The 71608-nt window shown below is 48.3% G+C and overlaps 1 protein-coding gene across 1 annotated transcript; it reads left to right on the top strand.

The window, feature by feature from the left end:
- Positions 1–227: 227 nt before the first annotated feature.
- PROM1 (prominin 1) lies at positions 228–50141 on the top strand (the record flags this gene model as incomplete). The annotated part of the gene is made up of 21 exons (XM_084233024.1): positions 228–429; positions 3154–3248; positions 19623–19828; positions 25843–25963; positions 27812–27875; positions 29300–29509; positions 31579–31796; positions 33838–33912; positions 36036–36099; positions 38820–38979; positions 40591–40743; positions 41286–41409; positions 42054–42157; positions 43517–43601; positions 45096–45242; positions 45838–45909; positions 48221–48274; positions 48516–48596; positions 48700–48771; positions 49275–49367; positions 50022–50141. The coding sequence occupies 21 exons, from the start codon at positions 228–230 to the stop codon at positions 50139–50141; spliced, it is 2520 nt and encodes an 839-aa protein (XP_084089150.1).
- Positions 50142–71608: the final 21467 nt, after the last annotated feature.

Here is a 71608-nt window from a genome sequence, read left to right on the forward strand (position 1 = left end):
CAGGCTGCGCACCGTGGTGACCGCTGCCCCTTCTCTCCCTGCCAGGGATGGTGCCTTGAGCAACTGAGCTCCAGGAGAAGACCCAGCCCCTCACCGCGCCAGACCGGCCAGAAAGCGGGAGCCTCGGCTGACCCAGCCCTCGCTGCGTCTCCGCTGTCTTCGGAGAGGCTTGCTCCGAGAAGGGAGGCCTCCCCGCTCTGCCTCATGTTTGGGGGCTCGCGCTGACTATGCTCCTGTGTCAGCTGAGTCTCAGCTGCCTGCTGCTGCTGGGGCTGGTGGCCTGCACCGGGCCCGGGGAGCCTGAGCGGCTGGAATTCGCCCTGCCGCCTGCCCGCTACGAGGCGGATGTCTTCCGGGAGCCCCAGCCGCTGCTCTTGGGGCTGGCCCGCGGCTTCCTCCACGTGGTCCTGCCCGGGGCCCTCCCGGAAGGTAGGTGCCCGCGGGAGGGACCCCATCAGGGCAGGCAGGACTGCAGGGGACGAGGTGGAGGGGATGGCATCACCCACGCAGAGGGGGCTCAGGCCCAAGTCGAGGAAACCCGGGCCGGGTTAAGCGTGTTGTCGGGAAGGCGAGTCAAACTCTGTCGTCGACGTTGGCTTTCCGCTGTTTCAGCTTCCTTCTCTCTCTCCCCACCACCCTCCTCCTCCTCCTCTGGCAATGAATTATTCTCCAATACATACAAAAGGTAAATATTTGGATAAAATATGGGTAAACTTGGACTACAAAATGAAGGCTGAAAATGCAAATGCTCTGTCTTGCAGTGAGACGCTGATAATGGCCTCCCAGCTTGACCCCTTCACTCTCCTTCACCCCCACAAAACGCAATTTTGACATTGCTTAGGCCAAGGACAGGCCCCAAGTAACCTGCTTCCTTGAGTAGCTGCTATTTACGTTAGTGCTGAGAGCTGGGGCGGGGGTGGAGGGCACTTGTCGGGACTTTGTGGCCCGCCCCCACCTCCTGCTTCCCCGGCTCCATGCTTGTCTGTGCTTCTCTGTGTCTCTGGGGCACAGTGTCTTCTTAAACGGGGTGATGAGAATGAAAGCGATCTCGAGGAAGGGTCTGCTGTGAGGGCTTGGCCACCTGCACTTCTGATTGCCTTTTTATTAAGTTGAGGTAACACAGCCCATGATTCAGCGGCATGGGGTCCCCCCCTCCAGGGGTGTTTTTTATAATCTTAATGCTACAACTACCCTCAGCGTGTTCTTTTAATGACAGAGACATGAGTCCTGTCACTGATCACTAAAAGCTGGAAAAAAGCGTAGTTATGTTTATGAGCTCCCTTAACTGGCAGCTGTTATTCATAAGAGGTCCGTGTATGTGCGTGTGTGTGTGTGTGTGTGTGTGTGTGTGTGTATGTGAGAGAGAGAGAGAGAGAGAGAGAATTGTGGACTTATTTATATTACGTTCATATTATGGACAATTTATAAATTTTCATAAAATACTTGCATGCTAAATTTTGTTTTAGTCTTTTGGTCTTACTTTAAGGAATGGAAAAATCTGAAGTGTGGTTCTCAATTTTTTGGTAGTTTAAGTTTCAGTTCAATGAATACATCACTCTGTGGCCCTCTTGTCGTGGAGGAGACTCCTCCGTGAATGCTGGTTACTGTTTATGTCAGGCTCATAAAAACGGGAACGCCAAAGGACAGCATAGACAATAAACTGAGTTTATTTCTTAATGTTGAATAGTGTTCACTGTTGTCAACAGATCGTTCTCTGTTTATTTGTAGGTCTTGACAGAAAAATCATTGACTAAACATGCCAAATAGTGTTTCTTGTCTTGGTTTCTTTATTTTTTTATGTAAAAGACACAGAATTCAGTTGTTTCATATGGATTTACTTTGACTTCCTCAAGAAGATTGCGAAACACCCATGTTCCACTCTAAGGAACGTGTAATTAGTTCATCCCATAATCTCTTTCCATATGTTGGTTTATGGCTCCTTTCAGATTGCTGAGGAAGGCTTCACCGGCTTATTTTACAAGAGAAAGTAGTGTCCTGGGAAGCCTTCCTTTCAGTAATCAGGTTGGAGGACCTCCTTCAGGTGGCACAGACTTCTAGTCCATTCGGTGACTCTGAATCCATTAACATCATTAGTCTAGACGGAGGCGTCCGGATCGCCTCAGTCCCATGGAACCTGGGGCGCCAGCCTTGCGTGTCCCTCGAACTTCATCTGTGCTTATGCCTTTGGGGACAGAAATTCCCCCAAATTTCAAAAATAGGCCAGAGCAGACCAGCACTGTCCTTTTCAAAATAAATGATTAGTGACTTAAAGCAGATGACATTGAACATGGGGGGGTGACGTCTTGGAGTGTTGATTTTCTTCTACATTGCCATCATTTGTGTTCTTGCCATTACTAGATGTCATGATTAGCCTCAGAGTGCCCGTAAGGTGCTTTGCAGGATAAAAGACCCATATGAGGCAATTGTGGTCTTTCCTTATGGGGGAGCCCCTTTCACAAGAGCCAAATCATAGATGGACGTCTTCATAAGTGACAGGGCGTGCGCACACACACACACACACACACACACACTCTGAGTGAGAGAGAATGAGAAAGATCGATTCCTATTTATTAGCTCAACTAGCAATGCACTAACCAGAGCAGAAAACTGCAGGTGGCTCCTCCATGGAGTGGTAACTTCACAGAAGGTGAGTCAGGTGCATCACAGAACCTAGGTGCATTCTTTCACTGGGAAGAGTAGAGGCCATGTGAATGCCACGTGCTGGTGCTGGGACAGAAGAGGACGGAGGGGGCTGAAGCCTGGGCCACCTCTTTTGTGCCATGGGAATGGGGAGTTTTCTGTTTTCACATCTCACATCCAGCTAAAGCGGTCTACCAAATTTGGCATTTGGAATTCTCTAAAGAGAAGCCGATGTTGTGTCCTTGTAGAAGCAGGTTGGAGAGGTTTTGTTTAGCCTGGGCGTGAGGCAAAGACCTACCTCCTGGGTGGAAGAAAAGCTTAGCTTAGCTTAGACCAGGTGCCGACACACTGTGCCAGAATATGCTCTAGCATCTGCGCGGCTGTGTCATAAATGCCCACCTTGGTCTGAAGCTGCCAGAGCAGTGCCCTGGGCTGGGCTGGGCTTCGGCTTGCTAAGGGGACAGTGATGGTGGACACCGGGTGGGCTGGGGTGTTGTTCGTCTGTTCATTCAGTTCATCATCCTGATGGCAGGATGACCAGGGGCGTCAGGGAGAATGCTTTCCAGGCAGAGGAACAGCATGGCGGGAGCGTGGAGGAGAAGCGTGAGGTGGGTGTTTCTGGGGAAAGTCGGCCAAGCTTGGGGCAGCCTGAGCTGGAGGACCCTGGCAGGCAGGCCGGGGAATTTGGCAGGGGAGGAAGCTTAGGCAGACTTCCAGGCGAGGGGCCATTCATTGGCAATTACTATTGAAATCCCCTCCTTTCTGGGTCTGCCTTGCTGGGTACTGGGAACCGGGTAGAAGGGGAATAGGGGTTTGGAGAAAAAATCCAACAGCAGCTGGTAGGAGGGGTCGTGGGAGGTGGGTCCCCTGCAGCCGAGAGGGAGCCCATAAGGAACTAACAGAGTGAGGGGGCGGGGGGGGGGAGGGGGCTTTGGTGCAGGCTGCATCTCAAGTGCAGAGAGCCAGGTTCAAGTCCTGCCTTTTGCCATTTATCTGCTGTGTGATATTGGCCAAGCTGTTTAGTTTTCAGAACCTCTGTTCTCACGGCTGTGTGACCTGACTGTGTTCAAAACCTACTTTATAGCTTTTATCCATGAGGCTCAAATGAGATGACGTATGGAAAGCTTGTGTTTATTTTTACTTATCTGTTTCACAGATTTCTATCTAGTAAGTGTGCAGGCATGTATGCATTGAAGTACTGGTGCTGTGCAGCCTGTTTGTGATTTGGGGGTACAGGTTCACATCTCTTCAGATGCAGGTCCCCACGCCCCACCCACCCTCAAATCCTCCGTAAACCCTCTGCTTAAATCTTGCCTGCAAGTCCTCAATAAATGTGGCCACTATTATTTTATGATTTGAGAGGAAGAATTGGTCAAATTAGATGCCAGGATCGGTGTCAGAGGGGGGCACAAGAAGTTGTCTCCAGGAGGGATCCTTAAAATGCCTTTCTGCTGTTGTCCCCCACCCCCAAACATTCTATAAGGAACTGTCTGGTAAGCAGCAGCTCCAGGGGCCTCCCTGGCAGTGCAAGGGGTTAAGTCTGAGCACAATGACGCTATCAGCAGCACGAGTTCGATCCCCAGCCAGGGAGCTGACCCACATGGCCCAGCAGACCTCTCCTGTCTCCCCTGCTGCTCCCCTCAACAATGTATTTCAGTAGATCCACCTCTCTGCTCCCCACTCTGTCTCTGGTGAGTCCTCTCACTCCCCACACCTCTAGCCTACACCCCAGCTCTTATATGCATAAATAGATAAATATCTTTCCCCCCCAAAAGAAGCTCCATCACTCTGGAAATGTAGCCTCTGGGTCTCCTGGAAAGCCCCAGTAGCGGAGTAGCAGCTAGAGCCAGGGCTTGCGTGCACTGCGAGGCCACCGCTTGGTCTTTGCTCCCACAGAAGGACCCGCATTAGGCAGCCTCTTGCTCTCTGCATTCCCGGGTCTCTCCTGCTGCCCAGGTCTGCAGCGGGCGTGCTTGCTCAGTGCTGGCATCTTCCAACGACTCTGGGAGGAGATGATAGTGGCCTTTCTGCTGATTCTATCTCCTGGGGCAGATGGGAAACCAAGTCGGAACACGATGGCTTGGCCAGGGGCAGCTGGAGGAGCAAACTGAGAACCCCTGTCTCCAGGACGGGCTGTTTGTCCTGTATCCTGCAGCTCAGCTTGTGTGTAATTTATCTCCCTTTTATTTTACCCCAGGGTTTTAGACGTGAGCATGTGTGCTGTGGAAACTCATTTCGGCACAAGTGCGCATTGCAGGTGATGTGGTGCGATGGCGAGCAGCGCCTCTTCAGTCCTGTGTCTGTGATGGACCCCACTTAAGTCCTGACCCGGGTCAGCGCCCGTCTGATGGAGTAAGCAGAGAGAAAAAAACAGTCTCTTCTGCTTCTATTTTCATAGAAATTCTCAAGAATTATTTTCCGTCCCATTTTGATATATTTTTAAATTAGATTTTGGGATGGTTGACCTATTTCTAACTGCATTTTAGGCTAATCTGATTTACTTTTGGGATCCAGCAGGGGTGGGAAGGATAAGTGGGAAGAAGAAAGAGTTAAGCTTGGTTTCTGCAGGATTTGAGAGGCCCTCGGGGTGCTCGAGTCAGTGGAAGCACAGTCTGTTGCAGGTAGCACACACCTATTAGCTTAGGAAATGGGGGGAAAAAAGGAATTTATCATCAGGATCCCAGGTGACTCCCCGGTGCAGGTCAGCCCCCAGGGGCAGAGCGCGCCCTCGGGACTCTCCTGGCTGCACTCTGCTGGTCACCATGTCACCCCCCCTCCCTAGCCCACTCTGGTGCAGTCCCCCCACCCTTTCCATAGTCCTCTGGGTGAGAACCAGGCTGTCAACATCCCAGGTTTCAGGCCAGCTTCCTGGACAAGGCCGGGGAGTTACACGTAGTCACTCCTGTGAGGCCACCAGGGTGTTGCCAGCCGTGGGCCAGCAAGGGTGACGCTGCCTGGGCCCCAGCCTGGGGGCCTTCACTGCCCCGGGGCACTCAGCAGGGAGGTGCTTCTCTTGAAGGGGGTGGCAGGGCGGTCAGCCACCTAAATGGAGGATGTTATTTTCTCTCCAGCAGCTGTGTGTTCTTACCTAAACCGGACAAAACCAGACTGTCCCCTTCGGGTATTGACAATGGGCCTGGCCCATAAAGAAGGTGGTGGAGGGGAAGAACAAATATTTGTTGGTCCTCCCTCTCCAGTGTCGCTCACTATTCGGGCAGCCCACAGCTGTCACCTCCTCTCATCCTAGCATTGCAGCAGCGGGCAGCTCCGTGTGTCTGTGGCAGTTCAGACCCACCAGCGCCCTGGGGGCTCCTGCTCGCTTTGTATGGAGAGGGGGCTGCAGTTCAGGGAGCTGACTTGACCAGGCCCCATGGCTCTCCAGTGCAGAAGCTCAAGTCCAGGTGGCTTGGCGTTGGCGTCCACGCTCATGGTGGCCACTTTTACTTTGTTGATAAGAACTTTTTTTTTTAAAGATTTATTTATTTATACAAGAGCTGGGGTACAGGCCAGAGGCGCGGGAGGGTGAAAGAATTCACCAGAGACAGAGCACGGAGCAGAACAGGCAGATGGACTGAAAGTATGCCCAGGGGAGCAGCGGGCAAGACAGGAGAGGTCTGCCTCGCCATGTGGGTAGCTCAACAAGATCAACTATTCAGGGAGTGTTCAGATTTCTTGGTTGTCTCATGTCTATTTTAGAAAAGTTTATTTCATTCAGGACACAAATATGCCCACCCACTGCAGTTGGTTGATGTGCTTCCAATAGGATGCCCCTCCATGTTTTTTTTCCCCCTTGTAATTTCTCTATTGAAAAATCTAGTTGCTTTTTCTGGGGTATTTTGTCATTGACTGCACATGGCTGATTCTATCTTTAGGGTGGTCTTTGCATGTGCCTCTGTCCTTGGCATCTCCTATAAGCTAGTACGTGTGAAGATCAGATGAAGATTCATTTTCGGGGCAAAAAACAACTCCAAGATGCAATTATAATTTGCGTCAGGAGATAGGTAGTGTCTGTCTCTTCATTATGATGACTGTGATGTTAGCGACATTGATGATCATGGTTTAGATTTCTTCATTTACAACAGCACTAGTCTTTTCAACATGCTTGCAAACACACTCTCAAATATCTTAAAACGCGTAAGGAAACAGTGAGATACTTTGCATATTCTTTGACTTGAATTTGTGGCCATCGCTCCATGTCTGTTTCTAAAATAAACAGGTTCTATAAGCCCGGAACTAAAAGCTTTCACTGACTGATCTTTTGATGTAAGTCCAAGGCTTAAATTTTTTATTATGAGTTAATTGTTTGAAGTTTCATGATTAGCGTTTCTGATATAAACAGCTCCAAAAATACATTCTCTATAATTTCTGGCTTCCTTGTTTTAATTTCTTTGAAGTGGAGCAAAACCACTTGGAGTTCAAAGTTCTAGATTTTTCGTTTGCTATTTGCAAAAGAGCAGTTTACCCACGGTAATTTCATCTAAATTGACGGGCCTTTGTTAAATCTTTATGGAACATTTGACTTCATTTCCAGCGTTCATTCTTTTTTATGTTCCTAGTTCCGTGGTTGATGTAAAATTTAATTACACATTTGTACTCTTTATTCATGAAGAGGCAGAAAGAAACTTGGGAGCAAATGCAGTATTATTGGGTTGATTTTTTTCTTTCTTTTCTGTCACCAATTCATTGATCGCTAACCCCTAGTCCCTCTGATGTGATTTTATTTGGAGATAAGGTTGTTGAAAATGCAATTAGTTAACATGAGGTTGGACAGTATTAGGGTGAGCCTTGATCCAGCATGACCAGCACCGTTATAAAAGGAGAGATTTGGAGACAGATACAGACACAGGGAGGATTTCCTGTGAAGATTGGACTTATGTGGCCATAAGCCCAGGAACTAGCGGAAGCTGGGAGAGATCTAGAACAAACCCTGAGTCTTCAAAGGGAGCATGACACCTGGATCTTGAATGTCCTGCCCCAGAACTGAGATGAGATTTCTGCTGTGTAAGCTATGTCCTCTGTGCAACTTTGTTGGAAAAGATCCAGCAAAACAGTCCGCCCACTTAGCAAAGAAGTGAAATGGCATTTGCCGAAGTGCAATGGCACCTGGCAGGTGGTCTCGTCACCAGTGTTTTTGAGAAAAGGTACTGGGTAGCTGGAAAGTCGGCTTTAGCTCCTGAAGAGTGACATTTACATATCAGAGTCACATCATCCATGCATTTAGATCACAAAGATTCTTCTCTCTCAGCTAAAGAGTTAAAAAGAGAGAGAGCGGACTCCCTGGTGGCTCAAGGGGTTAAGCAATCCGTGGCCTCTGCAGCATGAATTTGATCCCTGGCTGGTCAGGGAGCAACCCCCATGGTATGGTAGACCTCTCCTGTCTCGCCTGCTGCTCCCCTCAGCAGTGTACTTCTGTCAGTCTGCCTTTCTGTTCCCCACTCTGTCTCTGGTGAGTCCTCTCACCACCTGCATCCCTGGCCTGTTCCCCAGCTCTCTTATGCATAAATAAATAAATCTTTAAAAAGAGAGAGGGAGAAAGAGGTGGGGGGTGGTGAGGGGATTCACCAGAGACAGAGTGGGGAGCAGAGCAGCTGGATCCACTGAAATACACTGCTGAGGGGAGCAGCAGGGAGAGAGGAGAGGTCTGCTGTGCCATGTGGGTAGCTCCTTGGCTGGGGATCGAACTCAGGCCACAGCAGTGATAGCCTGAGACTCAGCCCCTAGGCCACCCAGGAGGCTCAAGGTACCTTTTTAGACATTGTGCAGCTTGCTTTCCAGGTCAGTCTTCCCTGTGATATTGGACAGGGCTCCTGTGCTTTCCCCGTAATTGTTCTCTGGATATCACTCCATTGTTTTGTTTTGGTTTGTTTTTTTTTTTGTTTTGTTTTTTGTTTTTGTTTTTGTTTTTTTTTTGGTCGCTCCATTGTTTTTACTAATTCCTCCATTGATGCTTGGAAGTCTATTGCACTTTCTTTTTGATAAACGTTGATTTGTTTCATTTTTATCCTTATTTCCTACATACATCCATTAAAGTCTATAAAATTTCTCCTGAGAACAATTTTTTAGGTTTTCCTCTGTGGGTTTGAAATGTGGCGGTCTCATTTTTAATTTCTAATAGCTTATCATTTCCAATTGGCTTTCTCATTTTTTTTCGCCGGGTTTGACTGAAGTCAGCTGAATGAAGTTTGCCTTTTTGAAAAGGAATGAACAACAGAGAGGAAGTATAAGTCCGTGTGATCCGTTCTGGTGGAAATTCCCGAGTCCCTGTGTGTCCTGTCAGCCCCGTCCTGAGCTCCGAGCCGGGCCCTGGGCTGACGCACGCCCAGCCCCGCGCGCCTCCTCCCTGCGGGGCACCTGCACGAGGACACGGAGCTCCTGCTTCCTTGTCACCTGAGTTGTCGTTGAGGCCGTTGTTGAGTTTCTTTTTTGTGAGAACGTGGGGAGAAAAACTTTTTCTAGTCTCGAGTGTTTCCTGAGCATCTGGCCTGAACAATTCTAGGGGCCTGCTGGGGAATTCAAGCATTGCCCCCCTCCAGTTCTCCCCTTTAGCCACAGGCCCAGACACAGAGTGCCCAGTGCTTCGGGGCTCCTTGCTCACAAACACACGAGGTGAGTGGGGGGCCGTGGAGCCCGGGGGCTTCTGGGCAGTTTCCTCACCCAGAGCCGCTCACCCAGAGCCGGCCCTCGCACCTCCTCGGAGCTTCCATTTCCATCCTCGTTATTCATATTATTTTAATTTTGTCTATAAGCCCAGGGAGAATAGGAATACAAATAAAAGGCCCTATAGGCCAAATCTTTATTGAGTGGGTTTTTTTTTTTTTTTTTTAATGAAAGAGCTCAATAAATCCAAAGCAGAGGAGGGGGATGTGGAGCCCCAGGCGCGGCCTGGGTCCGCGGAGTCTGTGGCGGGCAAGGAGGGTGGTGAGCACTTTACAGAAAGCGGCTTGAGCCACCGCGTTTCTGTTTGACATCGAGGGGGGAGGAGACTTCTCAGAGAAAAGGGTCCCATAGCTGCTTCCTGTGTGGGCCTTTCTGCCCCGTCTCTTCCCTCCTGCAGGATCTATGGGATCCTGAACTACGCTTTGAAAATGTTTTAATTTGGTGGTGTTGCTGATGCCGTGTGACCCGAATTCGTTGAGATCATGGCTCTTTCCAAACCCTGTGGGAAGTAAATGGCCTGGCACCCTGGGGCGGGGAGGTTATAGGGGGCGGAACCTCCCCCTGGGGACCGGCTGACCGAGCCCAGCCTAACGAGGTTTCACTGTAGGCTACAGGCTACAGGCGGGGCTTCAGCAACTCCAGGGCATGAAACCGCCCAGCACCCCAGCCTGCCAGCCTTGCTGGGAATTCCATTTCTTTAAAGGGCCATTCCCAGTACGTCTTTGGGGTAGAAAGCTGAGCATAAACAGATGTGCTCTTCGGACCTGCGGGGCACAGCTCTCCACCCTCACAGATGAGGCCTGCAGACGCAGGGCAGGCAGGTCTTCCTGAGGACCCTTCGCTGGCCTGGGCAGAGTGCATTTCAAATCTGGCACCAGGACGTAGCAGTGGCCCAGGGAGGGGTGCACACAGTCTCCCCCGTGAAATGACTGTGGCCATGCACCCCTGGCCTGCTGCTCTCCTGACAAGGCTGCTTCTTGTCCTGCCTCAGCCCCTCAGCATCTGCTGTCCCCTTTGCTTTGGCGGCTCTCCTGTGTGTGGCCTCTCCAGTCTCTAGGGTCTTTGCTCAAGTGCCAGCTCCTTAGAGAGATGGCCTCTGGCCATGCTGTCTGGTTTAGCAGCCCCTCCCTTGCTTCTTTGTTATTCTTGGCAACATGTACCCTGGTGTTCTAGAAAATATTTGGTTTTTCTTTTTTTGTTTATCAGACTCTAAGCATCCGGAGACATGGGCTCTGTTTATTGTGTTCCCCTCCGGGTCCCCCGAGCCCAGCACAGAGCCTGAAACGTAGTGCGAGCCCAACAATATCAGCCTCCTCCGTAAGTGGATGCGCACTTGTCTGCCCAGCTGTGGCCACGGTGCCTCCAGCTCCTGAAACTCTGCAAGCTCCTTCCTGACACAGGCCCTCACACTGCTGTGCCTTCCGGCCAAATGTCCCACCTCCTGCCAGGACAGCTGGTTCCAGCATCCTCACAGTGCTGGTGTCTCACGACCCTGCCATGATTCCTCACATGCAAGTGGCTTCCCTGACAAAACCACAAGACACGCCTGGCCTGTGCTTCTCCAGCTTCTCCCCCACAGCCCCCTCATCGTCCCTTCATAAGCAACCACAGTCTGAGTTGCAAACATCCCCCTGCCCTCCTCTCTCCCCCACGATGAGTCTCTTCCGCAAAACCCCAGACCTGCTCACAATTATGTCTATTGGAGCAACCAAGAGCCCCCAGACGAAAGGGAGCCGCGCCTTCCAGACTGGATTTACATGTGCACCCCCAGATCACTGAGGACCCTGCTGCTCCTGAGCCCTCTCCGCTCCGTTAATCCCGCTCCCGCATCTACTTACATCCTTTCTCTTTTCCTCTCATATTTCTACCCTGAGCCCTCCTCTGCCAGCCAATGACCTCATGCTTCATGGAGAAAGTGGATAGAATCACATGGAAACTCACTCATTCCTTCCTGTTTTTATTTCCACTTTTTCACTTGTTAGTCATGCATTTAAAATTCTTTTCACTGCGTAGAGTTATTTCTCCAAAGATAGGTTCATTTCCAAAGCTTTTGGAGGAAAAGTCAGTTAACCAGGAGGTCCGCCCTGGCTCATGCCACACGCAGTGATGGGCTGGGCACTCGCAAACCTGCACTGATTGTAAGGGACGTCGCATTTCATCAGTTGAACATGTATTTCTGATTTCTCTGAGAGCGACCACTTTCCCATCTGTTTCCTTTCTGAGGCATTTGCCTGTGAGAAGCCTTTTTACCAAGTTAGGTATTAGGGTCTTGTCATCGTTGTTTTAATTCTGAGTCCCTGCTGGCCCCTCTTTATCTAGAAACCCGCTGCCTAATCTGCTTACTGTGAATTGGCTTTGGGCCATTTGGTTGTAGGGGAGTTGTCATTTAGGAAGGTCATCCGAGCAGGAGCAGTCATCCAGTTCCGTGCTTTCTTTTCCAGGTGAGAACACTAAGGCTGGAGACGGGAAGGCCCTAGGGCCAGACTGAGCTGGCTGGTCAGATCAGCCAGCAGGAAAGAGGACAGGAGGCGTTGCCAGGAGGTCTCTGGGCACACAGGCCCACGGTGCCTTCTTTGCGGTGGGGAATTGGACTCCTGGTGCTTGGAGAAAATGGGGGAAGCTTTGTTGGAATAAATGTGCTCTTGTTGACTAAGTGAGCCCACGGTTCAATCACTCTTTGTAATGCCATTCACTGCACGCACAGCAGACATACATACCTTTATTTTCCTGTTCTGAGAGCTGTATACTCCTACAAAACACATGGAAACAAACAAAAAGGGCCCATTCTCTACCCAAAGATAACCTCTGCTTACATTTGGTCTGTTTTTCATTTTCTTCCCCCTAGGCAAATGCTTTGTTTTTGTTTTTCTATATCTAAAATCACACTATATCCTCATGCAGATGTAAGCGTAGAAGTACAGCCTGGGAGAATAACAGAACAAGTCAGATGTCTGGTTTCGAGCCACATACCACTGGTCTCCTGTGTGTGGATTACATAGAAGTGACTGTGCTGGGGGGATTTTAATCATAATGATTTTTCACTATGATAAATGAGGCTTAAAAAATGGGTTGCACCTTAAAAAAGCAAACTGAATTGAGGACTTAGGCTATAGGGAAATAAGGTTTTGTCTGATGTTTAATGTACCACTGGAATGGCTGGGGTTTTAAAGTTCAACATAATGATGACTCAGGATTGTGTTTTAGTTTGTAAGAAGTCTTTGAATTCTTAACCCATCCCCTTTGGGTCTCAATAAAGATGTTGGGGTGATAGACATGTGGGGACTTCTTAAAACAAAACACAACAAATCTTCTGAATTAAAGTATTTCTGTAAGTATTTATAGATTTTTTTTTCAAGGAAAGTATTCTTGCCTAGAAGAATGTTAGCTTTTTAAGGTGCCTAATTCAGGGTGCATGAGTTTTATTGACCACCTGGCACAGGTGCGTAGCCCGGGTTAGGGCTTAGGAGAGAGAACATTTCCTGCTTTAAGGGATAGATGGTTCTTTAGTTGAAGCAATGAAATATGTTTGTGGAGAATCATCCAGGGAGCATCTGTCTCTCATTTCAGTATCACAAGTGAGTGATGAATTGTAGGTAGTTAGCAAGAGAAAAAGTAAGCTGAAGACTTCAAGTTTTAACCTGGAAGGATAGACCGAGGGTTTTTGATGGATGGAGGAATAATATCAACAAACTTCAGAGGGGTCATGTGTGCTGGGCATCTTGTTCAGAGATTTGCACCTATAATTGTTTTAGTGGTAGGTATTATTACCTCCATTTTATAGATAACAAACTGAGGCCCAGAGTTTTCCAAGGTCACAGAATATCATGTCTGGAGTGTGAACTCGGGATCAACTGATTTAGGGTGATCATTTAATTTGTCTAAACTAGGATATTTTTAAGAGCAGAAGGAGCACTGGTAATGATTAGGCCAGGATAACAGGTGTAAACTAGAACCATCCAGGTAAACCAGGATTGAGGTTTGATCACACTGGCTGTAAAGGCTTTGCTCTCTTTGATAGGGTCCTATTAGGGAAAGCCTTAAAGAAAATTAGTGAAGGCCATGGCAAAGGGTTGGAGGCTAGTCAACAGCACTGTGTAGAAGAAGAATGGTGTAGCAGAGAGGTGAGAGGCCACAGAAATAATTAGTAGATGATGCCACTCAAAGTAGATTAGATGTGATGAGTTGGATGATGGAATTTGAGAGACGCAAGATTTAACATAAACCATAATGAAAAATTTCAAACCTACCCCAACTGGAAAGAGTAATACAGTGACTCAGCACATGTCAGTTGTCCAGATGAAAAAGTTATCTCTTTTTGTCATATTTGCTTCATCTACCTCTTACTCCCCGCCCCCCATTTTCCTTTTCCAGAGCATTTAAACAATAGCAACCTCAGTTCACCCTCCACCTCAATGTGCATTTCTCAAAAAATGGATATTTCTGACAATCCACGTATCATTACCAACCTACCAAAATTAAGAAGAATTCTGATTTTTTACAATTAATTCTCATTAAGAATAATAGCCACATTTTCCCAATTATTTTTTTTCTTCCATTGACTCAGAACCCTAACAAAGAAGGAGGAAACCAGAAAACATTGTGACTTCATGATCAGCATATTAGGTTAACTGGCTAACAGGGTGCTGGAAGGAGAATTTAGAAAAGAGCAAGTGATTACAGAGAAAGATGGGGAGAGATGTAGATACCTTTCCCCTCCTAAACACTGATTTTGAAGAATCTCAAACCTGAGGAAGATGGTGCTGGGGAGGAGAGTATAACAGGAGAACAGCTCAGCCCTCACCTTCTCCCAGTCACTGAAGAAGCAGTGAAGCCAGGTCCCTTCATAGCTTGAGGCAGAGTCTCTTGTCACTTAATGCTTTCTCCAAAGTTTCTGCTCAAAGTGTAGCTGGCGTGACTCTGCACCGATGAAGCCACTTTCACCTACCCTAAGCTTGTGGTTTGGAAAGGGAGTGCTTGGCACAGCCCACTTTGAACTGAGTGAGGAGCTCTCTCCACTCACCTTCATTCTAACCAGAAGACTCAAACTCAGAAAAAGGACTGTGACTTTGCATCAAATGGTGGGCAAATGAATGTGCATTTACATGCATGCTTCAGTGAAAGGAAAATGTCTAAGGCATGACCCCCAGCTTGTTCTTTTTCAAATAATCTATCAGCTGCCAGAAAGGATCACATCTGCTATGCTGATTTAACATAGATTTAATCATTTTCATGCAATGCATTGGTTCCTTAAACATTTTTTTTCTTGATGAAATGTCAACTGAGACAAAGTTTCCAAATGACAAGAAATTTCTGACTTTGTTCCAATGAACGAGCTATTTTTCTGTCGAAAGGAGAAACAACTTTCATTTTGGAAATCTGAATCAGGAAGTTTAAGGCATAAAAATAAAAAAACCAGCAAACCCTAGACCAAAGAAGGAAGACCAGACTCAGCTACAGTAATCCGAGATCTCTTCCAGATGGGAGCTCTGCAGGAAGTGCTTGGGGCCACATACAATCCACAGAAAAGTTTATATTTTCACTAACTAACTTGTGCCTTAACTTAAATCAGCATTCTCCTCTGGGAAGAGCTCTCTGAGCCTGGAGGCGGTGCTCCCAACTCCTCTAGCCAGCTCTTCCCCGTGGTTTACCCTGGGGGAGGTACCAAGGCCTTCTGCCAACTCAGTCACAACCTCCCTTGGAAGCATTTCCCAGCACAACAGTTACCTGACAGCATTTTCCATAAGTATTTTGCCAGCAAAGACATGCTTGAGTTCATCATTTAAACCAGCTAGGAACACGTCTTTTTCAGATTAGAAAGTTCGATTGACAGTAAAACTTTGGAAAAGTTCATAGACCTGTTCTCAGGCTGCAGGAGACCACTGAAGCTTTGAAGACCCAGGAGTGAGAAGACTCGTGTGAGAAGAGCGTTATAGCAGAGTTGTACTGAATTGCATTTTGTGACGATTTTTCTGGATCCGAATATCTTCTTATGCATTCTCTTTTATGAATACAGAAATCCCCACCTTTGAATGTCTTTGAACATTTCAGTTTTATTTTAGTGCCAACCTAACAGGTTCCCCAAGCCCCAGTCGGCTTGCTTTGTTGTGGGTGTGCAACCTCTCCTGAAAAATCAGTCAACCATCATTTAGCCAAAGCTGGCGGGATAAGCTATAGGTAGAGGAAACATAAATTAGGAAAAGGCTGGGAGTCTTCCTTGGTTAAGGCTTTTTTTAGTTAGGGTAAGGGACACCATTTGCTCCTGCTAACAAGTTCAATTCCCATTGAAGATGTCCCTCTCGTGACTTAGTCTGCTGTGGAGGTAATGGCAGGCGCCAGGCACGCTGATGCATTCTATGTCTCAGCGTCCTCTTGGACTTCAGGATTTTTTTTTTAAAGATTTATTTATTTATGCATACAAAAGCTGGGAGTACAGGCCAGAGATGTGGGGGGTGGGGTGTGAGAGGATTCACCAGAGACAGAGCGGGGAACAGAACAGGCAGACTGACAAAGTACACTGCTGAGGGGAGCAGCAGGCGGCAGGAGAGGTCTGCTGTGCCATGTGGGTAGCTCCCTGGCTGGCTGGGGATTGAACTCGTGCTGCAGAGGCTTTGGATTGCTTCATAGTGTGGTGCTTAACCCCTTGCGCCACCAAGGAGGCCCCTGGACTTCAGGATTTTGCCTTGATCTGCCATATATGTCTGGCTCTGACCAAGAGCTGCTTACAGACTCACAGAAGTTGAGGGAAAATGGATAACTTGGCCCTGAGTGTGGACAATGTACATGTTGTTTCTTGGGATGCCCCATATGAACCTGCATAGAAGGACCAGTTTTGTTCAGCATTCCAGGGTATTCCTACACCCCAAGAGACAGGAAAAGAAGGAGGTCTCACCTCATTAACTCTTGGATTACATTAATTATTAAGTCATTTATAAAATACTACATAAATGTGAAATGATTAAAAAATCAATTGCTTTTGTGGTTCCAAATAATTAAGAAGGAGCCATTTCAATGTAATCTTTTATCAATGGTTATCAATGAGGTGTGTGGTTTGCTGGTAAACATTTAGGCATATTGTGAGACATTGAAAACTCTTAAAAGTGGCAGCCCATCCATTCTGCCACCGCCAAAGTAGTAAGTAAAAGATATCCATTGTGCATTCTTCAATTCTGGTCAGAGCCTCGTTCATTCAGTTATTTTCCCACGTTAAGAAATAGGAATAAAATTATATTAATGTTCTATAGAGGTACTATAATTGGTGAGTATATATAGACCTTGATTTTCTAAAGAGGCATTTTGTATTTTTATTGAAAAACTAATCTTTATATTGTTCTGTGGTTTTGCCCCTAGATGCTATAAGAAGAATACTGCAAAAGAGGCTTGACTTCATATATAATTCTAAAAAGGTAATTTTCATTGATGTATTAGTTATTAAAAAATAAGTATGAGACAAATTTGGGGTGGCTCGAAAATATATCTTCAAACCAGGGGTTGCTGAACCTATGGATTTTGTGACCTTTTGTGACTAAGGACTTGGAATCTGGAGACAACTTCTCAATCTCATTTGAATGGCAGCAGAAACGTGCAAAGTAGCATTTGAAGAAACTCTCACCTTTCAAGCTGGGTGTTATTTAAAAAGCCAGCATTCCTTAGGAGACCCCCCCCCCCCAAGAGATTTGAACTGTGGGAACTTTTAAAAGATAATTTGTTGAAAAGTAGCCCTGGCTTTGAGCAAGGTCTGTGTGGGCTTCTGTTTAGAACGGAAGAAAATATGGAGGAGGGAGGTAACCCCTGGTCTTGGGGGGGCTAAGAGCTAGGTTGGCAGAGATGGTACCTAATTATTTAGGGAAGAAAAAGCAGAAGGAAATGGGTATATTTATAAGCAACATTCAGAGGATGGTGGAGGAAAGACAGCTAATTTTGGCCAGAGATTTTCTCTTTGGCGATGACTTTGTGGCTTGGTGTCACAAGGGTGAGTGGGGCTGCCAAGTAGAGTGAATGGACAAGAGCCCCTCATTGCTCTTTGCAAACACTCAGCTGGATGCACAAACCTTCCCTACGGCTTCTTGTTTGTTTGTGTTTTTGTGAACAATATCTCTGTTTTCAAAACCAAGGATCTCCGTGTCCAAATTATAACAGCATATTGCGAACCAGCCTTTCTCCAGGTAAAAAACCAAAGCACCCCACATAGGTTTCTTAATGTGTCTTCTTTGCCGAGATACGAAAACATTGAATTACGCATTGTTGTTCTCTACGTGGTATAATACAAGCCACAGATTCTTACTGTATATTATAGCACATTCAAGTCAGAAAGCTACTTACAGTGAGTCTTTCTGTGCCATCTGCCTCTCTGGGGTCACCTGCCATGTGCCAGTCCTGGATTATTCAAGAACTCACAACTCCTGTCCCAGCACAAGTGTCCCCGTGCTGGAGACACAAGACAACCCTCCACTCAGCAAGGCTAGGGACTTGTCCAAGGCTTCGCAGCCACTAATGGCCAAGCTGGGGTTCGTGCCCAGATCAGTCTTACTCCAAACACCCCACCAAAAAGATTAAACGCATTCCGGGCCACCATGCTATAGTCCTGAGGTGGCTAATTGGGGAGAAACAGCTCTCCTCTGAGTGTCTCGAGCTGTGCGCAGGGAGGACACCCTCAAGAGCTGGGCTTTGGACTTAGGGAGCCATCGGATATGACAGTGGCTGGTTATTTCTGGAAGAAATAGGCAGAAATGGAGGCTCAGGAAGAGAAGATTTGAAATGATGGAGCCAGAAGAAGATAGGAGGACCACACAGATGAAGCTATAGAAATCCACAAATAACCATAACAGCAATAATAACCTTAGCTCCCTTCATACAAATATCACCCCGCCCCCAAAGGGAGAGTCTTATAAATTGAGTACATTTAATTCATGGGAAATTCACTGTATCTTCTTTATTTTTCTACGGATTGGTCCATTCTCATAGCTGATCCACCCCTGTCCCTGGATTACCATTTAGGATTTGCCGTTCCAACTCAGTGGCACCTACTCCCTCAATTCGTCAGTTTGTCTGATTCAAAGCTGGGGGGCTGTCGCACCCTACACCCCAGGCTGCGCACATGGCAGAGTGTGGCAAGCATGACCATGGGGCCAGTCACTCTGAGAAGGACCCCAGGGAGCACAAAGGAGCAATGTCAGCAAATCCAGACTGGGTTATCATGGAAGACTTCCTGGAGGAAGCAATATCCATGCCAAGACTTGAATTTCATCAGGGGAAGAGAGGTAGGAATGACGTTTTGGGTGAGGAAGCAGCTTATCAAACCCAGAATGAGGAAGGAAGGAGAGAGACCATGATCTTAGCCTTCGGAGACTGGAAGAGTTTAAAAGAGTGGGGACATAAGGCCAAGAATAAATAATATGACCATATTAAGAAGAGTGGATATAAAATGGTGGGAATCCTTGGAATGCTTTTAAACAAGGGAATGACATTGGATTTTCATTTTAGAAAGGGTTCCAGATAGTCACTAATACTTTTTCATGAAGATCTTGCAGATGTATGTGAAGCGGTCCCAGCTTCAATTCCCTGTTCACAACTGATCGCTTCACTGATTCGAGATCCTTCGAGAAATCCAAGTGCACACTCCAAAGTTCCAGTACTTGACTCTACCCCAAAGCCCTCCCTTTCTGATCAACATTCAATTTCAATTCCTGTCTGTGTTCATCCTTCTCGAAACGTGATTATCTCTGTGTGCAAAATTCATGTTCTCAGTTGTGGTTAATCAAACTTTTTCTGTTTTCTTGTTGCATGCTGCCGCCTCCTTAAACAAACTCCTCAATGGCTTGGGCTACAACAGCCAGAACATGTGTACTTGATTGTACAGGTAAAGTCCTTGTCTGCTGCTCTTTCATGTCACTTGGCCTAGGAACACTTTTGCCATAACCTTCCTTTCTTCACTGTCATCCCCACTGTGATGCTAAGTTGTTCCAGTTTCGTGTTTGCCACCTCCTCTAACCTTCTCTTCCAGTTTTGATCAAGTTCAGAAATGAAAAGCAACACATCTCTGTACCCTTGACTCTGCATTTAACCATTTTCCTGGCAGGTGGAAAGAGATAGTAGCCACTTGGTGTCCCATATTCTGACAACTCAAATCCCCGCTTCCTGGGTTTCAAGAAGGAGCTTCCAAATGGAAAGACACACACACACACACACATGCACACGCACACGCACACACACACATGCAGATTCAACTCATGATGCAAGTAGATTTAAAAGCATGACATGTGGGCTTCTGGGATGTCCTACTTGCTGCTTTGTGTCACCTCCACGCTGTTCCTCTGCTTGCCTTGCAGATTGTGGTAGGCCAACTCGGGGTTATTTTTTGTGCCGGCCTGGGTCTGCTCTTTGTGATTCTGATGCCTTTGGTGGGCATCTGCTTCGGGGTGTGTCGCTGCTGTAACAAGTGCGGTGGCGAAATGCACCAGCGACAGAAGAAAAACGGGCCCTTCCTGAAGAAGTTCTTCGCCATCTCCCTCTCGGTGGTCTGTGTATTTGCAAGGCAAGTAGAACCTGGACGAGGGCTGATTTTCAGGTCAATGGGGAGTGTCTTGTTTTAACAGCCATGCCGTGAGTTTAAGAAAAAACAGCAACAGAACAGAAGAGAGAGGACAAAAATGAGTGCGCGGGATGCGTGAAAAAGAAGTCAGGCTCATTGGAAGTTCGCGTGGTACCTGTGTTCCCTAAATGCGTGTGGGAGCCGCCCCTGTGGCACAGTTTTCCAATGGGAGATGTCCTCATCCACCTGGGACTGCAGAGGCGTCCCCTCCCAGAGCGGCCCCATCTTCAATACCTGCTTGGGGACAGGCAGCCTGCAGGGAGACAGGACCCATACTGATTTGTGCATCCCTCTTCCCCATCGCTCGTTGCTACCCCATTCCCTTTATCCGCCCCACCCCCCACATCGCTCTCCTCTTTAAATAATTTACAACTGACTATTCCTTCACATCAGACTATGAAAGGCAGTTTAGGATCAGCCAATGGTCATTCCAGATGTCCTGTCTCCCTGCTTTGTATTTGAAGTGTTTTCAGGAATGCACAGGCCCCAGCTGAGGGATGTCACCTCTGCCCCAGCTGCCAGGAAATGTCAGTCCCGGCCCAGAGTCGAATGTCCACCCTTCATTCATCCAAAGCCTCTGACAGTCAGGGTCCCTGAGGCTCAGGTGTCAGAGTATCATTTGGAAATACTTGCCCTTAAGGTTTCTTTTTAATGTGATGATTTACTTAGCAAGTAACTAGTTTTTCATTTGATACAGGCGTGGCATGTAATGTCAGGAACATAGTGCATGCAGTTACTCATTTAGCTGAATAAATGTTTATTGCATAATACATTACTTCATTTTTAATGAAGAATATGACCTGGATTGGGTTTTTGTTTTTAACTGGGCTTTATTTTGCATTATGTACAATGAGATATTATATACTTTCTGTATCGTACGCGTTATAGTTCACCCTGAACTGATTGAATTATATACACTATTTCTAAACAACAAAACTACAAAGTCAGAAAGAAGTTTGATGTTCATTTATATATAAAATATATGCTACTATGTTTTATTTTCAAGAATGCAGACCCATCAAACAAATTAAAGTAAGTGTTTTACTCCTGAGCATATTTTAGTTTGGAAACTTCTTTTTAAAAAATATGCACTGTAGGACCTCCCCGGTGGCGCAGCGGTTGAGCGCTGGGTTGCGAAGCTGCCCGCAGCCTCTGCAGCGCCGGTTCGATCCCCGGTCACCGGGCAAGGATCCCACATGGCGCGCAGACCTCTCCTGCCGCCCACTGCTCCCCTCAGCAGTGTCCTTCGGTCCTTCTGCCTGCTCTGCTCCCCGCTCTGGCTCTGGTGAATTCTCTCACCCTCCCGCGCTTCTGACTGTACCCAGTGCTTGTATAAATAAATAAATTAATTAATTAATTAAAAAAATATGCACTGTGATTCTATTATCCCTTACCTATTCAATTAAGATTTTGTTCTTCACCCAAGTAAAACTTTTTAATTTGAAAGTTACAATTTTAAATATCAACATAATTAAACCAAAGTTGATCAACTATTGGAGACTAAGCAACAAATTTAAGACTATTTTACCTAATGCATCGAATTTACCTATGTGTTAGAAATACATAGAAGTGAGTACTACTAGGCATTGTTTATTTTAAATTCAGAGTAGGAGTTTCAACTTCTTTGCCTTTTTTTTTTTTTATTTGCAATAGTTAATTTGATGTCCCCATTGGTTTGCAAATACAAGTCCCTTAATAGAGATAGGTGGTGGATAGTTTGCAAGTACTCAAAACTAGCCAAAAGATTAAAGGATGGGGGAATCACAAATTTCTATGTTGTAAGCAGATAGGAAGGAGAAGAAAACCTGTCAACACAATCAGAAGATTAGATAAAATAAGGGGGAGAAGATTGTGAACAAAATAGAAAGAGAAAGGAAGGAGGGTTGAACCTGGGGTTTCCACCGCCCTCAGCAGAGTCTGGAAACTATTAATAAATAATCTTTACAGAGGATTTTAAAATCTAAACTGATCTACTGACTTTTTGTCATACTAGGTTCCAGTTCTTTTCCTCTCGATACAAAGTGTTACAATTAAAATTAAAGTCAGGTTTTAAATTAGTCTCCAGTGCTCTGATAGTATAGTCATCCTTCTTTATTTAAAAAAAAAAAAGTAAATATTTTTTAAGTTGAGCAATGCAGAGGTGTGAATGGAAAATGCCCCGGCGTATGTGGGATCTGTGCAGTCATGTTCTTTCTCTGAACTTTTCCAGAGGCTGCTGTGGAATGTTTGAGTCCCACAGACGTTGACATGTGTTTATAGAAGTCTGTTTGACCATCAGCGGATCAGATTTCTACTTCTCACTGTAGACTGTTTAAGCAGATGTGCCTTACACTAGAAAAAAGCCAAGTTTCCTCTCCTTGCTTTCCTTCTTCCTTGTCATCACTGCATTTTTCAGAATTTCAAAAAGGTTATAAACAAAGGGAACAGCCTTGCCTTTCTTTCTTCAATGTATTTCTAAGTTTCCAAGTACGGTAAGTCAGCTTTTGCCAATCGCCACGGTGAAAACTGAATCCCAGTCATTTTCAGGAAGATGGCTCTTTTCCAAGTTCGCTTTTTATTAGGATGTGATTGTCAATGCCTGGCTTAGAGGCCTCAAGGTTCTGGAAAGAAATTAAGCTAGTATGCCTGGAAATCACGAGGCTTTCTTAATGTAAAAGAAAGGGTACTTAGTTAAAAACGAAATTAAAATTTTACCTTTAAAAATAAGAGCTCAGCTATAGACCAAAAACATTTATTTGGCTTTGACTGGCTAATTTCACTGAGTCAATACAAATGGGTAGAAAAATTTGCTTCCAATTTTAAAGGTTTAGCCTTACTCTTTAAAAGCTCTTAGTATTACTTTTAAGTGTATATGTGAGAAAACTGGCATGTGCATACTAAAATACAGGAGATAGATATTGACATGCAAACAAAATAAATAATTCCTATCTGATGCTAAGAATTCCAACAAATTGTGTCGCACTGCCTGAAGGTACATGCTTCAGTGAAATGGCAGAGAGTTGAGAGTCTTAGTAGTTTACTCCTTTTTTGTGTAAGTTGAAATTTTGTGTATTTCCCCTGGTATCCTCCTATCTTAATAGTTGACTGGTGGTGGCTAAAAAATGAATGCATGTGATTTCTTTCTTTCTTTTTTTGCTTAAAATCGTAAGGAATGTCTAACTCATCTGCAGCGAGAAGTATAAATTCTTTATTTTCTATCCACATTTCAATAGAGGCTTAGGGATTGCAAATGGAGACCCATCAGTTGGTCAAATTGGTTAAGTTTTTGCTTTGATTTGTTGTTAATATTTTAAAATGAGATGTTACATAACAATCCAGGTTTCCAGATCTTTGTGATTAATCGGAAGATCCCACCATACTGGCCTTTAGCACGGTGCTCTTGTCAGAACTCCAGTGCCTCCTTCCCCACCGCTTCCTTCAGCTCCGGGGGGCACACAGCCCAAAATGCCTCATGCTTTCTGCCTGCCACATAGACAGCTGAGTCTGCCATCCTTCATTTAAATACAAAATTTACAATGGGTTATGGTTCCTAAAATCAGCTTTTGAAAGTTGCTGAATTCTATGCCATCATACTGTTTAGTACAGTTTTTTCGCATCAGTGCTTTTATTTTAATTGGATCCATCATTGATTAGCAGAAATGTGGGTCTTTTTCAAATGTTGCATTGAAATTCAGTGCCGTATTGCAGTGTTGCATTACAAATTCATTTTACTGATTGGTGACCTTTTGAGTAAAGGCATTTATTCAATAAAGAAACAAAGACAGTTCCTGAGATAACCCTTCAAACATACAGCTAATCTTCTAATGGGCCAACTGGATCAATTTCCAGCCCTTAAACCCACCTTCACGGAACACGAACCATGGACAAGAGACTTTGCGTTGTGCGAAGTTGACAAAGAAGCGGTTTCCACCTCTCGTGGGTGAAATCAAGCCTATGTAAAAACAAAACAGAGCAAAGCATGAAGCAAGAAATACCCCGTAGAATTCCAGGGAGATCGTCCTGGAGTTCAAGGCTGGGGGCTCTCTCCCATGCAAGGAGGTAGTGGAAGCCAAGTGAATTTGCCTGTTGCTTTGTTTCTTCCCAAGTTCCTTTTGACTTCACATGTGACAAAATGGGTCTGTAGCACGATGAATGAAAAGCCCCTTGGACGTGTTAAGGACCAAGAGCAACAGTCCCCGGGTGAAATCTTGTGGTGGGAGCCGTATTCAGATGCTGACCCCGCGGCTTCCTGGTAAATAGCGTGCTTGAAATTTGGCAAAGACAGCCCCAGGAGGATGTGATGACTCCGCTCTTGTCTTTTTCCTTCTGCACACATTTCGCCAAGCTGTCGTTTGGGGTCACTTGGTCTGATTTGGCCCGAGTGCATCATTTACTATTACTGGCCAGCGAGGAACGTCTCCCTCGAACCCTCCAGGCAGACTTATGACTGACAAAAACAGGCGATCGGGTGGTCACTCCAGATGGCACAGGATGTGGCCAATGTGCTTGTGCTTGCGATTACCATCTGCAAGAACCCCGATTTCAAAAGGGAATTCTCAGAGAGCCAGTGGCCCTCCAGCCCCCCGTCCTTGCAGTTTGAGAAACAGCCGATCTTCAGTTTGGCGACACCAGCTGAGTGCACGGAAGCAAAGTGACTTCCCCGGCTCGCAGGGCACGAGAAGTGGCGGCAGTGGGACCGGAACCCAAGCCCCAACTCCAGGACAGAGTTTACCGCAAAGCGCCAATGAGAAAGTTGCTGGGCCCTGGGCGCGAGTGACGGGGGGACCCGCGTGCTCTCGTGACGCTGCCATGGGAAGGGGCGCTGGACGCCAGGCCAGCTGTGAACCGGCCCTCCTGGGAGTGAGTCCCGACCCTGAGTGGGTGGAGGACGGCCGCCTCTTACCAGGCCTGAGAGGCTTCCAAGCCACTTGTGACTTTTGCACGGAAGCGCACCGTTGGGGGCCCCTAGCTGCAAATACACGAATATGTAAAGCCTCTGAAGATGCTTTTTGTGAAGACGCAAAGTATTAATTTTCTGCATTGGGATTTTTCTCCCCCCCGAGTCTGCCTGTTACTTGCAAGACTGTGTTCTAGAAACATATCCAGACCGTCCATAGATGACTACAAATTATTTCATTATTAGCTTCCATTAAGTAAAATGATGTGTTGTGTTGCTGAGTTTGTCGTTCCCTGCTGCCATCTAGTGGAAAAATCCAAGAAGGCCTGACATTTAGCCAGGGCGGAAGTAACCTTTTGGTGTCCAAAGGCTTGGACACAAAAACAATTTGACCAATTGATCAGATTAGTTCAAGTTAGGAGATGGTTTATTAACTAGGCAGCATTAAGAGGCCTTAAGATGATTAAATGTGGACAATTTACATGACTGGGATTTTTTTTTTAATTTTGGGGTAGCTTTTCATGCAAGATGCCTGTCATGTAGGGTTTTGAAACTCTTGGTTGGAGTCTGTTTAAGTTAAGTTGTAAGTACGTGAGCACCAATGGCATTGAAGCCAACACACCGGGGACGTCATGAGCCACCTCCCCAAATACAGCCACTGCCTTTCAGTGCCATCATTTGTTTTGGCTTTGATGTTTATATAAAAACGGTCCGACAGAGTGTGGAGCCTACTGCCCGTTGCTTCCGTGGCATCTTCATGCTAAATAACTTACTTTTCTGTTCAGACTGGTCACTGTAAGGATGACAAAGACCATCAGAGAAACCAAAACCAGTAGAAAGCCCAGTCCTCTCTTAGCATCTGGGCATTTATCCTAGTGGCCTTCTCTGGGGAGCAGGAGCAAGTTCAAATGTGGGGTGTGTAGCAGCAGGTGCAGCGCATTCTGGACAGTGGCAGGTCATGGTGGAGGAAGCCTGTCCCTGCTGGGGTTCTACACAGGCTGGTCTGCAGGGCTGCCCTGTACCCCGCACTCCACCTGGGTCTCACAGTCAATGCTCTCCCACCCCCTTTTCTTTGCTGCAGCTTTGGCATCTTATGTGGTTTTCTGGCCAACCAGCGCCTCCGGACACAGATCAAGAAGACTGGGAATCTCGTAAACAGCAACTTCAAAGACATGAGAACTCTCCTGAATGAAATTCCCGAGGTAAAAACTCTATCCATTTACTGCAGATGCTTTCTGCTTGGGGTCTTTCAGAATACACACACGCACACACACATATATGTATGTATATAGTATATATATTTAGGATCTCATTTGAACCTTCTAGAAACCCAGTGAATCAGTGTAGACAGGGGTCAATTTTTACTGTTATCAATAAATAAATACAGGGACCACCAACTGATTTCCATGAGTGAACAAAATTATAGTGCCATAGTTGGTGTTTTTATTTAAAGGCATAATAAAAAATTATAGTGCATATTATAAAAATACTTAAGGGTCATGTGATTTCTTTTTAAAGGAAAAATCTTTAGATGCCATTGTCCTTTCTTTTTGGGGGGCAATATAAGAAACTCCCCATCATTTGCTTGTAATGAGACCTTTCTGCTTTACTAACACCATCTGCTAACATATGTGTGGCCATATAAGCTCCCTTGGAAGGAAACACACACACACCCTCCTGTACATAAACACATATGCACACTCATGCACATGAGCTGTATTTGAAGAAGGGCAGCCAGGTGACTGGAGACCCCTTCTTTCTGTTTCAGAAGCATTTTGAGTCCTTCATCCAGGATGAATGTGTGCAGAAGCAGCCCCAGAGAGAGGCTGAGTTCACAGCACCAACTCCTGGGTTCATTAGAAAGACTCCAAATCCATGGGCCTCCCACACAGGAATGTGCTCTTCCAAGCTGATTATATTCTAAAAAATATAACAAGCACATTAGATAGTGCACTAGCTTTTAGGATTCCATTGGAACTAAAAGGGCAAAGAGTGGGCATTTTTTAGCATCGAGATGAGAGAAGCTCACTGTATCCAGCTCCATAGGCTGTGCACGGGGGGAAATCTTTCATTTTTCCAGTCTGTGAATATATATATTTATATTTAATATCTTGTCCTTCATGCTAAAGACTCCAAAGTTAAACCCCTTCCCTCAAAAGTTGGCAAAATTAACCACACAGCCATCGTGACTGGGGAACTCTGGGATTGCAGTCCTGCACTGGAAGCTTGGCAAATTGTTACGACTTTGGAGGAAACTTTTGTAGTTTAGAATCTATGCAGCGCTCTAACACATCTATGAAACACTGGAGTAGAGAACATGAATCGTCAGTTTGCAGAGGAAATGTGACTGGCCCTGAACATAGTCTGCCACTTACACTCATTTTCATGCCTGAAGACGTGAAGGCTCACATAATGATGTGTGTGTTCGCTGAGAAGAAAGGCGAGGAGGTTTTAAGTGGCGGCCTCCAGCGGGCAGTGGGTTCGGGGAAGGAAACATGCAAGACCCAGGGACAGAAGGACCAGCAGCCCCTTCGGACGCTGGTTCAGCCAGCACCGCTCCATCAAAGGATCCTAGTGAGGTCAATTACAAATGGTCTCAAATTCTTCGTAGACCCTTCTTCAGGGGGTGGATCTGTTTTCTAAGCCCTCAAGTACCACTCGCCTTGTCCAAAAGAATGTGGCGGATGTGGCCTCATGCTAATTTTGAGCTTGGGTTTCAGAGGCCATAGGGGTCCATCTTGCTCTCTTGCCCGGGATATATAACCCCCCCACCAGATGGCCACCTGGAGGGTGAGAGTCCACCTGTAGAGAAAGAGGGGTTCAGCTGGCCCCAAGGTCCATGCAGCCAGTCCACGGGACATGAGAAATCATGAGCCCAGGCCAGTAAGCCTGGCTTGGAGGCTGGGTGACCAGAAATAGAAATACCGCTTTAAACCTGCTTTCATTTCAAATGTTCTGACCAGGGATGCTTTTTCTATGTGAAATTTCTCTGAATTGTGTTCTTGGTCCTTCCAAGAGGAGATTCCATGTCATTTCTTCTTCTTTTTCAGCAAATCAAATATGTGACAGGCCAGTTCAAATCCACCAAGACAAGGGTGTTCTCCGACCTGGACGGTGAGTAACCTTTAGAGCTGTCTCCCATTTTCCTGCTTGTTTGTTTTGCACTTGATCTCGGCCAAAGTCCAAGAATGGATTGCTTGTTTGTTTTGACTAAGAGACTTGATGACCGTCTCTCAGCAAACACGGAGGAAGAAACGAAGCTTGCTGCTTCTACAAGTCCCTTGTGAAAGTAGGGCAAAGGCAAAAAAGAAATTCCTTGGAGTCAGTGATAACCTGCAGCTCCTCCCTCGGGCAGCAGCACTCACTGTGAGGATGTTGGTGCTGCCTTGAGTCACACGCCTGTCCCTTTGTCCCCATTTGAGTGAGGAAATGGCCTTTGTTGGTCTGTTAAGGACTGAGAGGACCCCCCCACGTGCCCCAGGAGGCCGTGGGCTACGGAAGCAGAGGCAGGGAGGCAGACCCACGGGTGCTCTCAGGCGACATGTCAACTCCGGAGATGTTTCAGGTTGGGGGGCAGTGCTGCTAGAGGCCTGGGATGCTGCTGAACACCCTACAATGCACAGGATGCCCCAAAACAAAGAATCATCCAGCCCCAGTTGCTATGGCTGAGAACCCCTGGCCTGGCTGAGGAGACGAGGGGCCATGCAGTTAAGGGGCAAGATGATAAACCGTGTCCCTGGGGTAATAAATACCGAGTCCGTGGTGACTCCACGTCACTGGGCACTGCCGGGGTGGGGACTTGAGTGTCAGGAAATCTCCACACAGGAGTCAGCCCCAGTGTTCAAAACCTTCAGAATAGAAGGCTCCTCTGCCCGACTATCCCACTTCAGGGTATTTATCCAGAGAACATGAGAACACGAGCTTGAAGGTTTAAATGCACCCCATGTTCCTTGTGGCATTATTGATGGTAGCTAAGCACTGGAAACAACCTCAGTGCCCATCCACAAATAAATAAAAATGATGTGGTGTATACCCAAGGGGAATACTACTCAGCTACAAAAGAAAAATCAAGCAAAAAAGATGAAATCACGCCCTTTGCACCAACACGGAGGGACCTCGAGGGTATTGTGCTCAGTGAAATAAGTCAGAAGGAGAAAGAGGTGCTGGCTGGGAAAGAGGTGGTGGATAGGAAGCAAATGAAGACGCAAACTAGAATAGACGATGGGAACAAAACAGTGGTCACCAGCGGCAGAGGGGAGGGGGGTGTGGCAACCAGGGAGGCGGGCCCACTGCCAGAGGAAGGGTGGGAGCTCGACTTTTGGTGGCGACCCCCTTGTAGACACAGATGTGGATGTGCAAGCTCATCCAGCTGAAACCTGCAATGTTAAGCCAGTGTTACTTAAAAACAAAGCCCCTAAACAGATCCTAGAATGAAAAATGGACTTTGTACAGCAGGAGAATGAAAGATGCCTTCCCGGGCAGACCCTTCAGGGTGATGAAGATGTGAACGAACCTACCTCATGTTCCTTTGATTTTAGATATTAAGACCCTGCTGGGAGGTGCGATTCAAGAGCCACTAAGACCTAGAGTGATGCCCGTTCTGGACGACATCATGGCCATGGCAAGAGGTGAGAATTGCCACAGAAGCGATCTAGGCCCCCCGCGCGCCCCCGCCTTTCCCGTCTCCCTGGGAGGTGGCAGGGATGGGTCCTCCGTGCTCACGTCAACAGGCCAGGCGGGGACAGCAGGTCATGACAGTTCTGTTTCTCTTCAAAGCTTGTGCCGAAGCTGGGGTTCTAATGACCCAAAAGTCACTTCAAGTGATGGTGGTGGAATTTCGGGAGGGCCTGACCCCCGTTTCTATCAGTGAAGTCACTGAAACACAGCCGTGTGCCTCTGCTTTCTCTCAGAGACCCACAAACCTCTTCCCACTGGCTTCAGAGGCACACTTTGTGGTCCTGGTCGGCCTGGGGCGACCCCAGAGGGCCCCACAGAGACTCACAGACGCGCAGCACTGTGACGTCTTTGGGAAACAGGCGTCTGTCCCCTCTTGTCCTCTTTGGGACGTGACAGAATAGAGCCCCCAGCTAAGCTGACTGCAGGCGGGCCTGCCTGTGAACTCACTTTGTCCCCCATCACTCTTTGCAGCTGTTGTTTCTTCCTCGCCTTAGGCTGACTATTCTGAAGTCCAAGGGGAAGGGAGAGCCCCAGCATTGAAGTGTGAGGCGTGTGTGTGTGTGTGTGTGTGTGTGTGTGTGTTTCTAGTTGCCACTGTGCTCTGCCTCTTGTGTAGCTCTCCAGAAATGCCTGGAGGGCCAGGCCTAGCTGCCGGCTCCATCGCCCATCGTGGAGGGTGGGGGAAGAGATGAGAGTGGAGGCCAGCGTGCCTGTCTGAGAAAGTCTTAAATACTATGTTAGCCTCAAAGGTGGTTACGGTGCAGCTGGACCAAAATCCCAGAGAAAAGGTGGTTTGAAGAAGACTGGAAAGTTTTCTCCTCAGATAAGGTGATGGAACTTGGGCCCAGGGACCACACAGCGTGACCCTGGGTGTCGGGGCACTGGTCGGGCCAGGTTTCCACGGCATCTTGGGCGATAAGAACAGCCAAGTCAGACCTAGTTATCATGGGCGGCAGCATCTCCTAAGAGCAAGTCTGCCTCTGCTGGGAAACAACCTAGACTTGCAGACTGTCCGCGGGGAGCACCTGAACAGCCTCTCTCACAGATGAGGAATCGGAGGTCCCGAGAGTTACAAGATCTTGTCCAAGGAGCTACTTATGACAAGGCAGCCACAGAGCAGGGGTGACAGCTCGGGCTACTTTCAGTGAGATTCCTTGACACGGAAGCTTTAAAATGTGTGCGCGTGAGTGGGTGTGTATGTGTGTGTGCCGGCGTAGTTTTCCCGGGTGAGTTTTAGGTAGTTGTCAGGGGAAGTGGGGGAGCCAGTTTTAAGGGCTGAGGACAGACACATTTCCCTAGCCCCACCCCCTGTGGCCTGATGCCTGGTCAGCTTCTTGGCGAACCGCAGACCAGGAGCTGCTTAGAACACGTGCCATCCCCTCTCAGTTAAGGCTGCACCTGACCCTGCCAGGGCTTTCAGTCACCATAGAGAAGAGCTGTGACTCGCTCCCTCCCAGCGCTGAGCACGGAAGATCTCTGCACACGGGCACGATCTGGGCAGCAAACATTTACTAGGGATTCCCAAGTAGAAGGTTCTGTCCTGGGTGGTGGGACTCCCCAAATAAAGCAGAGAGACTCATGCCATTGAGGACTTTGAGCGCCCATCCACACATCTCAGACACACTTCACACCATAGTGCTTGGTTTTACTATTTTCAGATGAGAAAGTAGCCAGAACCTTCTTGAATGGGCCTCGGGTTACAGAGCAAGTGGTGAGGCTGGGATCTGCATATAGATTGGCCCGAATCCAAAACCCGCTCGCCACGTGGCCCTGGGTTTCGTCCCAGCATCTTGGATATTGTAGCTCAAATATGCCTGGGTATGACCAGTGTCAGGGTGGAAACTGTCTAGGACTCCAGTGCGTCTTTGTCTGGACTGAGGGGGCCTGCGCCCAGACTCCCCTTGCTCGTGGGCACGTGCCCTGCTTTGTGTTTGAGTCAGCCTTAGGCGGGAAGCTCTGAGGTTGGAGAGGCTGGTGATTCCCTGTGCTCCTCTCTGACGGTGCTCTCTGGCTGCTCCCCAGGCATTTGCAAGTTCTCCCCAAGTACCTTTAGGGAACCTGTCTAGGTGGGCAGGGATGTTGCCACCGCCTGCCAGGCGGATGCCTCTGTTCTGAAATGGCTGGTGTCGGTGTCCTGCAGTAATCACAAAGACCAGAGGCGCCCTGGTGAGCTTGAACAAGACCTTAGAAGACCTGAAAATCGCCAACGCACAGCTCATGGCCAGCCTGCAGGACGTCAGGCAGAAGGTGGAGGACTCGCTCAACGACCCCATATGCTTCCAGCAGTCGGGGGCCGCGGTGTGTGAGGGCATCAGACGGTCCCTCAGCCAGCTGGACGGCAACGCCAACCCGGGTCAGGTGAGGCGCCCCCTGCCAGGCCTGGCCGCGGGACAGGTGGGGTGCGGGTGGGCATGGCCAGGTGCGGCCAGGTGCATGGGCTCCGGGTCTCTGTGGCCCTTTCTGAAAAAGCAGCAGCAGGAGACAGGGAATATCGGGAACCCCCTCCTTAAGAGGCCCCTGTGATCAGTTCCATGAAACATATCTGAATGGATTCAGCTTTAAAAAGAAAAAAGCCACAGAACACATTTTCATAGAGCTTTAAAAATTAAAATGTGTTCTTGCATGCGGCGCCCAGACACTAGCCACACATGCCTAAGGGAAAATAGTTCCCCGAGTTCTCAAGGAGAAGGTTAGAGGGGGGGAGGGAGCAGCTTAAGTGTTTAAAGTTCTGGAATGTAGAGAAAATAATCATGTCGGCTGGCGACTTTGACTATATCGGTGTGATGATGTAGGAGCCCTTGGGCGTGGCCATGTTTTCTCACCTTCAGACCTCACGAATCACCTTTATCCAGACGCTTTACAACCAACACTGTCTGTGAATCCACCCCACCGGCTAGGCATCATCTAACAGCTTTTCAGAGCCTAGCTTTGACTCTTGCGTTTAAATAGTTTGAGATGAGTCTTTGGGGTAGGGGGTGACTTTTAGTTTTCAGGTGCTTTTAAACATGCCAAAAATTTGCAAGGTTGGGACAAGGAATCCTTACCCACCCGCTCTACCCAGATTCACCACTTGTCGATAATTTGCTCCATTCCTTAATCCTATCTTTTCCCTGTTTACCTGCCTAGGTACCTCTGTCTCCTACTGTTATCAAATATGTGTATAAAATCATCTGCCATTTGCTCTTTGCGCAATCATTTGGCGATAGCTTACAGACACCGGGCACCTTCCCCTAAATCTTTCACTGCATTTCCTAACTTGACAGAAGCTCTGTACAATCACCAAAATTAGGACATACGACATTGACCTGATGCTACTATCTAAGAAACGGCTTGTTTTCATATTTTGCCATGTTTTCTAAAAATTGCCCTTCACAGATATTTTTCCCTTAACGTATGGTCCCCGCTCGTCACGTCTCTTACTTTGCTTTAATCCGGAACAGTGCCCGGGTCTAGCTTTTCTGTTGTTGATAGTAATATTTTTGGAGACTACAGGATACTTGTTTTCTAGAAGAAACTTCAAGTTAGGTTTGTCGGATGTTGCCCCTTGATTATATTTGAGTTGTGCATATCGTCAAGGATATCAAAAAATGATGTTTTTGGTACATAGTGTCAGGAGGCCCATGACATTTGTCCAATATTGGTGAAAGAGAGAACATTTTAAATCTCTGTATACTGCTTTAAATGGAAAATTTATTCCAAACCCCTCACCGTTATAACCACTAACTGCATTACTTTTTAAACATGTTTTTAAAAAGCTTTTTACAATCCAACAATACTCAGTCTCTGAAATTGTGAGGTCATACATACTTAATCTGTGTAAAAGTTTTTTCCCTTGTTTTTTAGTTGAAACCTCCAAACACCTAAAATTTAGTAATTCTGGGCCTGCCCGGTGGTACAGTGGGGTTGAGCGCGGCGCGGTGAAGCTGTCCGCAGCCTCTGCAGTGCAGGTTCGATTCCCAGCCGGCCATGGGGATTCACACATGACGCGGCAGACCTCTCCTGTCTTGCCTGCTGCTCCCCTCAGCAGTGTCTTCTGTCCTTGTGCCTGTTCTGCTCCCTGCTCTGTCTCTGGTGAATTCTCTCACCCTCTCGCGCATCTGGCCTGTACCCTGGTTCTTGTATAAATAAATAAATCTTTACCAAAAAATCCAAAAAATTAAAAAAAATTAACCATTTAAAAAATAATAAATAAAATAAAATTTAGCAATTCCATAGAGGCCATTTTCCCTGAACCGTAGAATATTGTTCAAATGAAATTTAGATCATATTCTGTCACATAAAGACTGTGGGACTTGAATATGAAATGACGCCTTTTTTTTTTTTTAATGACAAATTATTTGGAGAGGGAGTAATCATCTTACATCTCTCCTTATTTTTATTTTTTTTCATACATGTTCAGCTCCCATCTTTAGATAAACACATCGATACTATTAATGATGTTCTTCAAACAGATTTGTCTGGCCTGGTTCAAAAGGTATGTTGCTTCTTTCTTTTTGGAAAAAATACAATAGCTTATTTTATATCATTTTAAAGAGTAAATTAGTACATCATAGGTAAGAGCAAAAAAAGCAGTGCCATTCTGGAGAGGGATTGCCAAGAAGACCGAACTCTTTAGCTGCCAGGTAATTCTGTTCATTATGCCAATGCAAAAGGTATTTATTAAGCATCTATTATGTGCAAATCACCATGCTTGGACCACAAGAGATAAAAGAAAGACATGATTTCACCTTCCCAGTGCTCAGATGTGAAGGGTTGGTGCTGATTCCGCTGCAGCATACTCCTGCTCACCCCAGGAATCAGCCGTGTTGGGATGATCTCTCCCCACTTCCTTGACTTTGTACATATGTGCTGTGCCTGGCATGGTCGCCTTCTCCCCTCCCCTTTGCCTGGCTACTTGGACAACCAAGCACTGGCCACTTGGATTGCAAATCCTCCCAAAGGCAGGGACCACATCTGTCTGTAACACTCATTTCCCCAGCAACATACAAATTATCGCTATTCAACCAATATATTGCAAACACAGTAATCATTCTTTTTAAATTATTATTCAATGAGAGTGCCCTATAGGGAAGGGAAAGAATAGTTTTATTCTTCTCTTTTCACATGGGTGTAAAAGAATCATCCAATACCCATTAAACACTCATTTACATGTGCTGACACAAGTCAGCACTCGAAGTTCACACAAGTCATTAGAAACGCTCCACCTTTGCCTGTTGGTGCAGCTTGTTGCTAGAGGAAGGAATTGAACCAGGAGACCAGCCACCTTCTAGCCATTAGACCTCTTCGAATGGGTTATGGGCCACCAGGCCCAACACAGGTAAATATGGAAGGCTCAGGTATACAGAAAACCAGCCCAGCACCGTTGTTCTAGGTGGATAACTTGGTCACGATGGAGGACACACAGCTAGCGTAAGTGGAAACTGGCTGGCACCATGAATCTTAGGAATTTGTGTCTTAGCTTGGGCTTCTACAAAAGAATATTGTAGATGGGGTGATTTATACACAACATGAAGTCATCTCTCACAGTTCTGATAACTGGAAGTCACATCAGGGTGCCAGTGCAGCTGGGTTCTGGTAAAGGGCCCCAACTGAGTGCAGACTGTCATTGACTTTCATCACGTGTCCTCATATGGGTGGGAGAGCTCCCATACAGCACTGACCCCAGCGTGAGGGCTCCACTGTCATGACTTAATAACCTTGGTCTCCACCTACTAATATCATCATCTTGGCTATTAAGGTTTCAATGTATGAGTCTGGGAGGGACAGAGACATTCAGTTCACAACAGGTTGTAATCACTACATTGTTCCCTTGCAACATACTCCAGCAGATAGTTCAAAAACACAAACCCTTCCAGTGGAAAAGATAGATGTTCAGTTGAGTTGCTTGGAAATAATGACATCTTTCTGTCCTGGACTTAGCTCCAAAGTGATACAGCTTAGTGGCTCTTTTGTTTTTGTTTTAGCTTCATTACAATCTGTATCTCTCTAAGCTGTGTTTTAGGACACAGTTTTGTCTTCTGCAACATTAGAGCTTGTGTTTTATTTTTAATTGCACTGGAAAGTAAGACTAATTTTTGAGATTTACTTTGTGTCTGCACATGGTACACTGTGCAACTCAAATATTCTTCATCTCATCCCTGTTGGCACTTTGCAGTGGGTGACCTTTTGTTGTGTGGGTTGTCCTTTTGCATTTTTGGATATTTATCAGTACCCCTGGCTCCTAGCCACACAATGCCAGTAGTACCCTTACAGTTGTGATAACCAAAATGTCTACAGGCAATGCCAATTATCCCCCAAGGGACAAAATCTCTCCAGTTGAGAAACACTGGTATAAATGCATGTAAAGCTTTTTAACATGGGTTAAAAGTTAAAGATTTTAAAAACTTTTAACATGATCTTCGATGTATACATTTTATAGAAAATCCTCTCTAAGGGGAGTCAATTTTAGACTTTTAAGGACCCTATGGTGATGATCTTCACCTTAACCTATATGTTGCATTTTAATTTTGCTTCTCTAGTCAGTACTAAGCTGCAAAATGAATACTAGTTTTATTAACTGTTTACTGTGAATATTAATTTATTTTGAAATATTTTTAGGGCAATAAATCCTTTAATGATATACCTGAGATGGTGCAAGATCAAACCATGGACATCATATTAGGTGAGACTCATAGTTTGCAGTAATTTTGTACCTTTCTTTGGGAAGAATTGGATGCTTAGTACAAAGCAATGTTCTATTAAAAATTGTATTCCTTTTCCTCTCAAAACATTCTTTTGCTATTACAAAATCTTGAAAACTATGCAGATATCAGAGCTTTTCAAATGTGCTATCTTTACATATTGATATTGATTTTTTAAAAAATAACAATCATACTATTGAACAGTTACCAACATCACTGAGCTGGCAGGAAGCTGCACGGTTGAGTGCCCTACAGTGACGACAAGCTTGAGTTGTCACAGCTAACAGCAGCCACAGTCACATTCTGTGCTTTGAACTGCGGAAAAACTGTATGATTGTATTTTCAAAATGAACTTAAAATTTACTTTTAAAGGAATGCTATGTTAAGGATTTGTTATGCTCATCTGACATCTGGTGCCGATATAATTGTATTTTAGTCACGTAAAGTTGTTCACAATTTTGGAGAGATAGAACTGATGTTGAGAGAATTCTATTGGCCTTAGTTGATTGAATCATGTTGCATTCAGGTTATTGTATTGGGGGTGAAAGTACAGAGAATGAATGTATCGTAAACAATTCTTTGGCAGGAATGGGAATAAAGCTGGGTTATTTGCTAAAAGGAGAAATCTCTGAAACCATAAGATTATTTTCTATTTAAAAAAAAAAACTCTGTGCTTTTTTATTTATTGACTAGGCAATTTTAAAATATTGTGTTAAAGGTTTTTAATTTTCTTTTCCCTAATGGTGTTCGTTGAACCCTTTCAGACTTTGGGTGAATGTATTTGATCCTTCCTCACAGCGCTTTAGATAGTTTGTGAGTTTCACTTTGTTTAATCTAAGATTATACATTAAAAAAAATGAGATATTTAAGGCAAAATTTATGCTTTCCTCTGCTAGCATCTGAAGGCTAATGCATGTTGTATGTCTGATAGCCACCTGCTTACTAATCTCTGTGTTTACTTTTTTTGTTTCCCCTTTGGACCTCTTCTGCCAATACGTGCAGCCCCCCCCTGTAAGTCTGGTCAAGCGAGGTGTGAAATGGGCATGAGTGAGGCCCTTTGTACACAGTGTCATTGCTTAAACACAAGCCAGAGTTTTCCTGGGTCTGGACCAGCAGCCCTCCATCAGCCCAAACAGCAATTGTTTATTTTCACATCCTTCTAGAAGAAATAAAAACCCTTAACTCCCATATTTTGCACATCTGGTCCTACCCTGCACACACATTTTGAGCGCCTGTGGTGTGCCAGGCTCCGCTGCACTCTGGGGATGGGTGATGAATAGACGTGCCCCATGCCTGTCTTCAGCATGGCTACAGGTGCCATTGATCACCCTCTGGTGCCATAATGAGATACATGCAAGGGGTCCTCATGGAGAGGGCAGTGGAAGTAAAGGAAGTGACATCCAAAGTGAGGCCTTAGGAAGATATTTGCTGTGAGGGGATCCCAGCCACACAGTCACCGCTGCTGACAAGCCTAGGAGCCGTGCTGTGTGGCAAGAGGGAGGGTTACATACACTCTTCTTTCAAAATCCCAGAAATCCCAGGGTGCAGAAAGAGACCCCCGGGATCTTCTCAGGAATCTTGGGGTCTTTGGGCAAACAAGGCATTGGGGGGAGGCCCTGAGCTACCATGGAGAGCACTGAGCTCTCAAGATCTCATAGTTTTGCAAACAGCACAGCTTGGAAAATGCTCCCACCGCTCTGATAGAATTGCATCTGGAGCCACAGAACCTGCCACTCAGGCTCACCAAGAGTCCCAGGAACACATTGCTAGAACTGCTAATCTTGTCTCTGTCAGTGCAGAGAGTTATCTCCCTTTCAGGATCGGTGGAGATTCACTGGTTAGTATGTCCTTGTCAAGAATCACTGCGGCTGAGACCTGCTTCTGGCCTGCGGGAGCCGTGGCTTTGACCCCAGGGCCTGTCCTGGCGGGGCTGCCACTTTTCAGAAAACTGGAGCTCACCTCCTCTCTGAACTGTGAGGCTGGATAGTAATAAAAACTGCTTGACCACTGAGAATACTGTCTCTTTTTGCAGAAGAGACAGAAATGTGCTATTTTCGTAAGTCTTGATTTGTACGAGTCAAATTATATTTCAACAAAAATATCCTCCACGGTCAGTTGTTCAGAGTCGTTGCTGGAGAATTACTGTGTTCCCGAAAGCCACTTTAAGTGTGGAGGAAATACTGTGTCATTTAATTTTTTTTTTTTTCAAAATCACCTAACAGAAACTATAGCATTACATAAACCTGAGTTTTAATTCCCTTTCTAGTGCTTTCTGGGGAAAAAAATTCCTATAGGCAACTACTTTAACCTCCCTGAGCTCAGGGCAACTTAGTAAGAGTAAGAAAAGCTCTCTCAGTGGAATAAGTGAGTTAATATTGATAAAAATACCTAGCCCATCATCATCACGCCTTCCATTAATTGATCACCTGATGCCTTTTTTGGTCTTTAGTGAAGTCACTGAAGAAGAAAACTCTGGCTTGATTTCAGCACCATATCATCAAAGTCAGTGGCAGAGCTTGCTGTTTTGTTACATAACTGCTTTTTGATGTCTTGGCTATATCCATGCTTGTTGTAGAAACTTTTCATATTTTAAACACATGTGACTCTGAAAGAAGTAAAGGTGGTTGAAACGTTCAGTTCCAAATCAAAGTGTGTTTCCTCTAGTCTTATAAATGTCTCGCTGTGGCTTCTTTGCTTTCAGATGTCAAAAGTAAATTGAACTCCCTCAGTTCAGATATTGACAAAGTGACTCAACAGCTCCCTTTGCAGGATAAGCTGTCCCTTTATTTGGATTACCTGAATCACACTGAAACTTACTTCGACCACTATTTACCCTTAGTGGAAAAATATGATTTGTACAGGTGAGTTGCCACCTTTGGGCTGGTAAACAAGAACAAAACTTGCTATGGAATGGGATAAAAACTGGCATTATAACCAGAATAATCCTGAGAGCAAATTATACAGAGCCAGAACCTGATAAGGGTTAACTCAAGTTTATATTCATTTAAAAATTTGAGGTGTTTACTTTGGAGGTTCATATGCTAAAACTGGAGCTTTCCCGAGAAGATTCACATGGTTCCTGCACAAGGCGTGGTACAAATTCATGTAGCATTACACACACACACACACACACACACACATACACTTAATTTGAAGACTGGAAGTTCTTGAGCCACATTGTCACTAATTTTCAGTTTTAATGTCAATAGTGACTTTTAGAATCTTAGTCCTAATTATCTAAGGCATATAACAGAATTCCAAAGCTTCAAAGTAATTGAGAAAGGCATGTGGAGAATATCCTTTTCTTCATTGATTAATAAAATAAATATGCAGAAGTCAGCTTTTGCAGAAGGAGCATCCTCAAAACCAGTCAGTTGTTGTAAGAGCTCAGGCTCTTGCCTGGAAATGTCTGGTGGGCAGGCTGGCCGGGGGAGAGGCTGGAGGCGTCTCAGCCACAGTGTGTGGGAGGGAAGGTGTCCAGGACCACGAGGGTGTTAGATGCCCTCTCCCTTCTGCCCCGACACTGTCACCATCCTACTGGTCAAACTGGCCTTCACCTCCCCCAACCCTGAGATGTCAAGCTGATCTTTAAAAAGAAATTGGGGGGCTTGCGTTAACTGGAGAAATCTCTGCGGCGGTTTCCCAGTAGCTGTGCTCCCAGTAGCTGGGACAAAAGCCCACGAATGGCTGCAGATGGCTATTGAAATTATTGAGGTTGCTTTTAATTGAATGAAAAACTTCAGTGGCAGCTTATGTTGCAGAAGCAAATTCTTTATTTTTGAGTGTTTTCAAGGTTGGGAGGTATTTCTCCTGGGGAATACTCCTCAGCAGCTGGAAACAGTGGTGCCTCTGGGAAAGCCAGCCAGACCTAATTGAGGAGCCATTACCTGAAATGCCCCACAGGACATGACATCGAGGTTTGCATCTTGCAGTCAGGGGACTTAGGATGCTCCTAAAATTCTAAAATATCCATCTCACTCACCACATGGAGCATTTCTGGCTCAGTAAAGAACACAGTGCCTCTCCCCTTCGGCTCCCTAAGATTCCTACAGCAACATTTTAGAGGAGGGCCACAGGAAAGAGCCGGGATTTCTGTATCCTTGTCTACATCTCATCATGACTACAGTAAGCTCGCACAGCCTCAGGAACCTTAAAAGAACTCAAGTCTTAAGGGTGTTTTTAATTGGTGGCCTTGGAGTTGCCTGAACACTGCTGCTCAGCCCCGTGGCCCCGAGGGCAGAAAGGAGCGGCCCCTGAACCGCAAAGCCAAGCTAATAACTAAGGCTTCTTGTTGGCCGGGCTGGGGGCTAGGCGGGAAGGGGGCATCTCACAACCTGGCACCCTCAGAGACTGACAGGAATCTGACACCCGATCAGCCAGGATGGCTCAAGGGCTCCAGGCCCAGTGCGGGGACTCTCCCGCGCCACCGCTGAGGGCGCTGGGTGTGTGTGACGCGGCGCTTGCCTCCCCAGGTGGCTGGGCAGCCTGATCATCTGCGAGGTGCTGACCATCGTGGTGGTCTTCTATTGCCTGGGCTTGCTGTGTGGCACGCTGGGCTATGAGCCCAAGGCCACCCCGGCCAGGCGAGGCTGCATCTCCAACACCGGCGGCATCTTCCTCATGGTGTGAGTGTCTGCCCCCCTCACCCCCCGCCCTTCACCTTCACACTCAGCAGCGTGTCCTTCTTCTGAGAGAAACGGGCTGTGTCCCACCTGTGCTCACGGGAGAGCAGCGTCCCCCTGCACGCACCAGGCCCTGTCTGGGGCACCCCCACCTGCCCCCCCGGCAGCCCTGCATGCTGCTCTCTGCCATCCCTCTGGGTGCAAAGCCACAGTAGCCTCTTCCAGATGCTCCCAGGGGACATTTCCTGCCTCAGAAGCCCCAAAACCTTCCCCGTGTCTCTGCAGAAAGCCTGGTTCCCTCAGCGGCTCTGAGCCCGTGTCTGCGTCCCGGCTCTGGGCGGCAGGGAGACCAGGCTCCGGCCACCAGGGTCCCTGGTCCCAGCTGGGCGCTCACCCTCCAGGGCCCGCCGCTGTCTCCTCCTGCCCTGGGCCGCTGGGCTGCTCGCTGCAGAGCTGGGCCCTCCATGCTCTGAGCAGGCAGAGCCAGTGACCGCAGGTAACATCGAATCGCTCCTTGTTCTTAAGTTGCTTTGTTCTGTCTCCAGCGGGGTCGGACTCAGCTTCCTCATCTGCTGGATAAGCATGGCCTTCGTGGTCCTCACTTTCGTCGTTGGTGGAAATGTGGAAAAGTTGGTCTGTGAGCCTTACCACAACAGGAAGCTATTCCAGGTAAATGCGGTTTCTGTGCCTTGGAAAGACAGGGCGGGAGCGCCGGGTTGGGTGGCCCGTTGCTTGTGGGCCGCTTCAAGAGTGGTGCAAAAAGGTGAGCAGTTTGCAGATGGAAGCCGGGTTCCTTGATTTAGAATTGACGAGAATCTATAACAACACAGCACCCGGTGAGGCCGCGCTGGAGAGAGCTTTCACCTGACCCTGGCTTGCTTTTCTGTAAGCCACGGCAGTTAAGCTATTTCCATGGCTTGTATGCCAGTTGCTCCTTGTGGTTGACCCCCCATGCCAGTCTCGCTGCATTCTTTGTTGTCTCCCTCATCTCCTGGCATCTCAGATGCCTTCCGGAGAGCTGCGTCATGGCCTTCTACTGCTCTCCTGAGTCGTCTGCTCTGTTCCCAGTCCTACTGTGTTTCTTTTACTAAAATGGCATGTTCTCCAGAGAAGGTAATTTTAGGAAGTCGTCTTGACTTATTGGAGGGGTTGACAGACTTGTTCCTTCCATGCCTTTATTTTCACAAGGAAAGTCCTGCCGTGGAAACATTCCCCCTCGCCCCGAAATATTTAATAGAATATTCATTTTATTAGATGTGTGTATGTTAGTGTCAAACTGTCTCTTCTTAAAAAATAATTTTAATTTGTTTCAGATTGTGGATACACCATATTTGATAAATGGGAAATGGAAATACTATCTCTCTGGCCTGGTTTTAAACAACCCAAATATTACCCTCACTTTTGAACAAGTTTACAGGTATCAATCGTTGCACTGTGCTTTTTCTTTTCCTACTTGAATATTAGTCTTCCAGAATGAGAATTTTGCTTTCAAAGTATCTTTAATCAAATAGATAAGACTTTTCCACTTCTAGAATTAGACACAGCTCGGGTTTTAGCAAACGGAGAGTAGAAATAAGACCAAAAACCAGTCGCTCCTCTGACTGCGGAAGCTTGAAGTTCCTTCCAGACCTCGGGATGGTGCTGTCTCGGAGTCTGACTGACCAGCAGTCACTGGGACTCGAAGATGCTTTCAGGAGACCCTGTGAAGACTCTTGTTCTCAGGCCGCGCTGCCCCACATGCCTCATGACAGGAGTTCACAACTGGGCCCAAGTCGCAGACACACCCGCGGTGGCCCAGCCAAGGCTGCCGGCTGCCCGGGCTTCAGTTCTGACTCCGCCCCAGGGGCTTAGTGACCTCGGTAGTTCCACGTCCCCTCTGTTCAACAGGGGGCATCGAATCTGAACCCCAAGAGCGTCCCATCCCATCACAGAGACAGCAAGTGAGCGGCAGACCTGTGCACCCTCAGCCCTCGCCCTCCCCAGACACTGGCCATCCAGTGCTTTCCTCTCAGCCCAGAAACCACAGGCAGTTAGCACCTCAACCTGTGGCTTCCTGGGGGGGCAGCACGTCTCGAGAGGTGTGGGCAAGCTGCTTCCCCCAGGCAGCCCCAGGGCTCGAGGGCTCTGGCTGCAGGCGAAGAAAATAAGCCCGTCCTGGCAGGGACCGGCACGAGATGAGTCCACCCTCCTGGACTTGGTAGCGAAGGACATTTCTCAGTGAAGCCAAGGTAGGGTTGCAGCCAAGAGCGCTGCCCATGTTGGAGGATGTCTGCAGCCCTTCCTCGTCTCCTTCCTTCACCCAAGTCAGCACCTTCTCCCAGCTGGAGACTTATGTTCACATGCTGCAAATGTCAGCTCTGTACTTGTGGAAATATGGAGGCACGTGGCCGGACTGGGGCTTGATAGAACTTTGAATCAAGTTCTTGGTGTCCTTTGTAACCCACATTTTCCCAGAAAGTGTGGATCTATTTTGTTTTATCTTGTGTTAATGAGAATTGGTTTCTTCCCAATTTTTACATCAGTGATCCTTCACAACACTGAAAAACAGCACAAAGGAGACGAATGAGAACTTAGTTACCAAAGCTATTGTGTCTTCCCCAAATGGACATTGAGTAGAGCAGAGAATGGCATCAGGGCTGGTGGGTGCCCCGGGACTGGGTACTGGGTGGACACCAGAAGCCACTTCTATGTCCACAGCCGACACAAAGACAGACAGCTAACCTTTCCCTGTCTCTTTGTGTGGACAGAGAGCTCATGATTCCGCTTGTTCCCCTAGTGACTGCAAAAAGAACAGAGGGATTTATGCGACCTTGAAGCTGGAGAACATGTACAACCTCAGTGAGCATCTCGACATTCAGAAGGTAAGTCAGTAGAACCAGTCATGAGATGATGCATTCTTCACGAAAGCCAGTTTGTTTTTGTGCTTCCTTTTGCTAAGGTGTGATGCATGTAAAGTTAACTATTTTGAAGCGACCAGGCTGTGCAGCCCTCACCCCAGCTCCAAAACGTGGTCATCACCCCCAGCCAGTGTCCTTCTCGAGGCATGAGTCCCTTGTAGATCACTCTCCGGCTCTGCAGGGGCCTGTGGTGGATGCTCGGGAGGGAGGACCTCCATCTCACTCACTGAGCACCTATGTTCCCAGAAGAGCAAGCCCCACTTGTTTCCCAGGGATGTGGCTCCCCAAAACCGGCCACCCTTCTCTGCCAAGTCCCTGCAGAAGAAATAAGGCACCAAGAACTATGACCCACACTGTTATCATTTCTTGCAAATCATGGCTGTGGCCCAGGGCCCAACTTGGCTGGCCCATGGCAAGAGGCAACTTGACCACCAGGGTGGAAGCAGAGAGATGGAGTGACCTCTTCTCTTTTGCCCAAGCCCAGACCAAGGCTTGAGTCTTAAACTCTCAGGAGGGGCGACTCCAGAGCAGACTGTCCAGAGAAGGAGCAGGGGCATTTCCGCTGCCCAGCCCTAGGGGGCGCCATGAGCTTGGCCTATTCCTCTCCCCTCCCCTGGCCTCCTGGGCTATGCAGGGAAGGCAACATTCTTTCTTCTGGGCATCCCAAATGCAAGCAGACACCAAGGGATGCAAGAGAAGAGGGTGTTCCCCAGGCCCATGGCCTGCCCACTGGCACCCACAGAAAGTTCCAGAGGCACCATGAGGCCACAATGGCCACCCGTTTGCAAGGCAAAGAGGTTTATTTGAAAGCTATACACGAGTTTGTGTTGCTAATCCTTCCTTAAATGCTGTTTGCCTCTATACATAATAAACAAGAATTTTGTGCCCAAATCCAAAATAGATGCCCTCTATTCGTTTGCCTGTGTGCCTTGAGCCATGTTCTCTGCGCCATGGTAAGCAGGCTGGACAGTCCCAGACCTCAGGCACCAACCCTGCCTGCAACTGCCACCTGCTCTTAGGACAGCCCGTGTCTCCAGGACTGCAAGTCTCCCCACCCCTGCCCGAGGCCTCCTGCCTCCTTGCCGGGGTGCGGCCTGACCAGCCCTCTCCACAGGCGGCCTCCAGCTCAGAAGGCACATGTCTGTGTCTCCCAGCCCCCGCAGTGGGAGGCTCCCTGCCCTGGTACCCTGATGCAGTTCAGTGACTTATTATGACACCCTCTCTTGCCTTGGAGTTCCCGGGGCCAGGGATCAAGTTTATTTCGCTTTGCCCCACCCCGCCACATGGTGGCCGCAGGGAGGGAAGAGGAAGGAAAAGGAGAGGCATCAGGAAATCAGGGATTTAGTCTTTCGTCCTGCGTTACGTTAGTGCTCTTTTAAAGCCTTCACTTTATGACTTTCTTGGAGAATATCTTGGACCTTCTTGGACTTATTTTCAACTTCTCTTTCAATCCTGCAGCATACCGGCAGGATAAACAAGGAATTTGAAAATCTGAAAATAAATGTTAACAATATCGTTCTTCTGGATGACACAGGAAGAAAAAACCTTCTGGATTTCAGTTCTTCAGGAGTCAACAACTTAGATTATCGCACCTACCTGGCTGAGGTACAGCGCCCCGGGGTTCATGCTTGATCTTTTCGGGAAAATTTTGAGTGTCAGATATGTGTGTTTCTATTTTGCATGTTTGTGTTTTGGTTTGTAGTTTTGATTCTTTTTATTGCAATGAGTTTTACATAACATAAAATGAGCTAAAGCAAGCAGCTCACCAGCACTGAGCACAATGCTTGCACAACTACCCCCTCTAGCTCCCAAATAGCGTCATCACCCCAAAAGAAAGCCTCTTCCCATCACGTGGTTGCTCCCATTCCCCTCTGAGCCCCTGGCACCATCCTGGTGCTCTGCTCTGTGGATCTGCCCATTCTGGGTATTTCCTGAGGGCGTGCAATGGGCGACCTGGCATCTCACGCTGCAATGTCCCTTTCACGTATCCTGATGTGACTCTCCTGCCTTGTAATGTATCTGCCCTTTATTTCTTCTTGTGGTGGAATGATGCGGTTGCATGAAGAGAATGTGCTGTCATGTGTTCTTACCTGTGCCTAGCAAGGCGATGGCACCACCCTCACGGGGGGGGGGTGTGATTTGCTGGGGGTCAAACAATCCCACGTCCATAACACAGCTTGTTTCCCCACCTCTTTCGCAGACAAGTAAAACTCCCACAAAGGTGGATCTCTTATCATCTGCCAAAGATCTAGATGCGAAAGTCAGAACATTGGTGAGTTCACACTGTGCTGTTAAAGCAGGAATGTCAAATGCCAACACTGTCCCCAGGGACTCTGCCGAGGAGGCTCCAGGTGCCGCAGGTCACCCAGGCTCAAAGCCACCTCCAGTGCGCCTGTTAGGGGGAAAGGATGTCCTGTATGATGGCCCCCCAGCAGCTTCGGGGTGCACATGGCTGCTCCTTACCTCACTCCACCTCAGGGCCAGTGCCCTGGCTGCATTAGTCCCAGACCTGTTGTTACCCATCAACCCCTCCACCACCACACACACGTGAAAGCGCGCGTGCGCATGCACGCACACACACACACAGTCTCTTGCAGAGCAGAGAGGGCTAACTGAGGACATAGCAGGGAAATTCCATCTGGGGCTTTGCCTCTGCAATGACACAGGGATAAGGGAAGTCAAAAGCACAGTGCAAGCCCCACTAGCTTCCCCTTCCTCGGTGCCTCTGGGGCTGGTGACTACAGGCCATAGAGGGTCCCTCCCAGGAAGAAGCAGGCTCTGTGATGAGGAGCCTGGGCTCTGGGGGAGGGTGGGGATTCGCATCCTGCCTTAGCTTCTTCCTAGCTGTGCAAACCTTGGGCAAGATGTGTCTCCCTCTGTGGCTGAGACGCCGCACCTGGAAGCGGGGGGCATAGGATTGCTGTACATCAGTCGTTTGGACCCTGTTAAAGTGTGGGTTCAATGAAAATTACTCATTTGAGCCCTGTTTTTTCCATCAGTAAAATGGGGACATAACTTCTGTGCAGTGGCGCCCCCCCGCCCCCCGCCCCCTGGCTCTGTTATAGAACATGGCCAAGAGGAGGCACAGCCGCTGGTGTTGAGGCAGAGCTGACGCGTGGACCCTGCGGGTCTGGGATTTTAGTAGGATGTTTCGGCACCAATTCTCCCTGCTGCCCCACCCCCACCCCACCCCGCCACCCCCAAGCTGTCACCCCCCTGGCTGCTCGCCCGCCCAGCTGCCCCGCCGGCTCCCATGGCCAGAGAGTGTGCTTCAGAGTCTAGAAAGATGATATTGATCTCTGTTTATTTTGTTCTCTTTGTAGCCCCCTGGAAGCTTGAAAGACTCTCTAAAAATCAACGTGCAAACCCTTAGAAATCTTCACCGTGACCAAGTCATTCCTTTGCAACAAACCATGGTAACTATCCCGGGCGGCTGGCCTGTCACTGTGACCTGTTGGTTTTCCTTTAGCTTAAGGACACGCTCGCATCCCCGTGGGTCAAACCCAGTTGACCGTTTATGCCCCAGAGGCGCCGAGGAAGGGGAAGCTAGAGGGGCTTGCATGGTGCCTGTGACTGCCCTTATCCCTGCATCGCAGAGGCAAAGCCCCAGAGGGAATTTCCCTGCCCTGTCCTCCGTTAAGACATGTCCGCAGGCGAAGACACTGAGTTACTAGAAAAATAAAGGATAGTAGCTGAGCTTTAAAGAAAACAAAATTCCTCTTCACCACTCCTTTTCTGCAGGCATCCTTGCCTTTCCCCTCCCGAGTGTCCGCAGCGAGACTACGTCTGCAGCTGCTGCTCACACTCTCTCTCCTTCCCATCCCCTGAGGTCTCCAGGCCAGGCACCCAGCTTGGGACTGGTATTTTTGTTCTGAGCTCACTCTTACTCGCCAGTGCTTTTTGTCCAAACCCTGCCAGGAAATACGTGAGGCAAGGGTAAGGCCTGTTCTTTCTCTTTGATCTTTTCAGAACCGGGGCAACCTGTCCCCCGACAGACACGTGGTTCTGTCCCTACAAACCAGGGTGTAGCAAACTACACCCCCCACCCCCAAATGAAAACTATATGTAGAGCCCTGGACTATATAATCTGCTTGCCATCTGTTGTTATAAATAAAGTTTTATTGGAAACCGCCCCCGCTCAGGCCCACTTATTACAAATGGTCCTTTTGGCTGTACTGGCACCACTGAGGAGCTGGGTTATGGCCCACGAGGCCTAAAATGTTACTGTCTGGCACCTCAATGATGAAGTCTGCCCATCCCTCAGCTAAAACACTTCACCTCAGCCACTCTCATTAATGTCGACACTGAGCAAAGCCAATTCCTGGGGGGCTCTGCCCCTGGCCTGTGACATCCTGCCCTTCATTGCTTAGTGGCCACACCCAGATTTTCTCCTTTGCAGATTCTCGCAGCACAGATGTACTGTGCACACAACTACCTGCGTCTGTTGTTTTTCTAGAGCTAAACCACTACAGAGCAATCACATTGAACAGCTGATTTGGGGGGGAGAAAGTAGGGACAGAAGTCTTGTGCTCTCACTGCTTGAAGCATACAAAGTCGAAAAATATTTCTCGTCTGCTCCCCAGGACTCTGCACACCGAGGCGTGAAGGAGCTTCAGCAACTGACCAGTGGCATGGAGGTAAGGACTGATTTTCTGCTCCTGGCTCAGGGTTTGGTACAAAAGCATATACAGGCATTCAGAGAATTTGTTAGCCTGCAGATTCATTTTTCTTTTGGAAAAAACAATTATTGAAGTAACACTGCATTATAACACCATGCAAGTTCTAGGTGGGCACAATTGTAAGTCAGCCCTGGCATCCACTGCCAGCTGACTAACTTCTTCATTGTGGACACCACGTCCACGGGTGCTCCTTCTCCAGGCAAAGGTGACAAACATCCTGGCCTCCTTGGATTCCATCCAGGACTTCATCACGAGCCGTATTTCCTCTATTATTGTGGAAGTAAGTCTTCTTTTATAAAGTAATGATGTCAATGGCACATATGCGAACATAGCCGCGTGGTACAGTTATTTTAATGGTCTTCTACCCTTGGACCTCTTGGCAGGAAAGCAAGAAGTATGTGGAGACGAGAATAATAGGGCGCTTTGAACGTTACCTGCAGTGGGTCAAGGGTGCTGTAAGTAGCCTTCTCCTGTATGAACAGAAGTAGTTCATGTGTCAGAGGAGTCATTTTCTGGGATAAAATCAGGGGGAAAGAAAATTAAATTTCTGTCATGTGGTTAGTTATAAGTAAGTAGACTTTGAACGTGCTGGGCGTGCCTGAAGACTGGCACAGTGGCCTGACCCAGGGGGGGATCATGCCCTGGAATCCCCCCCAGCTCACCTTGTGCGTCTTAGAAGCAATGACCCAGAAGCAGTGTGAATCTGGAAGCCATCCAGGAGCCAACCCAGGGGCTATTAGGAGGTGACGCCTGGGACTTGGGAGGTTTTCACAGCACAGGCATAACACAGAAAGTGGGGTGCAGAGAAACCGAAGGACGCTTCTCAGCGCTTCCATCTCCCAGCTCCACGTCTCAGAGGCCACAGCTTTCCTTTATGAGAATCGGCCAAGGGAAAAGGTGTAGCTGGTTCTTTGGCCTTGAGGAGTGGCTCAAATTTTGCTGTTTTTTACCCCCACAGATCACAGAGCAGATGGCCTCCTGCAAACCCGTGGCCAACGCTTTAGATTCTGCTGTTGACATCTTCCTGTGTAGCTACATTATTGGCCCCATGGTACGAATTCCATCCTCGCAAATAAGGAGACCCAATGTTTTCCTCATTTTTTCGCTCTTATCCAACTGGTAGTACATGCTCTAACATAAAAGAATTTTCTGCTTGGATCTATTATGGTTACAGAATCTACGACCTAAAATCTAAAATGTAGGTGGGTGCGTATAACACCTAATAGACTAGAAGATTCAAAAAGCACCTACTATGTGCAAGCATGGCTTCTGTCTTCCTTCACACAATATTGTAACAGGATGAAGATGCTGTGGTCCCTCTGCTCAGAGGCAGAAGATGGCCAGAGAGCTTCACCAGCCGCCCTGACTACAAAGCACTCAGAAAGGGACTCCAGCCCACGCGGCAGGCCTCCCACACCTGTCCCCCTGAGTTCTGGGGTCCTAGGTGCAAACCCTTGCCTCGCCACTAGATGCCGCTGTTCCCCATTTGTAAATAAACATTGCAGGCGCCATCCAAGGTTTTCATTTACTAATTAGGATCACAGGTACTTTTCGCACCGTGACTGGCTCCTGTGAAGCTCACAAATGGTTTCAATGAAACACTGAGAACTCCATTAAGATACTGCAAACCACTTCCCTCCAAGCAACGGTGGTTTTAATGTCTCCCCTTCCACACTTGATTCTTCTAATTTCTCTTTTCCTCTAGAATCTCTTCTGGTTTGGCATAGGAGAAGCTACTTTTTTTTTAACCCCGGCTCTAATTTTTGCCGTGAAGCTGGCCAAGTACTATCGTTGCATGGATTCGGAGGACGTGTATGAAGAGTAAGTGGCGAATTTCCACAGAGGCTGTGGGATCCATTTCTAAGTGGTGCTAAAAAAAAAACAACTCCCAGGAGAGAAACTTCACTTTCTTAGGAGGGGGGCCGTGCCTGCTCTGTGTTTGCTCTGGACTGATATTCTGATGCTTGTTATTTTTTCCCTCTTGCTTCCTCTTCTTGGCTTCCTGGATGAACAGCTCTTGTTTCTACTTTGCAGCTCTCCTGTGCCTGAGGCTTCGAGCTTCACTCTGTAGCTGGTCCTCACTAGTTTGCACTGGGCTTTGTAGTCCGCCTCCTCTCTGTCTGCTGAACTTCTGTGCTTCAGTTTCACTGCACGCATCTCCTCCTCAACATGCTTCTGCATCTGGATCCTTGGGAGCCTTACCAGAGTAAAATGAGGGGTGCCAGGGGGAAGCTGTTGATGGTAATGGTCATTTTTTAAAAAATTGTATTTCCCTTTTTTGTATTTTGTAGTTTTGAAACTGCACCAGTGAAAATGTAAGTCTTCCTTTTTTATCATAATCATAAAGTGAGACTGGAAGCCTTTATTGTTACATGAAGGCTTTTAAAATGACATTGATAAGAGCATTAAATTACAAAACGATAGTATGTCCAGCTAAAAATAAATGCCAATGTCTCTTACAATGAGCCCAGGCTCAGAGGGGACTGTAGAAAGAGTTGCTGAATTAGGAAATACTTTACATGTGAGCCTTGTTAACCTACAAAATGGATGTGTTGATACTTGGCTTTTAAAGGCAACAAAATGTAAATTGTTAGCTTCTTTGCTGATTTACCAAATTGTCACATACTTTTCATGACCGTGCATTGTCTTTGTAATGCATGGTGTGAAGATTTCATCTTAGAGATAACGTGAGCTTTTTGTTTTGTTTTGTTTTGTTTGACCTATTTATTTTTGTTGCGGTATGATAAATGGTAATATTGATTTTCATAGACATCACCCCAACCAGACTGTGTGAACAAAGTCTCTCCACTCTGCAGGAGACTTTGATCCGCAGTGTCGTTACATACTGGAAGAGAAACCTTCCCTCGGGACGTCCCAGAGTTGAGTGACCGGTCTGGGGCCCGGGAACAAGGGCAGGTGCCATGATCGATCGCTCATCTCCCAAGTTTTGCTCTCACCTGCGTCCTCGCCCTGGTGAAGACTTCTCCGGGCAGCGCGCTTGTTAATTTCCAGTGGGGTCTTTGGAACCCGACCCGAGTTCTGTCGTGTTTCATTACACAAGATGCTGGACTTGCAGTGCAGGTTCAGCAGAGAGCAGATGTGTGTGTCACAATAAAGGATGACTTCAGAAACACGCCTCTGGTCTTCTTATTGAAAAGACACCCCTGGATGCAGTCAGTGCCATTGGCATCATCACTGCTGCTTTTCCAAGGGCTGCGGTGCCTTGTGCCCAGATGGGTGCTCAAAGCGTGGGAAATGCGTTCTCCCTCAGCCAGGAGGCCGGGGTCTGCTGTGAGCCCATCCCCAGGGTTGGCCTGAGGGACTGAGGGAGAGCCTCCCCGGCCCGCCCCAGAGCCCACAGTTGCTGGTAACCCAATGCCTTGCTTGGCTTCTAGAGCCTTAGTCCATTGTCTCTCGGCATCACAAGAAGTTTCCTTAACGTGGCTGTGTCCAACCTCCTCTTCTTCAGGGCCACTGCAGGAGGACCCATCCCAACCAGGAATGACCTCATCTTAATTTCATCACATCTGCAGGCAGCCTATCTGCAAGTATTCACAGGTGCTAGGTGACATGAAATGGGGGGCAAAGGGGGGGCATCATTTAACCCAGTAGAGCCACCCAGAAGTGGCAGCAAATAGCCAAAATGGTAGCAACGTGGATGTGGAAGAGGTCCCCACTACACCCAGGCCTCAAATTCAATTAACGACATCAGAAAGGACCGTAAATGAAAAACTCTTTGACCTCCCACAAAGCAGTGCCTCAGTCCCCTCTTCCTTTTGTCCGTATTCAAGGCCACGGCGCTCATCCACGGCCTGTGGACATAAATTGTCTCTCGATCTCCTCCACGAGGCCCAGCTCCTGCTCTTCTGAGGACTCACCTAGAGGCATTTTTTTTTTTTTAAATGCTGATGTTTGGTCCAAACCCCAGAGATTCTGATGTAACTGGTAGGGGTGTTGCGATGCATGTGGAATGTTCCACTTTCCCAGGTGTTTCTAATTTACAGATAACGTTGAGAGACCTGCCCCAGTTTGATCATTTCTATTACTTGAGATACAGCAGGTCATTCTGATGTGCAGCACGGACCAGACCCACTGACACAACAGGAGGACACACCCCACCAGGGGAGGAGGCAGGGGGCTGTGGCTGGGGGTGGGGGGCCGGCCAGCAGGGGAGCGATGTTGCAGTTGATTTTCCAAATTTCACATACATTGACCATCTAGTGGACACTCATCAAATCCATGTCCTTAGCTAACCCCCATCACCTCCTTCGAGGTCGGCAGTTTGATTCCTAAGTATCAAACTCAGCTGCCTGGAGCTAGGAGAAGCGCGTTGTCCTCTCTGACCTGTTCTGGCCAGAGGTGGCCCAGGTCCCTGGTGCCCCGGCTGCCAACTCTCAGCAGGTTGCCTTGATGGGTGAGGACCATTTAACAGCATTTCCCTCCAAAACCACCATGAAGTCGTCTGGTGCCTGCTGAGGAGATGCCGTGTAGCTTGGTCTACCCACAGAGGGGCCTGCATGCCAGCAGCATCAGGGAGCCCTCGAGTGCTCACCCTCAGACCCCACCCTAGACCCACTGAGTCTCAGTCTCTGGGGGTGTCCAACTCACGAATGTGTATTTTTAACAAGTTCCCAGTAAGTTCGAAATACAGTGACGTTGGCCACTTTTTTGCCCAAGATATATGAATAGTCCCTCTGAAAACTATAAGCTGCTGGCAAAGCATCTGTGCTGAAGGGACTGCTCAGGAGAAGAGGGGCCAGTCCTGACGGTCCATCAGGTCCACCAGCATCAGGTGAAGGTGCATGTATCCCAGAACTGGGGGACCATGCATCCCAATTCCACACAGAGGACCTGGGTCAAACCTTGTAGTGACATTTATTGCAAAAGTTCATTAGTGTAAGTTTCAATCCAATGCAAATTAATTCTCTGAATTCCTGCCATGTCAGTGGAGCCCAGGGGAAGGCCTGGGTGCTGAGTCTTGGACTGACATTAGAGGGGGAAAGAGCCATATGTTGGACTCGGAAATTTGGACTCTATTGGGCTTTCATCCAAGTCTAGCATAGGATCCAAATCACCTCAGCTCCATGCTCACTTGATACTAGTAACACCCACAGTGGTTACTGAGTGATGCAGAGCAGTGACAGGACTTTCTCCCTCCAGCTACTGAGTTGTCCCTTCAAGCTCTCGAGAAATTCCCTCTGCCTCTGGCTCTAAGCTGTCCCCACCCAGAGCCCCTCCCAGGCCTCCCTCCAGCAGGGCAATTATCCCCAGGTCGTCACAGTTGAGATCCTTGTCTCCTCCACCCTCTGTCCTCAAGGGCAGGCACAGTCACCTTGCATTCCACTCAGAACAGGAGAGTCTGGAGCAGATGAGGTACTTCTCTCTCAGCACTGTGTCCTCTGAGCTCTGCAGCCTCTTAGGCCTGCTGGCCCAGAGGGCACACACCCTCCATCACCCTCGTCATGGGGGTTCCTGCCACATCTGACTCCTCCCCCAGGGACGCAAGAGCTCCTAAGTCGGGTCCACTTGCAGTTGTGTTTTGTATATATCTTGGGCAACAGACACTGCAAGTTCTTGATTCTTAGCCAGCGAGGGACAGCTCACACGACAGGAGTGCGTTTTCTTGTAACTCCGAGGCTGGAAGTCCTAGGGTTGTTTCTTCCAAGGCATCTCCTTGCCTTTTTTTTTTTTAGATTTATTCTATTTATGCATACAAGAACTGGGGTGTAGGCCAGAGGTGCGGGGAGATGAGAAGATTCACGAGAGAGTGGGGAGCAGAACAGGCAGATTGACTGAAATAACTGCTGAGGGGAGAAGCAGGAGAGACAGGAGAGGTCTGCTGTGCAATGTGGGTTACCTTCCTGGCCAGAGATCAAAGGACATGTCGCAGTGGCTGGCGATTAGTTTGATAGCGCTGAGACTTTAACCCCTTTACCACCAGGGAGTCTCCTTGCCTTCTAGATGCTCTTCTGCCTCTTGGGTCGAATTTCCTTTTCTTTTAAGACACCTGCCATCTTGGAGTAGAGCCCACCCATGTGCCGTCATTTAACTTGATTATCTTCTAAGGCCCTCTCTCCACATTATGAGGTACTTGGGTTTGGGATTTTTAGGGGCAGGAACAGGGCACTGAGCAGGTTTTCTGATCCAGCAGACCGGGTAAAGGAGGAGTCAGAGTCCTCAGTGGCTTTTGCAGGTCTTTTATTTAGGATTTACCAGGCACATGGCAGGCAGGGGTGCTGGGGAGCTGGGAGGCTGGCAGGCCTCCCAGCCCCCAGCAAATCTCCACTCTATCTGGGCTCTCTGGTGTTCTCTTTGCTTCTCTTCTTTTTCTCTTGGCTTCCGTTCGTTCTTGGCTTCTGCTGGCGTCCCCATGACGCTGCCCTTATAAACTCAGTCTCTCAGCCCAGGTGTACCCACTCCAGGTGCCCGCCATCGGGCATGCATTCAGGACCACAGGGTTCCCTCATCTATCCTGACGGCGGGAGGGCAGAAAAGCCTGATACTTTTACCTTACCCTACAGGATTTAACATGAACTTTTGGGGGAGGGCACACAATGCAGTCTCGTCCCATGGGTCTACACGAATATATCAGAGAAGGGAAGGAGCAAAACTTCCGGTATTGTTAAGGCAGCACAGTTGTTCCAGAGTAATTTTATGGAGAAATAGAGTATCTCAGAAAATGCCTTTTTTCAGCTTGGGCTCTGGGCGGGCTCCCTCTCAGGATTATGGGAGTGGGGAGGCGGCTTGCAGCCGTTACCTTGGTTGCTGTTGCTACCCTGATGGGCTTCAAGCACAGGGCAGCTCCCTCTACTGAAAGCTCCACACAATCATCAGCACACTTCCTGAGAAGTCCGTTGCGCTGAGATTGTTGGCTCTAAGGTCCAGAGTGGGGCTGCTGAGGCCTTCTTGGGGCCACTGGGCACGCCAGTGCTCAGCTTCCTGGGAAAATTGGCACAATTCCTGATCCACGTGTGCACAGGGCTTCTTGACAGATGCACGGGTGAGGCCCGTGTCGTCTCCCCTTCCAGCCCCCTAGCTGGGCTGCCTTCACCTTACTGGAAGGTAAAGAATGTTCCCTTTGCTGCCTCAGGAATGCTCCTTGAGCCTCAGGCCGCGGTAGTCCAGAGGGTGGGCTCGGAAGGCCAGAGGCTGGCTTCTCAGGATGAAAGCCCTCCCGGCCATCACGTGAGTCAGAGTCTGCCCCTGAGCCAGGCCAGCGCCCTCACGCTGCCCATCAGCAAGATGTTGTGGGGTATTGGCCCCCCAGGGCAGGAAGGCTTGTCCCCTGACTCCTTTCATGCATTCATGCAAACTGTAGAGGAATCCAGGTACACCTGTGGCTAAGTGTGTTTGAGGTCAAGGTGATCTTCCAGCAAACTGACCTTGCTACCTGGTGCCAAGAAGACCGAGAGCAGGTGCAGCCCTGCACATGGCCTGAGCATAAGTCCCACTTAGCTCCAGTCACAGACTACAGCTGGCCTGGGGCTCTCAGGCAGCAGGTCTGACATGCCAACTAAGGCCCGTTTTCTCATCTTCCCTTAAATGACCAAGGCAGAGGGCGCTGTGCTCTCCAGGTGTGAGTGCTTCTTGTCTCAGGGGCCCTACAGGCCTCTTCAGAGTTACTTTTGATACCTTCATCCCGACAGCTCCCCGCTTCAGGTGGCAGAGGCTGCATTCACCTGGTCTCCTGCAAGGCCACTCCCCGAGTTGGTGCAGAGGACAGCTGTCTACTCAGGGCTCCCGCTCTGCAGGGAGCAGCAGCAGTCACTTTAAGAGTATCTCTCCCTCTCTCCACCCTGACCTATGCTTCAAGGTCAAGTTCACATCGCTGCACTCAGGAGTCCTCATTGCCACAATGCTGGGCACTTTATCCCCTTTGCTGAAGCTGACAATGATTAAACCTTCTATCACGCATCTAGATGAAAAAAAGGACTGTATAGGGTAGAGATTGAACATCCAAAAGAGAGAATCTCTTGGAGCTTCTGCTTCAGAAACAAATGTGTGTGTGTGTGCGTGTGCGTGTCTGTGTATAGAGAAACAGACAATGCTGCCCCTTGGGGAAATCTCATCCAAACAGAGCAGACATCTTTAAAAGGATGTTTTAAGAATGACGTTCTTACAAAGAGATGAAAAATCCAGAGGGTCAATGAAACTGCTTTGTAAGGAGAGTTATTACAAAAGTGCTTACATTTTTTTTTGAAAACATGAGCTGCTTTGAAGCAGCTCAGTTTACTTGAGGGGGAAAATGGTCACTCGATCCATTCAGAACTGCTGATTTCCAACCTCTTTTCACCTACTACAAAAGTCAGTTTTGTTTGGCTTAGCCTAATTCTTTAGCTCTGAGTTACTTTTTAGATGAATTCAGAACCAGAACCAAGCACTGCACTTCCTTTTAATGAAATAGGTTTGACTTTTTGGTGTGAAGCAGGCCATGCTCATTAAGGTAAATAAACTGGGCTGGTTTTAAATTTGCATTCATAATGAGTGCTGACAGCCCCTTGCTTTTTCTTGTTTTTCTAAAGTAAAACATTAGCTCTCTGTGTCACTTGATTTGTTGAACTGCAAGTCTGAATCTCACGACAAGGATCATTTTAAACTGGACTACAAATGCCATTCTACCATTCAGTAAGTCTAAGAGGACTTAGATTGCTTTAAGAGCAGATAAATAAGATCTTAGCCTATGTTTGTGTCGCCAATGTCCTCATCTCTGACAGTAAGTTCTGAATCTACTTGATTGACCCAAAATATTAATAACGCTTTGCAGCAAAGCTAAGTATTTCTTACATCTAATCATGAGATTACTTTTGTAGGAAAGGCTGATTTCGGATGGGTAGATTACACAATTAAGGTTCACCTCAGCCCCAAACCACAGCTACTAATCTGTGGTGTGGCCACTGGTGATGTACCGCAGAGGTCGGCTCCAGGTCAGGGAACCACATGGCAGGAACAGAGATTCAAAATCAGCTTTTGACTGTGTGGAGATTTCTGGACCTACTAAAACATAGAGCTTCCATATGATCCAGCAGTTCCACTCCTAGGGATTTACCCAAAGGACACAGAAACATCAATTCCAAAGAGCACCTGCACCCCTATGTTGATAGCAGCACTGTTTACAATAGCTAAGCTTTGGAAACAGCCCAAATGCCCAAAAATAGATGACTGGATCAAGAAGATGTGGTCCATATATACCATGGAATATTACTCAGCATTCAAAAAAGATAAACACATGCAATTTGCAGCAACATGGATGGCGCTGGAAGGGATCATGCTCAGCGAAATAAGCCAGAAAGAAAAAGAAAAATACCGGATGGTCTCACTCATAGCAGGAATCTAGAAAACTTAAATAAGGGACCAGGAAAAAGAATAACTATAAGAAAGTGAAAATCAAAGTCAACGAAAAACTATGAACCAGAGACACTCTATGGGGGGTGGGGGGTGGGGAGGGGAGGGATTGGGGTCAAAATAAGGGGGTTGCAATTGTATGGGGAATATAACAATAAAATTTATTATTAAAAAAAAGAATCTGAAAGAAGAATCCCATAGAAAAAACAAAACAAAACAAAACAAAATCAGCTTTTGAACTTGACATCACCTGCCAGCAATCAGGCTGCATGAGCGATGTCCTCAACCCCCAGCCCTAGCCTCTTGGTGGGTGGCTCCCTGCATGTTCAGACTCCCTCTGGGGGCCCCAAATAGAAGCTCTTATTCACCCTTTATCCTGAATGAAGAGAGAGATGACATGACCCTATTCTAATCATGAGGAAAAAAAAAACTAAACAAATTCCAAAAGGTATATAGTCTCAAAACACATGACTAGTTTTGCAAAAACTGTCAAGATCATAAATAAGGACTGAGATACTGTCCATCCTTAGAGATGCAACAAATCATGGCTGCTGACCGTCATGTGGAGTCTGAGATCACGGACAAAAGAGACCAGGAGTCACTGGAAACTGATGTGTGCGTGGAAGCCAATAGCAGCTGTTGTCTTCAATGCCAAAGTCTGGGAGGAGAGTGGATAAATGCAGAGTGTCATCGCTCCCAACACCTGTGAGCTCTCAGGCCATCAAGACGTCAAAGAATCCTCGGATGATGGAGCTGCCTGAAAGAAACTAATCTGAAAGGACTGCATTTTGTCTCACTCCTAACATATGAGCTTCTGGAGAGACAAATCTATGGAGATAAGGAAAGATCAGTAATTTCCAGGGGCTGGGAAGGGAGATGGATGATTCTCCTGTGTGATGAAACAACAAAGATGATTTTTAGGGCATTGAAACTGTTGTGTATGTGCCAAAATGTTGGGTCTATGTCGTTAGAGGGTTTTTTTTAATTCATAAAATCCATATGATGGAGAGTGCCTATAATGGAAACAATGGACTTTAGCAATAATCACGGATGGTTCATAGATTGCAAGAAATGAACAACTTCCATAGTGGGGTTGGCTGTATGTGGTTGGCTGTACTGACAGCAGGGCTGGCTGTATGTGGTCAACAGCCTGGAGGACATGGGGACTCTCCGTGGTCTCCACTGCAGTTTACTGTGAACCTAAAACTGCCTTAAAATAGTTTAATAAAAACTAAAAATGAACATAAGCTAAGTTTAAGGAAGTCTGAATAAAGTATGGATTTTAATACTAATCTATCAATATCGGTACAAAGGTGTCCTTATATGTGGCATAGAAACCTAGGGGCGTAGCAATAGGGGGACGTGGTGAGAAGGGAACAGGGGGATGCTGCATTTCCCCCCAAAATCTAAATCTGTTCTGTTTCTTAAAACTTAATGAACTAAGAGAATAGGGATGGAGAATAGGAAGGGAAAGTTCTCAATGCACAGGCACAGACGGGCAGGCGGCCCTGGCGTGTGTCTGGCTCTGGAAGTACACGTGGCCTGTTGCCTCCTGCGCACACAGCCTGCCTCGGAGTTAGGTACAGTTCTTCCTCTTACACAGCCGTGGAATTGATTTTCCAGGTGTCAGTAACTTGTCTACAAAGGATCTTATCTTTCTCTGGTTTTGCTCCCACATTTGTGGTCCCCCACCAGCCTCATCACCACCTTTGTGGTCCCCCACCAGCCTCATCACCACCATCATCTCTAGATACCTTGAGGCAAAAACACTTAATATTTGTACCTCACTTTTCTCAATTGTAAACGGGGATAATGTCTTAAGCTTCGATGGAAGGATAAGAGGAATTTTGTTAGGTATTTTTCAGCTTCAATCCCCAACAAAGACAGGGTCTTGTGGTGGAGGCAGTGTTCAGATTCGGGTCTTCACACTGACACCCAGATGCCTCTCTACACCCCGATTCTCCTTCCCATCCCCCTAGTGGTTCGGGAGACAAATCCCTCATTTCTACTAGGCTGTGAACGCTGCTTGTTTCTGCTTTCTTCCTGAGGGTTAATACGCATCAAGTGTAAATCCCACTCCTGATACATGGTCAGTGTCTTCTGCACAGCTGTGCATGATCTCTCCTGGGTGAAAATATCCAAAATATTCAAAAGCCCCACTGATGGCAAGAAAGACGAGTGGGTATTGTCTTTCCTGCCAGCTCCGGAGGGTTGTGAGCAGCCTTCTGGGGGTCTGGGTTGAAGTGACTCCTGGAGCTGTACCCAGGTGTGCAGGAGGGCCCAGGGGCACATGGAGGGCCTGCCAAGGGCACTGAAGGGGCAACGAGGGCTCATGGGTGCCGATTTTAAATCCTCAGCCTGAGGGATAAAGCTCTCACTTGAAAGCAAGACCTCTCTTGAGCTTTCCTGCCTCACCTTCCACTTTCTGTCAGGACTTAATTGACTTACTGATCCTCAATAAGAATTAGAGTTCTGGCCCATTAATAGGAACAGGCTTTGCTAATTAGCTAAATTGTTTCCAGCCTTGAGGAACTCTTTCTCAGTGAACCAGAGGTGCTAAAATTCCACTACAACTTATTATCTAGATTTGTTCTTTGAGTACTTTGAAGTGTAGCCCTTTGGCTTTTCTGTTTCCATGGATAACAGAAGCCCCTTTTTCTACTGAGAACACCCTCATCCAAGGCCCCTGCCTTTTGGGGGGCTGCCTCTGTGCCTCTCTGCTCCCTGCAACCGAAGGAGCCAGAGAGCAGATTCCAAAAATTTCTCTTGAGTTCAGAGGGGCTGGGACTTGAAGCTAGACTGTAGACAGCTTCTGTTCGACGGCAGCTGGAAAAAGGCCTAAGAATGAAGCTAGACTGGGGACAGTGCGGACGAGACAGAGGGTGGAGGAGAGACACCTGGACTGTGGGCGCAGGGGTCAGAGTCGGCCTCCCTCCTCCACCGCCCGGCGGATGAGCCCTTCCGCTGCCCGCCCTTCGCTCTTCTGCTGGGGAATGTTGGTTTCGCATCACATGACGGACACATTGTGATGGAAACACCAGTGACATGCAGGCAACTGCTGAGGATCCTTCTGAGAACACCGAGGGACACAGGACAGCGGGGAAGGGTCCTGTCTGGCCCACTGCTCCCCTCAGCAGTGTATTGCAGTCCATCTGCCCATTCTGGCCCCCCCTCTGGTGGATCTTCTCACCTTCCCGTGCCACCGGCCTGTACCCCAGCTCTTGTCTAAATAAATCAATCTTAAAAAAAAATAGATTGTGTAGGACCCAAATAGATTGTGTAGGATCATAAAAGTGCTTCCAAAATACTCTGCTGGGAGGTTAATCAGCCACACGCCCAGGCTCCACACCCAGACCTCGGGCCACTCCAGCCGCTTGGGCCCTGAGCCTCCTCTCACTGTGCCTCAGGGTCCAGAGTGCACTTTCCTCCTGGGGCTTTTTTTTTTTTTTTTTTTTTTTTTTAATTAATGCACCTCCTAGTCGTCAGGTCAGAGACACCCTGGTCCTGGGGTGTGGGGAGGTGCGGGGGGGGGGGAGGACCTGCCACGAGCAGCCTTGCTGGGGCTCCGAGCCCCCTCAAAACCCTCCTCTAGAACACTCGGGGTGTGAGTAGTTTAGTGTGGCCAGAATGAAGTGTGTGGGCTGTGTGCATGCGTGTGTGCATGCGTGTGTGTGTGTGTGTGTGTGTAAAATTTTTGGAATGACAGACTGAAAAGCAGGAAGCACTGCCCGGCTGGTCTAATACCTGCCCCCACTGGAGAGGAAGAAGCAGGCAGGGTGGGGTGCCATGGCAGCGAGGCTGAGGGCCGTGGGCACGAGTGGCGTGTCTCCCTGCCAAGCACAGAAAGGTGTGTGACGTGGAAGTGTCCTCCTGCATGCTCACATCAACACAACGTATCTCTTTTTAAAAATGCATGAAGGGGCCTCCCCCGGTGACACAGCAGGCTGAGCACAGCGCTGTGAAGCTGTCCACAGCCTCCGCAGCGTGGGTTTGATCCTGGGTCGGCCAGGGAGGTGACCCACATGGCACAGCAGACCTCTCTGTCTTGCCCGCTGCTCCCCTCAGCAGTGTATTTCAGTAGATCTGCCTGTTCTGCTCCCCACTCTGTCTCTGGTGAATCCTCTCACCCTCCAACGTCTCTGGCCTGTACCCCAGCTCTTGTATAAAAATAATCTTTAAAAAAAAATAGACATTTATAAAAAGAAATGCATGAAGGCCACTTTATATACCAAATTTGCTCTGATTCTCTTCATGTGAATAGCTCAGTCCATAATAATTTAGTGTGCAGCCCTAAGAGGGGCACTGCCATGGTCGCCAGGCAGTCGGGGAACAGGTGGAGGGTCAGAGAGTGTCGTTGCTCTGGCCGAGGCCACACAGCTCTCAGCATCCCCAGGACCTCGCCTGGCCCGGTCTGCCCAGATGCTGCTGGGCACGCTGAAGGGCCAGGGCCCCAGGGTCGCCTGCGGGTAAGTGTTTTCAGCAGGAGTCCCCAGGTCAGGAGTCCCCTTAACCAGCCTCCCAGGGCCCAAGGCCCTTTGCTCACTCAGTGACTTCAGGTGCCCGGGGAGCACAGGGACTCCAAAAATTAGATGGCGCCCCACCCCCGCCCCACCCCCGCCCCCACCCCCAGCCTTGGGCTCACAGACAGACTGAGAGTGGCAGGCGGAGATCACACAGAGGCTGCAGCGGGGCCAGGCTTGACCTTGGCTGCTCATCCTCTAGCCCTGTGACCTTGGACCAGCCCCCAACACAGCCAGGCTCTGATCTTCCATCGGGAAAACCAGGTGATTACAGGTGACCCTGCCACACGGTGGATTTGATGAGAAGCAAGGGCGAGCTTTGGGGTCAAGAGGTTATTGTTCTTCCTTCCCCCACAGACACTGCTGCCGGGGTTCTCCTCCCATCAGGAAGGTCTTTTCCAAACCCAGTTCTCCTCTCTGGGGGGACAGGAAAGGACTTGGAGGAATCAGTCTAATGCCAGGCACGTAACCCCCACCCCCTCAGGGTAACAACTGCACTTACCCTGCAGGTATTGACGCCTCTGAAGGGGTGTGACTGGCAGAAGGGTGATAAAGATCTCCGATCTCTAGCTGGAACACAACTCAGAGATCCGGGCTGCTACAAAAAAGGGCTTCCCTGCCTGCTCAGCAGAAGAGACCAAGGCAACCACCTGGACTGCCCAGGGCCTGCATGCGAGGATAAGGTAGGACCTGCTCCCTTACGCCTCCCCCTGCCCATCCCGCTTCCATCTCCCGGATCCTCGGGTCCCTGGGGTCTGGATCCCATCAGGGATGTGTGGGGCTGAGACCCGCTGCCTTAGGGACAAGGGGGCGGTCATCTGGCCCTCTGGCCTCTCTCCTTACCTGTGATGTCTTTCCCTTTCTCCTTCCTAACGGGAGACCAGCCCCAGGGGGACATGCGATTTGGACCATCCGCAAACAGTCTCTTTTGAAAGCAGAATTCAGTATTTTCTTTTTCAATGGAGCGTTGCTAATGTGAATTATTAGCCATAGATCTCGTCTTGAACTTGGCTGACCAGCCTGAGTCGTTGATGGTTTTCTTCCTTGTTGCTGATATTTTACAAAGGATGGAGTAAGGATGGAGTAAGGCCACAAAGGGTGACCAAGTGGGTGTGGACAGCAGGAGAGGTTCTCCGGCCGCCCTAGCTTTGCCATTTGCCCACTATGGGATATTGAACATTTCTTTACCACTTCTGCTCCCGGGGGGAGATCTGTTACTACCGCCCATCTGGGCTCTTGCACAGATCAAACAAGGCAAGAACCCAAGGCTGGCAGAAAGCTTAGCACCAGCAGGTTCCCAACATCCTGATGTCTATAGTCAGCCAGATTAAATCTATACAGTGTAGTGTTTTTTTAATGTCATCCTATCATTCAATAATTTCATGTATTTATGTTTTATTAAGAGGGGCTCTGCTAGGGACACAGTATATGGTGTGTGTCAACACCAGGGCACCAGAAACAATTAGGCAGATCTTTGCTTCAAACATGTCTAAATGCTGTGGTTGAAATTCACTCCATCCTACTGGAGGTGCGTTTTCCCATCAACTCAGAGCCCTCCCTACCTTCAGGCCTTTCCTTCAGGACCCCAGCCCCACCCCGGCCCCCTCAAACCCCCAAAACTTGTGCATGGGTAACCCCAGCAAACATCTGCCTTGTCCTGCCAGCTGTTCTCACTGTGTGGCCGTGAGTCCACGAAACCCCACAGGGAGATTTCCAGCATAAAGCTTTGCACAGGGTCTGACCCTCTGACACCCCCACTTCCAATTACAGAACTGAGACCTAGAGGGGGACAGGGAGCGCCCAAGATGAAGTGGGAGTCGCAGTTGGGATGGACTGCTGCTTAACCCAATTTAAATCACCCAAGTCATCTGTTCTTTCTTTCTTTTTTTTAATTTAATGTAATAGTAGGACACCCGACCAGGCATTGCCACTGCGGTGCACCCACCACTAAATCACCCGTGGCCAGCGCCATAGTGCGCTTCCCTCCCTCGTTGTCCTCACCCCTCCAGCGCCCCTCAACCCTCCCCTGCCCCTCAACCCTGCTCCGCCTGTGCTTCAGTTCTGTTTCTTAAGACATGAGACTTCCTTAACCACCTCAGTTACTTAACACCTGGGGTAGTCCTGGCATATCGGAGGTGCCCCCTCAATCCTTGCTGAGTGAGTGAAGAAGAGAGAGCAGATGGAGAGTAGCCAGCACAGGCGTGGAGGGAGGGCAGGTGCAGCGCCCTGTGGCTGAGCTGCTGCCCGGGGCTGACTCACTGCCCGGGGCTGACTTACCGTCTTTCTTTATTTTTTTTACATCATTGTTCATTTTTAAAAAGTATTTGCTTCCCCCACCCCCTCAGGTGTCGTCCCAATAGAGTTCCCTTCCCCGAGGCACCCGTGCACCATCACCCCAGTCCCCTGGGCTCCTCCCTCCCTCCCCACCTCTGATCCTCTCGCCTCCTCCCCTGCAGGATGTCTGTGGGTTATAATCCTCTGTTTTTGCTTTGTTGTGTTTTGTACTGTTGTTATTTTTTACACGGATGTCTTATTGGGTTCCCCTATATTCCTGCTGTAAGTGAAACCATCCGATATTTTTCTTTTTCCTTCTGACTCACTGCCCCCGCCTTTCACCCAACAGGTGCACCCCAGGCCGCAGCCTGAGGATGCAGAGGCTGCTCCTGCTGTCCTTCCTCCTCCTGGCCACCGGGGGCCTTCTGGGGGAGGCGACCTCAGAGTCATGGGATGGACCCCGAATAATCAAGCTTCCATGGTGGCACCGACTGGGGCAGCCCCAGAGCCTGCTGGGAAGCTCCCAGCCCAGCTACCAGCACAGCGGCACCATCCTCACCCGGGACGACAACAAATGCAGCGTGTCTGTGCGGGAGCAGCGGGAGGGCATCGCCCTCCAGGTGGAGTGCACCCAGCTCAGCCGTAAGTTCTCCTGTTTCTTTGTCGGTGACCCAACCTCCTGCACGACAAGTGTCACCAAGAAGATGATCTACTGGAGACAGATTGCCCAGGGCCTGCGCTCTCAGATGGGCATATGCAAGGACGCCAGTGCCGCCCTGAGCACCAGGGTGTGTGGCAGGAATTTCCCGGAATCCACTCTCAAGCTGGCATACTCTACCCTGATCAACGCTACCAGCCTGGACAAGATGGACCATGTCCCCTGGTGGCATGACAAGGTAACCACCACCAGGGAGCCCACCACCACCCAGACCACCACCACCACCCAGACTACCACCACCACCAAGCCCACCACCACCACCCAGACCACCACCACCACACAGCCCACCACCACCACCCAGACCACCACCACCACCACCACCCAGCCCACCACCACCACCCAGCCCACCACCACCACCAAGCCCACCACCACCACCCAGCCCACCACCACCACCAAGCCCACCACCACCACCCAGACCACCACCACCACCAAGCCCACCACCACCACCCAGACCACCACCACCACCCGGACCACCACCACCACCCAGCCCACCACCACCACCCAGCCCACCACTACCACCAAGCCCACCACCACCACCAAGCCCACCACCACCACCCAGCCCACCACTACCACCAAGCCCACCACCACCACCCAGACCACCACCACCACCCAGACCACCACCACCACACAGCCCACCACCACCACCCAGACCACCACCACCACTCAGACCACCACCACCACCCAGCCCACTACCACCACCCGGACCACCACCACCACCCAGCAGACCACCACCAAATTTGATCATGTGGACGACACTGACATCAAGTATCCAGACCCGGACATACCCTTCCTGCAATACACAATATACGAGGATGGCCCCTTCCCGCCATACCCAGACATGAACCAGCCAATTTACCAGGATGGACCTTTCCTGCCATACCCACACATGAACCAGCCAATTTACCAGGATGGACCTTTCCTGCCATACCCACACATGAACCAGCCAGTTTACCAGGATGGACCTTTCCTGCCATACCCACACATGAACCAGCCAGTTTACCAGGATGGACCTCTTCTCCCCATACCTGCACACAGACCAGCAGACATATCCTGAGTTAGCCGAGGACACACACTAAGCTAGAGTCCAGCAGAGCGTGAGGAGGCTGGGAGCAACTGGCCCTGGTATTCTGGGACAAAAGGTTGTAACGAGGCAACTGACTCTGTATCACAGAGTCAGTCCCTTTGGGTGCTGGGAAGGTCTGAAGTCTCCTGTGTAATATGAGCTTTTGTTTTATGGGAATGCAATGGAATATTTTCAGGAGATTTTGTAGGTTTGTCTTTAAATGTCCTTTATCTTCTCTCATGGGATGTGGTGTGTTCAGGGGCTGTTCACTCAGGGCTGTGCCGCGCACCACATGCTGTGTGCAGCTGGGAGTGTGGCCCTGCCCTGTGCTGCAAGAGCCAGGGTGAGGACTTCTGTCCAATGACCAAAGATAATAAAGTGCTGGGAATTTGTCAGAAACGTGTTCATATTATTTGGTTTCTCTAAATCCGGTCTTAAGTGAATTCATAAACAGGTCCCAAGATATTCATGGAAAAATATCCAAGGAACTGGGTTCCATTGTTCACCCATCCACCCCATGATCCCTGTCTTTCACTTGCATGCCTCGGTGCAGGTGTTGGTCCTACTGGCCTGTGGGACACTTTGGACTTGATGTGAGTAAGACACATGTCACGATCATATAGATTTGGGGTTTGTGTGGTGAGGGGGCACAATGATCTAACCCAGGAGCTCTGAAAGCTAAATCCAGAGGCTAGAAGAGCACCTTCTATTGGCTCAAGTCCAAACTCAAATCTAACCACCATTTGGGGGACCCCTGGCAGTGTGGAGCTCACTTCTGGTCTTGGGGGTGGGTCTGGTAAGGACAGCGCTCTGTAGTGGAGACTCCAGTGGAGGGGATCTGTCCTGGAACACCAGGAAGGAAGTGGTAGAAAGTGCTAGACAGCCTGGCGTTAGCTTCCCAAAGGAGTTGTTACTGAAGCTGGATTTCAGAGACTATCGTAGGCAGGAACTGGGGCAGAAGGAGGGGATACAGGCAGATGACAGCACGTACAAAAGCAAATATCTGAGAAATCCTGAAAGACGGGAGAGGTTGCTTAGCTTGGCGTGTGGTGAGATGCGAGCATGACATTGCTGTTAGTCATTTACATGTTAGTATCAAGGATTTGAAAGTTTTTTGTTCAAGAATTGGGGAGAGAAGTTGACGTGCCTCAGTGACTTGTCCCAATTAAAAAAGAACAAGGGCCTCCCTGGTGGCGCGGGTGGTTGAGCGCAGCGCTGTGAAGCTGTCCGCAGCCTCTGCAATGCTGGTTCGATCCCCGCCGGCCTCAGAGCAACACAAATGGCGAGCAGACCTCTCCTGTCTCACCCGCTGCACCCCTCAGCAGTGTGTTTTGTCAGTCTGCCTGTTCTGTTCCCTGCTCTGTCTCTGGTGAATCCTCTCACCTTCCCACGCATGTGGCCTGTACCCCATTCTTGTATAAAAATAAAATAAATCTAAAAAAGAACAAAAGGTGGGGAGTGCCACTGACAGGTGCAGTGGCAGATTAGAAAGGCTGACCCAGGGATGAGAGACTGAGCTAGGCGGTCAAGGATTCGGCGCAGAAATGACAGACAGACACACTTCAAGCGTGAAGATCTGAATGTAATGTGCTCAAAATCATCATACACTTTTATGCCCTTTTTAAACAATGGATGATTGCATACAAGTTATTTTTTCTCAGCATGAGATGTTTAGTCATACAAAGGTCATTTACTTTATCATTCAGGTACATGTGATCGGTGTTCCATGGCATGGAATGCTAAACAATCGCAAGGTTCCGATTACAGGAATCTATTTCTACACAATTATTTCTGATTATACAGAACAGCATTTCTCAAGTTAGTTTTTCTTGTTTCTTTCCCAATACCGCTAATAATCAGAAAGTATTAATATTTAACTACTGCTATATTTTACATTTAGTGATCACGAACAATATTATTTCTACGTAAGCATTTAATTTTTGTGGTTTTGACTCATGTGAGAAGCATTATTCCGAAACTACTTTTACCACACACTATTTTCTTCATCATGCATTTCCTGAAACTGATTTTACACATATATAGAAAAAGTAAAGTAGGTAAGAAAAGAGTATAATTATAGACTGGTTGCTAAGTTACTTCTTATGCAGGAACAATGACCAAGTGGTTAATAGTTAAACTGCTTTGTTGGTGACTCCATCAGGCAGCAGCCGTGTTCTCAGCCAAAAGAAGGTTTTTTTTTTTACTGCGGGCTTAATGCCTGGATTAGGCTTACAGGCCTTTAGCCATTTGTCTGATTTGAACGCCACAGATTATTATGATGAAGCCCCTCGGGGACTGCGCCTGTCTTAGGTCGTCAGGAGTCACAGACATGCGGCTGGCCAGTGCCTTCTTTAGTCTGCCCCCGATCTTACCCGTCATTGACTGTCCAGTCCAGCGCACAGGGGAAGGGGGTCTTATTCACTCGGATGTACTGTGTGTCTGAGTGAAAGCCTCCCTCTTTCCAGTAAGGTCACTGGCGTTCAGCTGAAGGGGCTGCCGCAGGGGAGCACTCTCTGTAATCCCTAGTCTTTGTTGGTGGCAGGGAAAAGACAGAAGTCCCCCATCTTGATCTCCTGCAGTCTTTTAATCACTCACCCCCGCACCCACCCTTCCAGGGGGTCGCCTTCCCTGCTCCTCCTCTGCTTTCTTTCCCGGACCCTCTCTGCTTCTAGGTGCTGAGCCAGCCCAGGCTGTGAGCTGAAGTCTTAGAAGATTTCTCTTCTGAATTCTTCCCAGAATCCTGCACTCAGTGGCTGTCAGGCTTCCTTTGGGGGACAGGTGTCATTTTCATCTTTTTCTGTCAGAGCAGAAAGACTATTGTACCTGGAGTAGGAGACAGTGGGCAGCTGAGAGGGGAGACCCGAAACTTCAGGGAAGTGGTTTAAGTCATTTTACCCATTTTTATTTCAAGCAGAAGTAACGGCCACTCCTCATAGGATTGTTATAAAGGCGTGATGCAGTCATGTCCAGTGAAGGCTTTGCCAGTGACAGAGTGCAGTGCTTTGCTGATGTGTGGAGTGATTACCAACCAAGTAGCGAAGACTGAAATACTCAAAGGGGAGAGAATTCCTTCTGTCTGGTCTTCCAGGATAAGAGCACCACGTGGTGGCACTATGGAGTCATCAGTGCTCCCGAAAAATTGGACCACGGGGTTCCCAACATGCAGGGAAGTAGCCAGAACAGAACCTGCACCCAGGAAAACCTGCTGTATTAATTGGCTAGTGCATAGCTAAATCCAATGCAAATGAATTCTTTGAATTTGTGCAGATGATTGCTTTAAAGAGAAAGTGAGAAGAGGTGGCTGATTCTCCTTGTGCTTTTATTTATTTATTTATTTATTAAGTTCTGTGTTTATTTATTTATTATTATTTATTTATTTATTTAAACAAGCACTGGGTACAGTCAGAAGCGCGGGAGGGTGAGAGAATTCACCAGAGCCAGAGCAGGGGGCAGAACAGGCAGAAGGACCGAAGTACACTGCTGAGGGGAGCAGCGGGCGGCAGGAGAGGTCTGCGCGCCATGTGGGACCCTCCTCCTGTGGCCGGGGAGCAGCCGGGGATCGAAGCGGCATTGCAGAGGCTGCGGGCAGCTTCGCAACCCAGCGCTCAACCGCTGCGCCACTGGGGAGGCCCTCCTTGTGCTTTTAGATCAACTGGAGTTGAAAGAACAGGGGAGCCCTTATTCTACCAACCTGGCCCCCCAGGGGCATGAAAGCAGACCCCTCTTTCTCCCCCATCACACTCAGGTGACACTTTCATCTCACAGCTTGATCTCTTATATTTGAGCTGCTAAGCAAGTTCTGAGGTCAAGCAGACGGGCTGGGGCAGCATTATTTGTCCCTATGCCCCACCCAGTGGGGTGGATGTCTACATGTGTCACTTAAGGTGGCAGCCTATGTGATCAGGGGCCCCCTCTGTGTCTCCCAGGGCCACAGGCAGAGGAGGACAGGGGCAGGAGAGGCAGAGGACTTGTGGGGTTGGGGGGAGATACTGCAGCGACACGTGAGGCCCTCAGCAGTGTGACCTGGAAATAGAGGTGCAGCTCACTTGACCTGGGGGCTCACACTGCGGTCAATGAAACCAGGAAACGGACAAATTCCCACTGGTTGGCAGCAGCTTTCGACAGCTGTGCAGGTTAAGTGCATGAATTCTTTAAAGCCTCGGTCAGCACACTAATTCCTAATGGTATTAAATAGCTTACTGGGGTACCTCTCCCATGTTCAAGCCCCACCCCCGCCCCCCCTTTATAACTATTGCACCAAGCCTGTACTTCTTTCTATGTTAACTCAGCTGTGTTGAGGAATCAAGACGCTGCCGCCATGGCTCTCTGGGGTGTGGACCCCAGCCCCTGAGGTTGATTAGGGTATGGGGGGCGGGTTGCTGCTCCCCCAGGCCCCTAGCTGCCTAAAAAGCCTCTTGAGATGAGCTGAGCCAACAGGGATCAACTCGCTGCCTCTCGTTCCCCAAAGTCAACGTGAGCGCGATGTATCATCTGACCTGCTGAGCAGGAATTCTGAGACCGCATGACTAATGGACACTTCAAACCGATGCCAGGACAGCTCAGGACAATGGCTGTGTTTTGCCACCTTAATGGATTTTAGTTGATGTTCATTTAGTCAGTCTCCTCATTTTCTGAATAGTGAGTAAGTCTTTAATGCACTTGAGTTGACCCAACAAATGAACATATCTTTGATGCAGCGACAATGATATTGTCTGCCGGTGCTGTCGAAGGAGGGGCTGATTCCTGACAAATTTGGCCTGCTGCCTCGCACAGTTCAGACTCATCCCCAGGACCTCACCTGGCCCGCTCTGCCGAGGTGCTCCTGGACATGCTGACGGGCCAGGGCCCCAGGGTCGCCTGCGGGTGAGTGTTTTCAGCAGGAGTCCCCAGGTCAGGAGTCCCCTTAACCAGCCTCCCAGGGTCCAAGGGCCCTTTGCTCACACAGTGACTTCAGGTGCCCGGGGAGCACAGGGACTCCAAAAATTAGATGGCGCCCCACCCCCGCCCCCACCCCCAGCCAGCCGCAGGCTCACAGACAGACTGAAAGTGGCAGGCGGAGATCACACAGAGGCTGCAGCGGGGCCAGGCTTGACCTTGGCTGCTCATCCTCTAGCCCTGTGACCTTGGACCAGCCCCCAACACGGCCAGGCTCTGATCTTCCATCGGGAAAACCAGGTGATTACAGGTGACCCTGTCACATGGTGGATTTGATGAGAAGCAAGGGCGAGCTTTGGGATCAAGAGGTTATTGTTCTTCCTTCCCCCACAGACACTGCTGCCGGGGTTCTCCTCCCATCAGGAAGGTCTTTTCCAAATCCAGTTCTCCTCTCTGGGGGGACAGGAAAGGACTTGGAGGAATCAGTCTAATGCCAGGCA

Source organism: Talpa europaea, assembly GCF_964194135.1.
Source record: "Talpa europaea genome assembly, chromosome: 5".
NCBI classification, from domain to species: Eukaryota; Metazoa; Chordata; class Mammalia; order Eulipotyphla; family Talpidae; genus Talpa; species Talpa europaea.